Source organism: Balaenoptera acutorostrata, chromosome 6 (assembly GCF_949987535.1).
Source record: "Balaenoptera acutorostrata chromosome 6, mBalAcu1.1, whole genome shotgun sequence".
NCBI classification, from domain to species: Eukaryota; Metazoa; Chordata; class Mammalia; order Artiodactyla; family Balaenopteridae; genus Balaenoptera; species Balaenoptera acutorostrata.
In genome coordinates, this window is record NC_080069.1 from 54,503,453 (window position 1) to 54,575,541 (window position 72,089).

At 40.7% G+C, this 72,089-nt stretch overlaps 7 protein-coding genes across 7 annotated transcripts; all 7 read left to right on the top strand.

Annotated features, from left to right (window-relative positions):
• The first annotated feature begins 11,696 nt into the window (after positions 1–11,696).
• Positions 11,697–12,209, top strand: LOC130708479 (interferon alpha-17-like). The gene has a single exon (XM_057549075.1). The coding sequence runs from the start codon at positions 11,697–11,699 to the stop codon at positions 12,207–12,209; it is 513 nt and encodes a 170-aa protein (XP_057405058.1).
• Positions 12,210–17,207: 4,998 nt separating this feature from the next.
• On the top strand, positions 17,208–17,777 carry LOC130708421 (interferon alpha-1-like). The gene has a single exon (XM_057548482.1). It carries the CDS (start codon positions 17,208–17,210, stop codon positions 17,775–17,777), a length of 570 nt encoding a protein of 189 aa, XP_057404465.1.
• Positions 17,778–27,605: 9,828 nt separating this feature from the next.
• LOC130708427 (interferon omega-1-like) lies at positions 27,606–28,196 on the top strand. The gene has a single exon (XM_057548515.1). It carries the CDS (start codon positions 27,609–27,611, stop codon positions 28,194–28,196), a length of 588 nt encoding a protein of 195 aa, XP_057404498.1. The 5' UTR covers positions 27,606–27,608.
• A 10,284-nt stretch (positions 28,197–38,480) lies between these two features.
• Positions 38,481–38,993, top strand: LOC130708482 (interferon alpha-17-like). The gene has a single exon (XM_057549108.1). The coding sequence runs from the start codon at positions 38,481–38,483 to the stop codon at positions 38,991–38,993; it is 513 nt and encodes a 170-aa protein (XP_057405091.1).
• Positions 38,994–44,004: 5,011 nt separating this feature from the next.
• LOC103007162 (interferon alpha-1-like) lies at positions 44,005–44,574 on the top strand. The gene has a single exon (XM_007198025.2). It carries the CDS (start codon positions 44,005–44,007, stop codon positions 44,572–44,574), a length of 570 nt encoding a protein of 189 aa, XP_007198087.2.
• Positions 44,575–59,791: 15,217 nt separating this feature from the next.
• Positions 59,792–60,304, top strand: LOC103009695 (interferon alpha-17). The gene has a single exon (XM_007198374.2). It carries the CDS (start codon positions 59,792–59,794, stop codon positions 60,302–60,304), a length of 513 nt encoding a protein of 170 aa, XP_007198436.2.
• A 5,000-nt stretch (positions 60,305–65,304) lies between these two features.
• LOC130708423 (interferon alpha-1-like) lies at positions 65,305–65,874 on the top strand. The gene has a single exon (XM_057548484.1). The coding sequence runs from the start codon at positions 65,305–65,307 to the stop codon at positions 65,872–65,874; it is 570 nt and encodes a 189-aa protein (XP_057404467.1).
• Positions 65,875–72,089: the final 6,215 nt, after the last annotated feature.

The following is a 72,089-nucleotide window of genomic DNA, read 5'->3' on the forward strand; positions in this document are numbered from 1 at the left end:
AATACAAGGGATATTCACACTTCTTTGTTGAAGTTTAAATTCCATGATTCCATAATATATTTCACAGTTTATTGATCATGCAACTGCTGAAACTGAATCAGCAACCATTAGACATGCTTTCTCCGAGAAAGAACAAGTAAAAGAGAATAGCTCCAGCTGCTATAACCTGTCATAATGACTTGTGCATCTCTTTCACATCCTAGAAAGGGTTTCAAGCTAATTTTTCACTCTTTAAGGCCTGTCTTCTCTGACAGAGTGCTCCATTAAGAAAGTAATATCTTTGTTTTATCTACCAATATATTAAAAAACACAAGTAAAATCCTGAAAGCAGAGATACTTCAAAATATTTTAAGAACCAATGAAATGAATAAAACTATTTATGTTCCCTTTGGATTTTAAGGCAGATTAAAGGTTTAAGGACACTCTGATTTTCTTTAAGAGTATGAGTTAAACCTAACACTTAAAATATACCTTTTGCACCCCCAAAGCAAAGGAAAATAAGACACAAAGCTGACCATATCATAATATGAAGAATAAATTTGGTAAATATAACAATCATCATAGAGAAATAATTCTAATTATTTCAAATTAAAAATAAATTTTCGGTCCATTCAAAAGTATTGTTTCCACTTACTATTGAAAAACAATGTGCTGACATGACTCAATGCATTTACAACTGAATCAGAAGAAAAGTCATTGAACCGAGCGAATATTGACACGCTTGAGGCCACCTCTAAGCAGAGAAGACTCCATTGTAGAAGATTGGGTCCAGGTCTCCTTTTCCCACTCCTGGGTTCTCTGAGGTTGAACATACAGGGAAAGCACACTCTGATTTTCACGCCTTAACTTCCACTCTCATATTGTCCTGGGCACAGCAGCTATGGACTTGCTTTTCAGATCGAGCCTGGTCCTTTGGAAGGAGTTCTTCAAAGTCAGGCTGGAGTCCTCATTGACCAGGACGGTCTTTTCCTCCCCATCTCCTGCACCAAACGAGTCTCCAGATCTTCCCACTGTTGATCAAGCCCAGTGAGGAATTTCAGCTGTTTGTGCTGAAGACGAAGGAGAAGTGCTGTATCGTCTCATGGAGAATGAGGCGGCCTGAGCGTTTTGGAACTGGCTGTCAGCCAGCTGGTGCTGATGCAACCTGAAAACCTTCTTGTCCTTCAGGCAGGAAAACAAAGAAGATTCTCCCTGTTAGGGGCAGGACTGGGAGGGTCTCCTGCTTTGGCAGGCCGTGGTTCGGGGCCGGGCACAGCTAAGGGTGCAGACAGGGCTGGAGAACATCATCCTGGGTGTCATCAATGAGGAGGGTGGCAGGCCCCGCTGAGCCTGGTGATGCAGGTGTCTGGCTGTGGGAGCCTGTATCCAGCTGCTCTGAGTACCTGCCTGCAAATGAGATTCTTAAATAGGCCAGGATTGTCATTTCTCTACTTATCCCAGTGTTGTTCCCATGTTTTTGCAATTTGTCTTCCATTTATGAGCAACATAGAATGTCACAACTTCAATTCTTCTTTTATTGCACTGGAAATTAAACACACTCCTGGAACATGAAAGAGTGTCAATCCAATAGGATGTATTCATCTAAATGAGACCCAAGGTTGAAATAAAAACCTGAGTCTCAATATACCTCTTTTTCAATTCTAATGAGAATACTTAGAGGTTTGACCCTGTACTCTACTTTGCCACTTCTTAAATTGCACCAAAATACAACTAGCCTCACCTCTCTGCATTTTCCTCTAAAGGGTCTGATACATTAGATTTAAATTCTTCCACATGTCTTTACAGGACCATAGCTCACGTTTTCTGACAGTTTACAGATAATGGTGACATTATTATTCATTAAAAATGAACAGCAAGGGTGAATTCATGCAGTTCTCCTGATTCTGTCACCAGAAATGTTCTGACTGCACGTATATGTGACAAGGCGCTTGGCAATGTGGATTCCAGGAAAGTAAAGCAGGGATGGTGACTGCCCTCCAGGGAGCAGGGAGGACAGACTTCAGAGGCAGAATTAGGATGAAGGGAGCACCGCATGCTCAGTGCAGCTGAGGGCCAGTGCTCAGAGCTGATGAAGAGGAGGGCCTGGGAGCAGCAGAAAGCTCCACTCTGACCAAAATCTGGGGCTCCTGAATTTAAATGACATCAGATTTTCATTTCCTCTTTTAAAAAATGGAGACAACTTTAGTTGTGGTCACACAAGACATTGCCTAGATCAAATAAAATAAAGTTTGCCAAGTATAGGCTGAGAATTTGAACAGAGTGAATGATAGCAGCCTTTTGTGTTAATATAACAAATGGTAACCTGTATAGTCCACCCTCAGCCCAGCCAAGAGAAGCTCTGACTACAGGTTCCTTAACACTCAGGGGTCTGCATGGTGAGGCCCCCAAATGCAAACTCTAGGAGAGGGATTGCCTGTCGGCCTGCGAAGGAGTAGAGACCTAGTCTCTACCCTTAGAGCAGGGTCCGGTACGTTAAGGAGAAATCCTACGGCATCTGAAGCTCTTTGCAGCATCTAAGAAAGTGTTTTGACCTCCTCCCCAGAAAAAAAAAAAAAAAAAAAAAGGCTGCTCTGTGACTAGTATAAATGAGATAAATAGTCCTTTTCCTCACCTTATTTTGTTTCAGACCACCTCTGGTGTTAATTTTTAAGACACAGATTAAATTATACTTTCAAAACAAACACATAACCTCAGAGAAAAAGAGATCAGATTTGTGGTTACCATAGCCAAGGGGGTGTGAGTTGAGAAAATCAGATGAAGGCCGTCAAAAGGGTTTTTTCTTCCTTAAAAAAAAAAGACATTAAAATAATGTTGTAGAGACCAGGAAAATGGTTAGAAATATGTATATGTGGGAAAGAGTGATGAGAAGTAAAGCATTCCTAGATTTTCAGCCATGGAACAGCACAATACTCTAATTCAAAAGCTATTTCCTGGGTTAGCATTAGGGCAATGTTAAGCTAGTACTTCTCTTAAGCACGAATGGTAAGAAGGCACCAAATCTAAGTCATCAAGATAAAGGATGTTTTAATGCAATATTTTAAAATGAAAATTAATACCAAAATATGCACGAGGAACAAAATATAAAAATATTAAGTAAGGAAATGAAGTTGACCTCCATTTGCATGGCCCTGACAGTCTTACAAAGTAAGCCTTCATGATGTAAATGAAATTTGGGCAAATTCCACTTAGTGTATAAAATTCTTACTAAAGAAAAATGAAAAAGTCTGACCTGCTAAACGTCCTCAGTTGCTTGTACACACCAAGTCTTCTTTCTAACCATATAGTCAAGGTGAGGTCCTGGGAAAGACATTTCAGGAACATGAGTTAAAAATCAGTTAAGACGGGACAGAACCAAGATGGCGGAGTAGAAGGACGTGCTCTCACTCCCTCTTGCGAGAGCACCAGAATCACAACTGGCTGCTGGACAATCATTGACAGGAAGACCCTGGACTTCACCAAGGAGGATACCCCACGTCCAAGGACAGAGGAGAAGCCACAGTGAGACGGTAGGAGGGGCGCAATCAGAGTAAAATCAAATCCCATAACTGCTGGGTGGGTGACTCACAGACTGGCGAACACTTATACCACAGAAGTCCACCCACTGGAGTGAAGGTTCTGAGCCCCACGTCAGGCTTCCCAACCTGGGGTTCCGGCAACGGGAGGAGGAATTCCTAGAGAATCAGACTTTGAAGTCTAGTGGGAATTGATTGCAGGACTGTGACAGGACTGGGGGAAACAGAGACCCCACTCTTGGAGGGCACGCACAAAGTAATGTGTGCATCGGGACCCAGGGGAAGGAGCAGTGACCCTGGGGGAGACTGAACCAGACGTACCTGCTGGTGTTGGGGGGTCTCCTGCAGAGGCAAGTGGTGGCTCTCTTTCACCGTGGGGATAAGGACACTGGCAGCAGAGGTCCTGGGAAGTTCTCCTTGGCGTGAGCCCTCCCAGAGTCTGCCATTAACCCCACCAAAGAGCACGGGTAGGCTCCAGTGTTGGGTTGCCTCAGGCAAAACAACCAACAGGGAGGGAACCCAGCCCCACCCATCAACAGTCAAGTGGATTAAGGTTTTACTGAGCTCTGACCGCCACAGCAACAGTCAGCTCTACCCACCACCAGAGCCTCCCATCAAGCCTCTTAGATAGCCTCAACCACCAGAGGGCAGACAACAGAAGCAAGAAAAACTACAATCCTGCAGCCTGTGGACCAAAAACCACAGTTACAGAAAGACAGAGAATACGAAAAGGCAGAGGGCTATGTACCAGATGAAGGAACAAGAAAAAACCCCAGAAAAACAACTAAATGAAGTGGAGATAGGCAACCTTCCAGAAAAAGAATTCAGAATAATGATAGTGAAAATGATCCAGGACCTCAGAATAAGAATGGAGGCAAAGATTGAGAAGATGCAAGAAATGATTAACAAAGATCTAGAAGAATTAAAGAACAAACAAACAGAGATGACCAATACAATAACTGAAATGAAAACTACACTAGAAGGAATCAATAGCAGAATAACTGAGGCAGAAGAACGGATAAGTGACCTGGAAGACAGAATGGTGGAATTCACTGCTGCGGAACAGACTAAAGAAAAAAGAATGAAAAGAAATGAAGACAGCCTAAGAGACCTCTGGGACAACATTAAACGCAACAACATTCACATTATAGGGGTCCCAGAAGGAGAAGAGAGAGAGAAAGGACCAGAGAAAATATTTGAAGAGATTATAGTCGAAATCTTCCCTAACATGGGAAAGGAAATAGCCACCCAAGTCCAGGAAGCGCAGAGAGTCCCATACAGAATAAACCCAAGGAGAAACACGCCGAGACACATAGTAATCAAAGTGGAAAAATTAAAGACAAAGAAAAATTACTGAAAGCAGCAAGGGAAAAACGACAAATAACATACAAGGTAACTCCCATAAGGTTAACAGCTGATTTCTCAGCAGAAACTCTGCAAGCCAGAAGGGAGTGGCATGATATACTTAAAGTGATGAAAGGGAAGAACCTACAACCAAGATTAGTCTACCCAGCAAGGATCTCATTTAGATTTGATGGAGAAATCAAAAGCTTTACAGACAAGCAAAAGCTAAGAGAATTCAGCACCACCAAACCAGCTCTACAACAAATGCTAAAGGAACTTCTCTAAGTGGGAAACACAAGAGAAGAAAAGGACCTACAAAAACAAACCCAAAACAATTAAGAAAATGGTCACAGGAACATACATATCAATAATTACCTTAAACGTGAATGGATTAAATGCCCCAACCAAAAGACATAGACTGGCTGAATGGATACAAAAATAAGACCCATACATATGCTGTCTACAAGAGACCCACTTCAGACCTAGGGACACATACAGACTGAAAGTGAGGGGATGGAAAAAGATATTCCATGCAAATGGAAATCAAAAGAAAGCTGGAGTAGCTATACTCATATCAGATAAAATAGACTTTAAAATAAAGAATGTTACAAGAGACAAGGAAGGACACTACACAATGATCCAGGGATCAATCCAAGAAGAAGATATAACAATTATAAATATATATGCACCCAACATAGGAGCACCTCAATACATAAGGCAACTGCTAACAGCTATAAAAGAGGAAATCGACAGTAACACAATAATAGTGGGGGACTTTAACACCTCACTTACACCAATGGCCAGATCATCCAAAATGAAAATAAATAAGGAAACAGAAGCTTTAAATGACACAATAGACCAGATAGATTTAATTGATATATATAGGACATTCCATCCAAAAACGGCAGATTACACGTTCTTCTCAAGTGCGCACGGAACATTCTCCAGGATAGATCACATCTTGGGTCACAAATCAAGCCTCAGTAAATTTAAGAAAATTGAAATCATATCAAGCATCTTTTCTGACCACAATGCTATGAGATTAGAAATGAATTACAGGGAAAAAAACGTAAAAAACACAAACACATGGAGGCTAAACAATACGTTACTAAATAACCAAGAGATCACTGAAGAAATCAAACAGGAAATTAAAAAATACCTAGAGACAAATGACAATGAAAACACGACGACCCAAAACCTATGGGATGCAGCAAAAGCGGTTCTAAGAGGGAAGTTTATAGCTATACAAGCCTACCTAAAGAAACAAGAAAAATCTCAAGTAAACAATCTAACCTTACACCTAAAGAAACTAGAGAAAGAAGAACAAACAAAACCCAAAGTTAGCAGAAGGAAAGAAATCATAAAGATCAGAGCAGAAATAAATGAAATAGAAACAAAGAAAACAATAGCAAAGATCAATAAAACTAAAAGTTGGTTCTTTGAGAAGATAAACAAAATTGATAAGCCACTAGCCAGACTCATCAAGAAAAAGAGGGAGAGGACTCAAATCAATAAAATCAGAAATGAAAAAGGAGAAGTTACAACAGACACCGCAGAAATACAAAACATCCTAAGAGACTACTACAAGCAACTTTATGCCAATAAAATGGACAACCTGGAAGAAATGGACAAATTCTTAGAAAGGTATAACCTTCCAAGACTGAATCAGGAAGAAACAGAAAATATGAACAGACCAATCACAAGTAATGAAATTGAAACTGTGATTAAAAATCTTCCAACAAACAAAAGTCCAGGACCAGATGGCTTCACAGGTGAATTCTATCAAACATTTAGAGAAGAGCTAACACCCATCCTTCTCAAACTCTTCCAAAAAATTGCAGAGGAAGGAACACTCCCAACCTCATTCTATGAGGCCACCATCACCCTGATACCAAAACCAGACAAAGACACTACAAAAAAAGAAAATTACAGACCAATATCACTGATGAATATAGATGCAAAAAATCCTCAACAAAATACTAGCAAACAGAATCCAACAACACATTAAAAGGATCATACACCACGATCAAGTGGGATTTATCCCAGGGATGCAAGGATTCTTCAATATGCGCAAATCAATCAATGTGATACACCATATTAACAAATTGAAGAATAAAAACCATATGATCATCTCAATAGATGCAGAAAAAGCTTTTGACAAAATTCAACACCCATTTCTGATAAAAACTCTCCAGAAAGTGGGCATAGAGGGAACCTACCTCAACATAATAAAGGCCATATATGACAAACCCACAGCAAACATCATTCTCAATGGTGAAAAACTGAAAGCATTTCCTCTAAGATCAGGAACGAGACAAGGATGTCCACTCTCACCACTATTATTCAACATAGTTCTGGAAGTCCTAGCCACGGCAATCAGAGAAGAAAAAGAAATAAAAGGAATACAAATTGGAAAAGAAGAAATAAAACTGTCACTGTTTGCGGATGACATGATACTATACATAGAGAATCCTAAAACTGCCACCAGAAAACTGCTAGAGCTAATTAATGAATATGGTAAAGTTGCAGGTTACAAAATTAATGCACAGAAATCTCTTGCATTCCTATACACTAATGATGAAAAATCTGAAAGAGAAATTATGGAAACACTCCCATTTACCATTGCAACAAAAAGAATAAAATACCTAGGAATAAACCTACCTAGGGAGACAAAAGACCTGTATGCAGAAAACTGTAAGACACTGATGAAAGAAATTAAAGATGATACCAACAGATGGAGAGATCTACCATGTTCTTGCATTGGAAGAATCAACATTGTGAAAATGAGTATACTACCCAAAGCAATCTACAGATTCAATGCAATCCCTATCAAATTACCAATGGCATTTTTTACAGAGCTAGAACAAATCATCTTAAAATTTGTATGGAGAGACAAAAGACCCCGAATAGCCAAAGCAGTCTTGAGGCAAAAAAATGGAGCTGGAGGAATCAGACTCCCTGACTTCAGACTATACTACAAAGCTACAGTAATCAAGACAATATGGTACTGGCACAAAAAACAGAAACATAGATCAATGGAACAAGATAGAAAGCCCAGAGATTAACCCACGCACCTATGGTCAACTAATCTATGACAAAGGAGGCAAAGATATACAATGGAGAAAAGACAGTCTCTTCAATAAGTGGTGCTGGGAAAACTGGACAGCCACATGTAAAAGAATGAAATTAGAATACTCCCTAACACCATACACAAAAATAAACTCAAAATGGATTAGAGACCTAAATATAAGACTGGACACTATAAAACTCTTAGAGGAAAACATAGGAAGAACACTCTTTGACATAAATCACAGCAAGATCTTTTTTGATCCACCTCCTAGAGTAATGGAAATAAAAACAAAAATAAACAAGTGGGACCTAATGAAACTTCAAAGCTTTTGCACAGCAAAGGAAACCATAAACAAGACGAAAAGACAACCCTCAGAATGGGAGAAAATATTTGCAAATGAATCAACGGACAAAGGATTAATCTCCAAAATATATAAACAGCTCATTCAGCTCAATATCAAAGAAACAAACACCCCAATCCAAAAATGGGCAGAAGACCTAAATAGACATTTCTCCAAAGAAGACATACAGACGGCCACGAAGCACATGAAAAGATGCTCAACATCACGAATTATTAGAGAAATGCAAATCAAAACTACAATGAGGTATCACCTCACACCAGTTAGAATGGGCATCATCAGAAAATCTACAAACAACAAATGCTGGAGAGGGTGTGGAGAAAAGGGAACCCTCTTGCACTGTTGGTGGGAATGTAAATTGATACAGCCACTATGGAGAACAATATGGAGGTTCCTTTAAAAACTAAAAATAGAATTACCATATGATCCAGCAATCCCACTACTGGGCATATACCCAGAGAAAACCGTAATTCAAAAAGACACATGCACCCGAATGTTCATTGCAGCACTATTTACAATAGCCAGGTCATGGAAGCAACCTAAATGCCCATCAACAGACGAATGGATAAAGAAGTTGTGGTACATATATACAATGGAATATTACTCAGCCATAAAAAGGAACGAAATTGAGTCATTTGTTGAGACGTGGATGGATCTAGAGACTGTCATACAGAGTGAAGTAAGTCAGAAAGAGAAAAACAAATATCGTATATTAATGCATGTATGTGGAACCTAGAAAAATGGTACAGATGACCCAGTTTGCAGGGCAGAAGTTGAGACACAGATGTAGAGAATGGACATATGGACACCAAGGGGGGAAAACTGCGGTAAGGTGGGGATGGTGGTGTGCTGAATTGGGTGATTGGGATTGACATGTATACACTGATGTGTATAAAACTGATGCCTAATAAGAACCTGCAGTATAAAAAAACAAACAAAACAACTAATACTAAACTTTCATTGGGTTATTTGTATGGAAATATGTTAATATAAATGTTTCAGACATTACATGAAATTTCTAAAAATCTTATATTTGTACTTGTATGGAAATATGTATGGAAATATGCTAATATAAATGTTTCAGACATTACATGAAATTTCTAAAAATCTTATATTTGTATTTGTATGGAAATATGTATGGAAATATGTTAATATAAATGTTTCAGACATTACAGGAAACTTCTAAAAATCTTATATGTTCTGGTATAATGTTATAAGTAATAATCCTAGTTATTACTTTAAAATGTATATCTCAGAAATAACTAATTTTCTTGTCAACTGCATTATTATGAACTTTCATCAAATCTTTAACTGTGGTCATTTTTAAGTCTTTTGTCATTTACAGACAGTTCTGGGTGTACTCTGATGATTTTGCAAATATGTTCCTATAAAAGGGTTTCATCTTCAAGAAATTCATGGAAAAGACTCTGACAAGTACAGGTTTCTGGTAACTGACTGTACTGCTGAACTGAATGAATAAGCATTTTCAGAACTCTAATGAAAAACTGATGAACTCATAAAAGTGCTAACAAAAGATCAAGATGAAAAAAAAATTAATTACGTGGGACTGAGTGAACTGATGAGGATGAGTATAATTTTTGTGACTTTCTGTCTGAATTAAAAAAAAATCCCACAAGGACTCAGAGGCAAAGAATATACAAATCAATTTTCACTGCAAAGTAAAGGAGCTGTTACAGTGGAGGATTACTGGAATGAATGTCAATATTATGACATAGTATGAGTGTGTTTCATGTTTGGTAATTGCAATCATTGTTGCTTTTGTTGTGGTCATCCATGTACAATGCTTGGTGTCAGTCTATTTATCTCTTGTAAAAATAAAATACAGTGTGTGTGTGTGGAAAAAAAAAAAAAGAAGATTTGAGGGGATAAGGAAAGGAGAAGAAAAAGACAACTGTCCTAGCATTTTATGTCAAGATCAAATTGCCATTTTTACACAAATCTTCATTATTAATGGAATATAATAAAAAAAAACATCAGTTAAGACTATCACGGGGTCATTAGAAATTGTCAAACATGGTAATTCCCTCAATTAAAAACAAGTGAAAAAGTAATCTTGAAAATATTAATGAGTTGGCTTCCATTAAAGGTAGAAAAGTAAAGTTGCATTCAATACTTGGGATTTCCCTAGTGGCGCAGTGGTTAAAAATCCACCTGCCTACGCAGAGGATACGGCTTTGATCCCTGGTCTGGGAAGATCCCACATGCCGTGGAACAACTAAGTCCATGTGTTGCTACTACTGAGCCTGTGCTCTGGAGCCCGCAAGCCACAACTACTGAGCTTGCGCGCCCAGAGCCCGTGCTCCTCAACAAGAGAAGCCACCGCAATGAGAAGCCCGCGCACCGCCAGGAAGACTGAACCCAGCCTAAAATAAATATAAACCCAGCCTAAAATAAATAAACAAATAATTAATTATATTAAATACTTTAGTATAAAGACAATAGTTTAAATAAAGTTTAATAAAATGCTGTATTTTAATAGGAAAATATATTTTAATATGAAAATATATTTTAATATTCTATGCTTAATATTGAAAATATTTAAACATCAATTTATTATAAAAATATGAAACATTTAAAATAGTTAATTTAAATATGATATGAATTAAGTTAAATATAAAATTAATTTTAAAATATAAAAAATAAAATGCTGTGAGTGTTTTAATATTCCTTCTTTTCAGATATTCAGTACTTTCTCCCTCACTTTAACGCTGTATCCTTGAAAGACACCATGAAGTCCCAGAGCATCTACAGGGGCGCTCAGCTCCCGCGTCCTCGGCCCCGGTGGTGGCCGCGCTCCGACTCACCCGCAGGGCGGCCCCAACATCGTCCTGTCGTCCCATCGCCGCCGCCGCGTTCCCTTTTCTCTGAGCCTTCGCTGCCTCGCGCCAGAAACGAGCCCGAATCTGTAAACTCGGCTCCCCTTTCTCTGAGGCTGGGAATCGCTCTGATTCCCCACCTCAGACCGCTCAGAAAAAGGCTTCTTTCCCCAAAATTGCCTCGCTCAAGTTTCTGTGAGAAAATAAAGCGCAAAACTCAGGAGAAGCCCCGAAAATGCAAGGTTCCGGTTCCCAACCAGACAAAAATGTCGCTGGCCAGGCCGCGACAAGGCTTCCTCTTCAACACTCAGCACCGAGTAAACGAAGGTGTTTCGCGCGCTATGCTGACTATTAAAGCAGCCTCAGAGACTACGTTTCGCCCTGTCTCTCGAACCGCAGGAGACAGCCGCAGACTGCAAACGCAGTAGTCGGCGTTTCCCAAACAAACTCTGCGCCCTCTACCGGCCGCCTAGGGAAGGAAGCTGTCCACAGTTCCAGGGAAGGAAGCTTCCCACTAATTGTTTGGCGGTGCCCGCGCGCCCCCTGGCGGCCATCTAGTGAATCACTCATTCTCAATGGCCCAGATCTATTTGCTAGTGGCAGGAGTGATGCTCTGCTCCATCCCTGCTTGCTCTCTTGGCTGGAGCTTGACTAGAAGCCATAGCCAGGAAAACAAGGAAGTCTTCCAACATTTGGCACAGATGCAAAGGATCCCCTCTCAGTGGTGCCTAAAGGACAGAACCGACTTCAAATGTCCTTGGAAAAGAGAGAATATCACCCCAATCCAGATGACTCAAGGCACCTGTCACCACCATCTGATGCTCCAGCAGATCTTCAACCTCTTCGCCACGGAGGACAGCCATGCTGCCTGGAACAACACCCTCCTCGATAAACTTCTGTCCAGCCTTCATCTGAGGCTGCACCGACTGGAGCAGCTGAAAAAAGACAATCTAGATTGTCGAGATTTGGGACTTGCTGCCTGGGAGTATTTCCACGGAATCCATGTCTACCTGAAGGCAAAGGAATACAGCCCCTGTGCCTGGGAAGTTGTCAGAGTGGAAATTGAAAGGTGCCTTTCCCTTATGTAAGAATTCTCAAAGAAATGTCAACAAATACAGAATATTTTTTATACTCGTGACACTTTTCATTCAATTACATTAGTGTTCAAGTCCAAAGCAACCTTGACTTGTGTTTCCTCACAGGCTGAAAAATGTCTGAAATGAAAATCATGATCTTAAAACAGGTTTTGACAGAAGAACACAATCTCTTTTCTTTTTTTCTTTTTAAAATATTTATTTAATTAAATTGATTTATTTATTTATGGCTGTGTTGGGTCTTCGTTTCTGTGCGAGGGCTTTCTCTCTAGTTGTGGCACGTGGGGGCCACTCTTCATCGCGGTGAGCGGGCCTCTCATTATCGCGGCCTCTCCCGCTGCGGAGCACAGGCTCCAGACGCGCAGGCTCAGCAATTGTGCCTCACGGGCCTAGTTTCTCCGTGGCATGTGGGATCTTCCCAGACCAGGGCTCGAACCCGTGTCCCCTGCATTAGCAGGCAGATTCTCAACCACTGCGCCACCAGGGAAGCCCCAATCTCTTTTCTTGTATCAATAATTTTATAACGTAATTTAAAAGATCACTTTAAGTTTTGGGAGGGGTATTTGCTATTTCCAACATATGAAGTATAGAAAGGTTTTTTGGATAGTGTGGTGTTAAGAGATATTTGTCAGTTAACTTAATGCTGACTGCTGTAACAGGTAAACAGAATGCTGTCAGGAATTTGATCATAATAGAGTCTTATCTTTCCCTGGTATAAGAACACAAGGCAGGCATTCCTGATCAGATGGATGTTCTAAGTTGCTCTCCAAAGAGTGATTCGGGGACATGGGTACCCCCTGTTTTGTGGATTTTTCCATCATCAACAGGTGACTCCAAATTTTTCTGCAGTACTTGAGTCTATTCCACTCAGTGGTAAAGGGAAAATAGTCTGGTGCATCACATGGGAGGTTTTCAAGGGCCAGGAATATACAGGGCAAGAGCACTTCTGCTCACATTGCATGGCCTGGATTTATCCTTGTGGAAATCTCACTGCAAAGACGATGGGGAATTATTGGATGATTAATGGACGAGGAGACAAGTTCAGTGCATAAGACCACTTTTCCTCTTTACACAATTGTCCTAATGAAGTTCTGGGTGTGGGTGGAGAGGAACAACTAATGTTCTTGCTTGCACACACTTACTTCGTTAAAAAACAATCTGACCCACAGAGAAAGAGAAATATCGTTTATATGTGGAATCTAAAAAAATGATACAAATGAACTTATTTACAAAACAGAAACGGACTCACAGACTAACAGAACAAACTCATGGTTACCGGGGGGAAGGGTGTGGGGGAGGGAAAGTTGGGGAGTTTGGGATTGACATAAACACACTGCTATATTTGGGATGGATGGCCAACAGGGACCTACTGTGTAGCACAGGGAACTCTGCTCAGTATTATGTGGCAACCTAGATGGGAGGGGAGTTTGAGAAAGAATGGATGCATGTATGCATATGGCTGAATCACTTTGCTGTACACCTGAGGCTAGCACAGCATTGTTAATCAGATATACTCCAGTATGAAATAAAAAGTTAAAAAAAATCTCATCCTCTAGTTCTGCCTTAAAAGAAAGAAAACAGTCAAGTTTGGATGTTTTTTCTCAGACTCAGTGGTATTATGATTTCATGTATTTTTATTGCTCATTTGCTGAAATAAAGAACACTAAAAAACAACACACCCACAATCAGAGCCAAATTCTTATTCCACAAGTTCAGCTTGGGGAAGATGACACGGATGTCACTCAGAGTTCACAGCATCATAGACTGTTTGAAAGAAGCATTCAAGTTGATGCCCAAAGGCATAGCCTACGAGGAAAATATCCACAAACGTAGACACAAGTTGTTTCCTTATTGCCTGAGGGAGATGAGAAAAGTATGATCAGGCAGTTCCTTGCAAGTACTTGAGGATGACTGAAGAAAAAGGGGAGAGCGACTCTTCCATTTGTGTCCAGGCCCGTGATTCTCATCCTGCTCTTCTAAGTATTGAAAATGCAAACTTGAAGAAGAAAATATTCCTGCAAATGATCTTTAAAAAAATATCTCACACAATATTCCATTATCACTTCCCTTGTAGAACCATGAAGAATTTACAAAGTCTCTGTAGATTATCGTCCTCTCATATCATATCTATCTAATATATGTTGTATTGTTCCTTCTAATATTACTATCATCACTGGTCCCTTCATGAGTATGGATTGAGCTCTGGAAATGATAGGGACTGGACTAGCTGTCTAGGAAACGGGGTTGGGTAAGATGGTGTCTCTCGCTTTAGGTATTTTACAGACTCCTGGGACGTATCCTGAGGACACAGTAAGTCAGGTCATGTCTTACTATTTGGGCTTCTTCAACAAAAGAGCATAGACTGGGTAGTTTGGAAAGAGCAGAAATGTATTGCTCACAGCTCCAGAGTCTGGAAATCCAAGATCTGGCTGTCAGCGTGGTCCAGTTCTGGTGAGAGCCTGCTTCACGTCTCACACTGCAGAGTTCTCCTTGTATCATCATACAGCAGGAGAGGGAGGCATTTATCTCTGATCTCCTTGATAAGGGCACTAATTCCATTCGTGAGGCCTCCATCTTCACACCCTAATCAAGTCCTAAAGGGCCGGCCACCTGATACCATCACTTTGGGGGTTAGGACTTCCAAATACGAATTTTGTGGGGACAGAAACATTCAGACCAGAAAAGGCATTGAAGGCTACATGTCTAGGCATCCAGAAGAGAGAATATATTCATGTAAATAAAGAAGATGAGCAATTTATCAGGCCAAAAGAGCAGACCGAGGACTCAGAATCCAAACTCTTGATTTTCAACCTGCAGTAATGCTTTAATTATTATGTGTCAAAATTTGGAAATCAAACTGAAATGGACCCCATCGTCCCTTGGAAGGGAATGAAGACACAGGATGAAAATGATCGTTCATCAGTCTTTGTGAGGAGTCTCCAAAGAATCTCAGTATATAGGTAGTCATTGCCACATCTGTAAAGATCCACCGAAGAGTAACGCGGTTAATTGTCTGGTTGCTGTGACCTGTGTGAATCAGGGAGAGTCTGACTTCAGATACGTGGCTCTGTATGTGACACCAAGCTGGTTATATTCTGTCAGGACCTAGTAGAGGACAAATTAGCGACGAGGCCATCCTCCTGAGTTTAATAGAGTGCCGGGCAAAGGCTGAAAATTGTGCTGCTCTTACAACTTGAATCTGCAGGGCCATATGCACCTTAAAGGGAAGAGAATCCTAGTGGTTTTAGCAACAAACTCAGTAGGCATGACTGATACCAGTAGGAATAGAGTGGAACTACTATCCACTGTCTATTATAATCATGGCCAATATGACCGTGATAAATGAAAATAGCTTGGTCATTCGTAACTGCCTTCCATTAGAAGGAAAACATCTGAGAAACTGCTTTGGTTAAAATGACTTGTGGCGTGATTACACTGGGCCTGGTGCCGAGGATACCACAGAGAATACGACAGAGCCCAGTTGCTACAGAGCTGATTTGCCAAAGATGGTCACATACCTATTATTTATTGAAAGATCGGAATTGGAGAGGGCTGAGGCCACAGAACATCCACTGCAAAATAAAAGAATTCATGATCAGAGTTGAAAGTTAATTCTTTCCATGATATCAATCAATACTTATCCAGTTCTCAATTAATTACAAAGATGGTTTTCTTTTGTTTGAAAGGAATAGGCTTGGATTGGAACCTTGGACAGTCCTTTGGGGAATCTGAAATTCAGTGCAAAAATACAGAGAAAAATTCAAATTGATGATGATTCCTAGATCATGCATTCTCATTGGGGAGCAGATTGCTCCCATGGGTGCAAACATTAGTTCTTAGGGGTGTGAACAAATCTTAGCCACTACAATGGTGGGTGGCACTCCAAAGCTCAACACTATCCAGCAAAATCTCATTCCTTTGTATTCATTGTTCTCTTTGGGTTTTCTGGTGTATGAGATGAGAGGCATTGTGCATGGAAGATACACAGTATGCAGGCTCAGTGCTACAAGCTATGGTGGCTTGGTGTTTCATTAGAGGACTTTCTCTCCATCATATGCTTGAACTCAGTCACAATGTGAGAGATGGCCTTTGCTTACTTATGAGCTGTCGTTGTCTGTCTTGTGGATTTTGCTTATGTTTGAGCCTCAGGGTGATGTGGGCATCAGGAATTAAACACAAATAGGTTGTATTTTATTACTTAATTCTAAAAAAGTTACCTAGGAGATCAATAATTATGTCTAGCCCTAAAGAGAAAAAGTTGTTGACAATATCTAGATGAATATCTAGCAGCTAGTGAAGTTAGAAATCATTTTATGATATGAATCAAAAGTAATAATTACCTAAAAATAAATGTTAAGAAAATCATTTAAATTTTCAATGGTTTTAGCAGTTTTGATAGATTTTTAAATATATCTATACATTGGTATTCTTAGGAAGTATTTGTATAAATTTTTATTGAATATGTAATTTGATACATTCCTATTTATTAAGTAAAAGTATTACATTAAAAGTCATTCTGCACAATTAACCCAAATGTTAAATTAATTGCAGTAGCTTTTACAGTTAATTTTTAGCATAATTTTCTTGGCATACTCAGCCCTGCATCGAATAAAAAGAATAAATTTTTCATTTTCTTTTTCTATTTATAAAGTAAAGATATGCATGGAGTACATATCAATGGACACAGTATATGTGTGTATCAAAATTTCATAGGGGGGCCATATGGAAGAATAATATCTAAAAAGGCTCTGTGGGCAGAAGGGGAGGCAAGGATGAAAAACAGTGGTTGAGAAACGCTGCCCTAACCTATCTGGAGAGTGCAAAATGAAAAGCAAAAACAGAAGTAGAAAGTAAGAGGGAACATTCAGAAAATGGAAACAAATTCATCCCCATTTAAGACCCAGGCCTGAAGGAAGGTCTTCAGAGAACCTAGAGAGCAGGGTTCACAGAGTCCCCACCTCAGCCAGGCCAGCAGCATCTACAAGGTCCCTGATGGCCCCAACCTTGTCCTTCCTCCTGGCCCTGCTGCTGCTCAGCTGCAACTCCACCTGCTCTCTGGGCTGCGACCTGCCTCAGACCCACAGCCTGGCTAACACGAGGGCCCTGATGCTCCTGCAACAAATGAGGAGAATCTCCCCCTTCTCCTGCCTGAAGGACAGAAATGACTTTGGATTCCCCCAGGAGGCGTTTGGTGGCAACCAGTTCCAGAAGGCTCAAGCCATCGCTGTCGTCCATGAGACGATCCAGCAGACCTTCCAGCTCTTCAGCACGGAGGGCTCGGCTGCCGCTTGGGATGAGACCCTCCTGGACAAGTTCTGCACTGCACTTTTTCAGCAGCTCACTGACCTGCAAGCCTGTCTGATGCAGGAGGCGGGACTGGAAGGGACTCCCCTGCTGAAGGAGGACTCCATCCTGGCTGTGAGGAAATACTTCCACAGAATCACTGTCTATCTGCAAGAGAAGAAGTACAGCCCTTGTGCCTGGGAGATTGTCAGAGCAGAAGTCATGAGATCCTTCTCTTCCTCAACAAACTTGCAAGAAAGACTTAGGAGGAAGGAATGACACACACCTGCTTCAACACGGAAATGATTCTCACTGCCTAACAAGACCACACTTCCACCTGTGCTGCCATGTCAAAGACTCTCATTTCTGATCTCATCACGCCCTGAATTGAATTAATTTGTCAAGTGTTTTCAGGAATATTAAGCAACATGATGTTCTACTCTACAGGCACTAGTCCATCACAGATGCCCATGCTGATCTATCTCTTTACTTATCTACTTAAATATTTATTTATCAAGTTTAATACTTATTTCACTATTTATAAAGATTTAAATTATTTTTGTTCATATAATATTATGTGCATGTATACATTGTGGTTAAGAGAAAAAATACATACTTTGTATTTAGTCAGTTTATCATTTTTCTTCATTCATTAAATTCTTACTAGAGAAAACTTCCTGTTTTGCTTTGTCTCTTTAAAAAAGAAACACCAAAACTGAACGTGCAACTTGATTAAAGAATGTATGTTACAATTCCTTAACCCATCATTACTATTTTCACGTTAGAAATAAAAATAGACTTCCTCTAGGCAGGTCGTGTGTTGCCCTCAGTACGTAGAGGTGAACATAACTAATCCAATTCTGCTTCGGGTAACTTTGATTTTTTTTTTTTTTTAAAGGAAAGTAACCTAAAAACAATCATCAGTTAATACAGGGACTTCACTGGTGGTCCAGTGGTTAAGACTCTGCTCTCCCAATACAGGGGGCCCGGCTTCCATCCCTGGTCAGGAAACTAGATCCTGCATGCCGCAACTAAGAGCCCACATGCCGCAAGCAACTAAAAGATCCTGAATGCTGCAACCAAAGATCCCAAATGCCGCAATGAAGATCCTGCACGCAGCAATGAAGATCCCGTGTGCCGCAACTAAGACCTGGCGCAGCCAAATAAATAAATAAATATTTTTAAAAAATCAGTTAATTCACAGTTACATTTAATTATTTTTAAAATAGTACTAATTTGTAGTAGAAATTAATATCAGTTAAATTTGGTGCTACAGTGAGAAGGTGGGAAAAGGGAATTCCCCCAGCAGAAGGTGGATCATGTCATGCGAGGATATAGAAATTAAAGCAGTAGATATTACCTATAGTCAACTAGTACACATTTCAGTGCAAATGTCCATTGGATACTGGAGATGGCAATTTATAAGCAATTCCATGAAGCGTAAAGCATGGAACAGAAGAAGTGATCAAATAGGAGGACAGTATCGAATGAGAAAAGGACTGAAAATTGACTCCTATGACCTTAACCTTGAAAGGGAGGGAACGCCACAAAGGAAAGCAAGGGGAATGGCCATATGTTAACAGGACAAGAGAGAGTGGTGAGAAGACCATGTTTGAAAGACTGAAACTGCTTAGAAGATTCAATGCATTCGTGAAAACGTAGATAGAAAGTGCTCCTACACTGGGAAAAGAGATGGCATTGGCCATTTAGTGAGAGCTTGTTTGGTAGAATTAATCAGCAGAAACCATAGTGGAGAAGGTGGACAGATGAATAAGAGAAGGGAATGACAATATATACAGAAAATAGGTTTGAGATATTTGCCATCTGAATTGGAGGAGAGACATAGGGTGGAACCTAGAATGGATGTGGATTATTTTTTTCTCTGCCTTGTTTTCCCTTTTTGAAATATTTTTTGCTTCTGAAGAGATTTCATGGATTTGATGTATTGAAAACTCATATCAATGTTCAAGATTTGATTTACTTTAAATCCTGACATTTAATCACTTACAGTGATAATGTATCATTATCTTGATAAATATGATGTTGAATGTCAGTAAGCTGCTCTGCACTTGAAACCATCCACTACAAGGGAAACAGATAGGACTGACCTTAGTGAGAGCTGATTTGCTGAAATTAATCAGCAGAACCCATACTGGAGCAAGTGGAAGGATAACAAGAGAAGAACTTCCATTGTCATTATTTCACCTGGGGAGTCACTTTACTTCTTTCACTCTCATCATAGTCAGACTTGCATTTGTTTTCCTTTTACCTCAGTACATCAAAGGCAAGGAAAGCTTTCTAAGAAAGTTGAATGGAGAAGCAAATCAATGATGTATTGAACATTATGGAAAATCATGGTATGGGTCCTTTATGTTTCCATTTTTGCTTCCCTCTTAAGCTACTCAACTCAAGATGATAAAGAAAGTAATTCAGTAGTAGCAAGACAACCCCTGCCCAGAAAAATACTAAATGAACAAGAACGTAAAACATTACAAAGACTCTGACACCAGGAAAGCAGAGAAGGCTAATTTTATCTAGCATCCTATGCCCTACATTTTCACCACCCTGCATCTTCACTGTGAGATGGAGAAGGATGAACCAAGAGGCTCAGTAGAAATGTACTGGATCATCTAATGATGCTTAATAATTACTTCAATATAAGGTTCTGATGCGAGGTCAGTAGAAGCTTCTGCTGGGAGGTCTAACGGAAAATCTAAGAATATTCTTTGTTAATAATTATTTGGAGTAATTATTATGAACTCTGTACTGATGATACAATGGTGAACAAGATATAGACCTGTCTCCTATGGTGGTTACTTGTCAAACAGGTCTAATAAATCTATTTTCAAGAAGACCAATCCCAAAGGATAAGCCAGCTTGGCTGATATGGAAAATAAAGAGGGCAGAAACAGAGCCCAGGACTAGAAGTAAACACAGTCAACCTCCTAGCAAGATAAATGTAAATCCTCACCCTAAAGGCCAATTTACCTCAGTTCTTTTTACCCCATACATCATGTTCAACTTTCAACAGAAACTTACCATACTAAAAGGTGAAAAACACAGTGTGAAGAGACAGAGCAAGTGTCGGAACTAGACTCATATACAGTAGAGATTTAGAAATGATCAGACCCTGAGTCCAAATGATAGTGATTAAAGTGCAAAGGGCTCTAATGTAGTCACCTATTTATTCTTCTACTTTATCTCAGTCATACTATATATGGTATTTAAAATAGTTTTGTTCATATAATATCATGTTCAACTTTATAGTGTATTCAATATAATAAAATATGCTTACCTCTATATTGTTTCAAATTATTTTCTTGTTTAATTTATGAAACTCTCCCCCAGATGACATCTGGAATTTTTTTATTCTTGCAAAAAGAAGTAGCTTTAATTTGCAAGGCATACTGAAACATGGATGATAAATTCTACTCATCATTCTCATCATTCATTTATTTTAGTGGTTTATATTTTACTTTATTTTTTTAAATTTTATTTATTTTTCACCATGCTGGGTCTTTGTTGCTGTGCGCAGGCTTTCTCTAGCTGTGGCGAGCAGGGACTACTCTTCGTTGTGATGCGAGGGCTTCTCATTGCGATGGCTTCTTTTGATGTGCAGCACAGGCTCCAGGTTCACGGGTTTCAGTAGTTGCAGCACGTGGGCTCAGTAGTTGTGGCACATGGGCTCTAGTTCACGCGGGCTTCAGTAGTTGTGGCGCACGGGCTCAGTAGTTGTGGCCCATGGGCTTAGTTGCTCCGCGGCATATGGGATCTTCCCAGACCAGGGATCGAACCCGTGTCCCCTGCGATGGCAGGTGGATTCTTAACCACTGCACCAGCAGGGAAGTCCCAGGTTATATTTTAAAACTTCATATTTCTATATCAGATATGTGATAGTTCTGAGAATACAGAGGTGAAAGAAGAAAATGCCAAACCTATTCTTCTGGAGAGTTCAGTTTGGAAGAGATAAAAGATATAAAAACAGTAATCATGCTAAATTATTTCAATTAAGTTTCCTATTACAATGAGAGATAGTGAAAAGGGGATTCTCTCACCAGAATGTGGAATGAGGCATCTCAAGAAGGGGAGAAAGCAGATGGACTCTATAAAGTGGCCAAGAAACATCTAAAGACAGACTTCCCACTGGTAGCAGCATATGTGGATGTCGTTCCTTAGGAGTAGAGCGTAGAACGAGATGATGACCGAAAGTTCATGAGGACCTTCAACTTTTAAGAGGGAGAAAGAGAAGGAGAGTCTGCAGAGGGCACAAAGGTGGAGTAGCCAGTGCACTTAGGAGTCAACCAGGGAAAAATGATCTTCAGAAAGCACCCAAGAAGAAAACAAAGGGCTTGAGAATTACAGAGGATGGAAGTTAAATAATTATGTATATGTGATATGGGTTTCTGCATTGAGTCTAGATTCTGCCAGGACACATGTATGATGCTGGGGAATCACTTAACTTCCCTGAGCCTCAGTTTCCTCAAATATAAAGTAGGGAAAATATTCCTAGAGTTGTATTGAATATTAGACCAACCAGGATATTTAAGAACACTTAGCAGAGTATCATCCACAGAGTGAGGGCTAAACAGGTAGTGTGTTGTTTCCTATATTTTTCATATAGGTCTAAATGGGAATAATGAATTCTCCTCCCCCTCTCTCTGTCACTGACTGCAAAACAATGACAGCCTAAAAAACAGAACTGGGAGAAAGTGTGTCATCAATTGTATGTAACTTTATATATAATAATATACATATATGGTACAGATATAGGAATACATAGTATAAAATATGCTACATATAAAATATACCATATATAATATACCATACATCTATCTGCTGATTCTGATACATGGCACAATTCCCCTTCCTCTCTGTTTTCCTGGATCCCATTCTTTCACTAAAATATCACAAGCATTCAGTTCCTCCCAGCGTAGAAATCCATAGTGTACTTTCCCCATTCACTCTGCATTAACCTGTACTGCCCATTCATACAGCTGTTTCCTTCTCCATTAGGGTTTCTGGCTGTCAATTTCCCCTTAAGACTACAAAGCCACCAATGGAAAGCAGAAGCTGAGTGAAAGTTCTAGGTTTGTCAGAAACCCTCATATGGCTCCACCCTCTCCGCCTGCCAAGCACTGCAGGTCCAGACTGTCCAGGCTCCCAGAGAAACACAGCGAATACATGGCACCCTGCCCATCAATGAACAGTGGTGGAGAATCCAGGAGCTCACCTGTGCCTCTATTTGCGCACTTCCACGTGCTGACTGCACTAGGAGGAACTCACCTGCTTCAGGACTCTTATTTGTTCAAAAAGCCCAAAGCGCAGGAAACATGGAGTTGAAAGGCAGCAGCAGCTTGAGATCTTGGAAGGAGAACAGAGATGTTGAAAGCGTTCACTGGAACAGCGGCAGGTCCTCAGGACACGGAAGGACACAGATGAGCTGCACTGAGGCAAGTGTTTCTCCAGAACATTCCTTTTCAGAGAAGAAAAGATTGAGGTGCGTGCGATAGCACAGAGTTCTCCCAGAAGGACGTGGCCACTAGCAGTGTCCCCAGCACTGATACCACAGCAGCCTGCAGAGTCTTGGAAGGGACCAGGGTTACCTCAGTGCCAGCTGCAAACTTGTTTTTTCCTTAGGAACCAGCAAGTTATCACAGAGCAGGGAAGGATATTCCTGGGGACAATGCAATCCAAGAAATTTCGTACATTCCATCATGATGTCTTTGCCCCTTTGAAAGACAAACAAAATAAAACATGCTTGAATAGAAGGGACACAGGCAGGGATTTTAATATATTTAGCAACAACTGGGGTAGAGCCTTTCCAGCAGGGCAGGTATCAGCAACATGCACACTGCAAGGTCACAATTTCTAAAAGCAACACAGAGCTAAGTGGAAATTCATTTATTTAATTTAGGCAATTTGGAAAGAGGGCACTGATGGATCAATCATCTTTCTGTTCTTTCCAGTTGGTGCATACAGCACTGAGTAGGTATTTTAAAGTCAGAAGGACATTTAAAGTACATTTAGAGGTTTGGAAACCTTCCTAAAGATTAGGGTCCTAAAACAAGCAGAAACCATTCCTATATTACTGCTAAAAATATCATTTTATTAACAAATGATTTTTTAAATAATAGTTTTATTTCAATTCTTCAGTATTATCTTATGATGTTTTCATGGGCTGAGGCTAGAAATTTAAATAAAGACAACTATACAAGGCCATGAGGGTGACTCTGGAGTTTAAGCCAGACTCTCCCTGCTAAGGAGCCCATTAAAAACCTTCACTGCTTCTGTCTAGGAAGCATGTATGCTCTTCCGTCTTGGTCATACATAAGGCCTCTTCGGTACCCACATCTTAACCAACAGTTGGAACAATAAGGAGTAGAGATTCTTATTTGGACTCTATCAGTAAACAAAAGGATGTCCAGTCTGGACTGTAGGTGAGAAATGGAGGTGTCTTCATTGAGAATGAGAACAGCAGGCTGACCTGAGGAGATCTTCTGGGAAATCAGTGAGGTCCTTGTTGACTGGAAACAAATGACAACATAAGAGCTGGGAGTTCAGTTTTTTGGGAGGACTTACTGAGGACTATAGCCTGGAGGACAGCCTCTCAGTCAGCTCTGACGAACTGCTCCAAGGACATAATGGGGACATCAGTATATACGTGATTGTGGTGAAGGGGATACGTGCAATCAAGGCACATCTTGGTAGGTTGCTGCTAGTCATGAGGCGCATTTGTCACTCTTCATGATTTTAGTGCTTTTCTAAGTATGAGAAGTTGCAAAAAATTGGATTCACAGAATTTTCTCAGGAAATTATCTAACTCTCTGCAGGCCTGTTCTGTCAGTTTTCCCAGAGCAGACAGTGCCCCATTCCTGATCTCCACCCTGAACTCCTGTCAGGGCGTGTTGGGGTCAGGGACTGCTGTGGCTAATGACTTTATTCTTGTAGAACCAGATGGTGAGTGACTTTTTAGTTGTCATCCTGAAGGAGAAACGTCAGAGCTCACATGGCTAGAAATTGTTAGGTGCTTTTTTTTTTTTTCTTAAACTCACAAGAAAACTCAAGCGTTAAAAATACATAGATTCCAGGGGTCAGCTCTTCTAGGGTTAATAAAGTTACTTTACTATATGTCATGGAAGAAATCACTCACGAAATCTTAGACTTGGCGCTGCGTGGCTTGTGTGATCTCAGTTCCCCCACCGGGGATTGAATCTGGGCCACAGTAGTGAGAGTGCCGGATCTTAACCACTAGGCCAGTAGGAAACTTGCTATTTTTTTTTTTCCAATAGGCAGAAAAATCTATTCCCTTCTAACTACTTAATAGTGATTTTGTCTATTTTGATTAAAACATAAAGTGAGTTCAGTTGAATCAGACCATACCCCATGTAGCCCTACAAAACCATAGACAGTAACCCTGTGGCACCTGAAGTGGAATAAGGGTCCTTTGTTATCTCACTGTCCTCTGTCTGCTTATTTCGTTGGTTCCTAAATATCATGTTCATGTGCAGCCTTCACTTTCTTTAATGGGCGCTTTCAGAAAAATCATTGTAAACACCCTAAGGTTTGCCCTTGTATCTTTGGTACATTTGGAACAGTTCATTGGTCCAGATTTATATTTCTCTCCAGTTGTATAAGTGAGTTTGATCCAAATAGGGTTATTGAGAGGGTTGAGTTAATTTGTTTTTTCTGCTTTTTGGCTGCGCCACGGAGCATGCGAGATCTTAGTTCCCCGACCAGGGATCGAACCCGTGCCCCCTGAAGTGGAAGCTCGGTGTCTTAACTACCGGACTGCCAGGGAAGTCCCTAAATTTTAAAGAACTTAGAAAGTGGCTAGTCCATTAGTAGCAAGCAATAAAATTCAGTTATTACTTTTTAATATCACGATTACTATTAACCAGATAAGATCAGGATCTTTTGGAATCATCTAATTCCCTTCCTTTAATTCTAGTTTTCTTAAAGTACCCTTCTCATTGCCTGAGTGGATCTATCACCCAGACGGATGCTCAGCAAGACTGATCTTGCTCATCCTCCCAGACAGGGTTAGTGTTCTAGCAACTGGGGTTCTGGTTGCCAGTCACTTGTGAGCTGGTGGGTGTGACTTCTTCCCTCTCTCCTCAAAACTGATCATACATGGATTAAATGAAAGAAAAATGAGGGAGCTGGTCTTGCGAAGCTGAAGGCAGTCCACTGACCCAGGACTTGGTCTTTTCTGAGCTTCTGGCAGAAGCAAGCATGTTCCTGCCTTTCTGTTTTGCACATTGGCCTCATCCTTTTCCTCTGACATAGCCTCGTCCCCAACTGTGCTGCCCTGAAGTTTGCTAACCTAGAATCTGTCATTGTGTCAGGGGAAAATCACTTCCCTTCTTTCTCATTCATGACATTCAGACTCACATTTGTTTTCTTTTTGCCCACAAGACAGCTGTCGAATTTTACTTTCTAGGACAGTTGCAGTGATAAACAAAAAATCTAAAGTTTGAAAATGATAGAGACTGGAGCCCCTTTGCCTTTCTTTACCTCCCTTTATTGTTCTTACCTCATCATGAATTAGAACTGATGCAGGAGCAGCAAGACAAATCTTGTCCAGTAAGTCGCTAAGTGAATATAAGTTACAAAAACTTTAAATGAAAAATTACACACAAGTAAAGGAAAGAAGGCGATTTCTCTCTGACCTAATCCTGGGCCTCGCTGCCCTGCATTCTCAGAGGGAGACAGAGACAGAGGAAGGGAGAAGCCCAGTGGCATCAACTGACTGAATGAACAACTGAACCTCACTGGTTTCTGTGACATAAACTTTAATGAGAGACAACACCATCGCTGAATTCTCTGCCCCCAGCTCAGAAACTTTGAGCATAACAAGTGTTGACTAGTTTTAGTAAAATAGTTGAATAATAAAATTTGTATTTGGCAAAATAAACATTATGTGTCTACTCAGGGTGAAATGATTAGAAGTGGATAATTCCTCCACCTCCTTAGAGAAAACACACTTTTGCTCTCAGCATCTGAGGGCTGCTGACACTTCTGATACTGGAGGACACGGGTCAGGAGGGGAGGAGGTTACCACTGAGGACTAGGGTCCTTCACACAAACACTCCAGGGGCAAGGGTGAGGGTCCTGGAAGATGAATTATTTTCCCAACAAATAAACAAGCCCCTCCACAGCAAAGAGATTTTACAGTCCTTGGGATGTGGTGAGGCTGCCCTCAGGGAGGGAGTCTAGGATGTTAGGAAGGGGACTCTGTCACTCTAGAGGAGAGGGTGTGACTAGATGTGATCTCTCCCTTGTGAGTGAGGTGCTGCTGGGGAAATACAATTCTCTTGGAATTAGGACCTCCACACCCATATTCTCCTGAAAAGAACCAGGATTCATGGTGGGGGTATTGGCCCAGCCTGTGGAGGACTATAGGTCTCCAGTAAGAAAATGGTGGAAAGAAAGGACAATATCTATAATAGTCCTCGTGGTCCCCTGAAGCATGACCACATGGACATGAAGGAACATGTTCTAGAAGGAAAGGAAACATGGGAGAAGCTCATGGACTCATAATAATCAGCTTCTTCTCTAAGTCAAACACTAAACAAAACCCATCTTTTGTTTCAAAGAGCTTATGCCAGAGTGATCTGGTAAATCCCTAAGCAAATACAGAAACCATACGGCTGAGAGAGCCTACCTTCCTATGTAAAGTAAGAGGTAAAAATGGAACCTAAGATCAGGGCTAAAAATTTGTTCCTGGAACAGAGAAGACCAACATTTATGCATGAAAGAGATATAGAATGTGTGTATTTACAAACCTACATCACTTCTGACTTTAAGACAAAAACATTTCTCATTTGATTAATAAATATCCATTTGGATGGGCACATCTGAAATTACAGGAAAATTAAACTTCTTGCAAAATTAATAGTTTAGAATGATGACATCTTCGTAGACCATACTGAGAATACATAAGTGAAAATCAAAAAAGGAAGTAAAAGTGTATAGAAATGTTTAGAAAATGAAAATTATTGTGTTCCCTATTTAATGGCCTTGCTTAGAAAGAATGTCATCAGAGAACCTACCCGCAAGTTTCCTCCAGACGCTCGTCTCAGCCAGGCCAGCTGCAGCCTCATTTGCCCCATGGCCTTCGTGCTCTCTCTACTGACCGCCCTGGTGGTGTTCAGCTACGGCCCTGGTGGATCTCTGGGCTGCGACCTGTCTCAGAACCACGTGCAGATTAGCAGGAAGAACTTCATGCTTCTGGGCCAGATGAGGAGAATCTCGCCTAGCTTCTGTCTGAAGGATAGAAAAGACTTCGGTTTCCCCCAGGACACGGTGGATGGCAGCCAGCTCCCGAAGGCCCAGGCCACCTCTGTCCTCCACGAGATGCTCCAGCAGATCTTCCGCCTCTTCCACACAGAGCGCTCCTCTGCCGCCTGGGACACCTCCCTCCTGGACAAACTCCACGCTGGACTCCATCAGCAGCTGGAGGACCTGGACGCCTGCTTGGTGCAGGTGATGGGAGATGAAGAAACTGCCCTGGGAGTGACGGGCCCTACACTGGCCGTGAAGAGGTACTTCCAGGGAATCCATCTCTACCTGAAAGAGAAGAAATACAGTGACTGTGCCTGGGAAATTGTCAGAGTGGAAATCATGAGATCCTTGTCTTCATCAACCACCTTGCAAGAAAGGATAAGAATTATGGATAGAGACCTGGGGTCACCTTGAAATGATTCTCATTGACTAAGATGCCATATCACCCTTGCACATATGTGTTTGGTCATTTCAGAAGGCTCTTATTTCAATTTTAATCACAGAATTTATTGTATTAATTCAGCTAATACTTTGTCAGTAGTAATAAGCAAGTATATGTTAAAATTATTCAGCTTCAGAGGCATCAGCCCCTAAGCAATGATTACCCTGTTATTTATTTATTCTGTTTATTTGTTTATTTATTTATTTTTGTATCTTATTTTTATGTTTTCACATAAATCTATTTATACTTAGCACTTTATTAAAATTTAGAAAATATTCACCTTTCCATTTCATTAAATATGCATTTTGTTTTATTTATTAAATCCTTATGAGAGAAAACTTCTTGAGTTTTTTAAGTTCTGAAACCTACATTCTTATTTTTTTCTATGTAAATTTATTTCAGACTAGTATTTGTCCATTTTGTCCTTTGAAACAGTCCTACCACTTTCATTGCAGGAAATGCTTGTCAAAGGGTGGAATTCCATGGAATTGAGGGAAGTCCTGGAAATTATGGAGCATGGTTAGTGCTGATGTCATAGGTGTAACTGATTTATACCCACCAGGAAAGAGTGGTCGGGGCAAATACCTGTGGGAAGGAGTCATCTCCTCGAGGGAAGCTGGTGACATATGGTGTTGACTGCCGATCCTGGCACCTTCCCCCCGCCTTCTCCCCAGTCCTGCTTTACTGACCCATTCTTCCCTTATACATACCTTCAGTCCCTCCAGCTCACTGACCAGCCACACAGCTGCTCTGGTTCTGTGCACGTTTCCAGCTTCAAGGTTTCTGTTAGAGTGAAAGCCATAGGAAGAGAGCACAAGTGAAAGGAGAGTTCTAGGATTTTCAAAACCTCTGTGAGAAGGAGCCAGGGTTCATGGCACTGGATCCCAGCTCTGCTATTAATAGCAGTGTGACCTTGACAAATAACACAAACACTAAGCTCCCTAGTTTCCTCATCTTTAATATGGGGACAATAGTAGTATTTTTTCATAGGATTATTCTCAGGATTCAATGAGTAAATATACACAAGAGGCATAAAAGTGTGTCTGTCAGAAATAAGCAGGACTGTTAGAGTCACAGAGTGGCTACCCTCGGGGAGGAGAAGGAGAGTTGCTCTGAGGTAGCAACTGGAAGGCAACATAAGAAACGTGCTACGTCCTGGGCAAAATCTATTACTTTTAACTTGGGTGCTAGTTTCACAATGTATTCAGTGTGTGAAATTTCCCTGTGCTGTATGTTGAAGATACTTGCAATTTCTGTGTATTATACTTCTTTTTTAAAAAATAAATTTATTTGTTTATTTACATTTTATTTTTGGCTGCATTGGGTCTTCGTTGCGGCGAGCGGGGGCTACTCATCCTGTGGTGTGCAGTGGCCTCTTATTGCAGTGGTTTCTCCTGTCACGAAGCATGGACTCTAGGCATGCAGGCTTCAGTCGTTGTGGCTCGCGGGCTCTAGAGCGCAGGCTCAGTAGTTGTGGCGCACGGGCTTAGTTGCTCCACGGCATGTGAGATCTTCCCAGACCAGGGCTTGAACCCTTGTCCCCTACATTGGCAGGCGGATTCTTAACCACTCTGCCACCAGGGAAGTCCTTGTGTATTATACTTCTGAAAGATTTTCTGCGAATTAGTAAAAATTCTTTGAGAAAGAAGGATCAGTAGAAAATACTTGGATCTATTTTAAAAATGAATAATATGGAAATAACAGAGACCTCAAATAATGCAAAAAGTCACAAACGTTTTTCATTAATAATGTTTGTTGCTTCTTTAGTATGAGAAACGCACAAAATAACTCCTGAACTCTTTCATTTTTTGGTCTTTCAGCAGCAACACAGAAGCAGGAAGAAAAAAGCAGGAGCTATGAAAGGTAAGGTTCTGCTCTCTAATCCTGGGCCTTCCCGGGTTTGATCTTAGTTCTCTTTTCCATACAGTCCCAGGTCTATAATTGCTGGCAATGTCGCCTCCTACAGCCTGTACTCTCAGAAAATAATGGCCCCCCCCAGAGGAGACACTCAGAGCAAGAAAGCAAAGAAGTCAGGACCTGGGACACTTCTAACCCACGCTCTGCTCATCCATGTGAAAGCTGGGCCATGGCACTTACCCACCAAGTGACAGTGTGAGACGTGGTGGAACAATGACTGTTTTGGTGGCAAAATTTGGGGTAATGACTCGGATAAGTTAACCTCCCTAAGTTTCATAGTCTGTGTCTGGGAGAGTCCCAGGATTGTTGTGATGATTGCCTGGGGCAATGTGTGTGAAAGAGCTTTAAAATGACACCGCTCTACACACATGGACCTTACTATTAGTGTCACTGAACCTCCGACCTCGAATTCTAGTTCCTGGGCATTAATCTTGAAAGAATCTCTTCCCAATGGAACAGTCTACTCAGCATGTTCCACTCTCTCTTTGCTTCCACTCTCGCTGGACACACCCAGGCTCCTATTTTTGGTGTGCAGAGCTCACCTGAAAGGCACTCACGTGACACCAGCCCCACCCTCTCTTCAGAAAGGTGATTCATATCTTCTGTCATCTCAGGCATCCCTCTTGCTAGCTGGCCCTGTGGAATTCCAGGGTCCTAGTCCAGCAAGAGGCTGACACGAGGGAGTCCCATTGGGAACAGAATATGGAAGGAAGCCTTGGGGTAAGGCATCTTCTGGAAACAAAATGGTCTCTCTCAAAAACAGCAAAGTTCATTCTTCACAAGTAAATTCTTTCTTCTAAAAAGGAGTGTTTTCTTTTGTCTCTGCTGCATTTGGGGAAAGGATGCAGTAGTCCGGGAACTGGGTTTAGAGAAAAGAAGAGGTTCTCCAGTTCTGATTGAGAGCTGACTTTGAGTGTTTGAGGCAGAGGAAGGTTAGGGAGGGAGTCTGACAGTGGCCTTGCACACCCTCTACCATCTCAGCTGCCTTCATTTGTGTCAGGATGAAATACAGCCCTTCAAATAAGCAAATACAAAAGCATAGGAACTTGACAAATACTGAGGGGCTTTACAAATTGAGAAAATCCATTAAAGAATGAGTCTCAGGAACAGGACTTCCCAGTCCTTCCCCTTCTCCATCATGATACTGATCTGTAAACAGCCATGGGTTGGAATGTTTGGGGTTACACAGGCACATAGATTCCCAAATGTCCCAATCAGCCTCTAGGAACAGAGACAAGAAACTTCACATACTCCCCAAAACAGCACTGGAATTTGGCATTCCTGAGGTCTCAAGTTCAGAAAGAAATGGAACAAACCAGAGGACCCCAAATATTCTGATGGAGAATAACTTTCATCTAACTCCAAGGCCTTCTTGCATCCTAATGAAAGCTGGGCAAAGCAGCTCAGCTCCCCAGTTCTCAATTTAGCCTTAATGAAAGTGTACAACTGAGGACTCTTCGCCTTTCCTTTCTCATGGGACAGGCTCTGGAGCAGCAGGGACCCAGAACTCCTGGCCATGTTTGTGGTTGAGCAAGCAGGGACAAGAGGAGGCCAAAGGGGAGGCAGAGCAGTATAGGGTCTTAGCAAACCTGGGAGTGGAACAGCATAGTCTTACCAGGCTTAGGAAAGGGATCTCCATCTGCATCAGGTACCGTACTCAGCTCACTCTCCAGCTACACTTCGTATTCCCACCCAGTATCCTGCACACTGTTAGGGACATCATTGGTCCTCAGAGTTGTTAATAAAAGGGATAAATGTAATAAGCTGAACATACTTATGCCAGTAAAACGGTTTGAAAATGACAGTCTTGCTGCATCTTCTCTTGTGGGTTACTCTTGTCTTCTCAGGTGACCAGTACATTTGTTAGCTCGGCATCTCCTTAGTCTTCCTTCAACTTCATGCATGATTTAGGGCAATTGTTTTCTTTTTCCTACAGTACAGTTTTCTCAGCTTTAGAATAGGGATAATGAGACTACTATATTCCATTCAACATACCATCGCATGTTATGTGCTCTATATAATGAGAATATAATAAGTCATAAAGTTATCTTAAGTGAGCAGATTATTTAAAGCACCAGGGACATATTAAACATAGCAATGATAGTTGTTATTGTGACAGGTATGCACAAAGGAGTGAAAGCCATTATTTCATGCCCACTCAAAAGATACATATTTTTTTAAGATTTTTTTTTTGATGTGGACCATTTTTAAAGTCTTTATTGAATTTGTTACAATATTGCTTCTGTTTTTTTTATGTTTTGGTTTTTTGGCCCTGAGGCATGTGGGATCTTAGCTCCCCAACGAGGGATCGAACCCACACCCCCGCATTGGAAGGCAAAGTCTTAACCACTGGACCGCCAGGGAAGTCCCCAAAAGATATTGATATAATGCCATATTTGTGCCTTACTGAGCTCATCATTTTGTTATGCAAAAATTCTACCTCTGTGAATTAAAATAGGATCATCTTTTTAAGTATTGTGCAAAGCACACACACAAATTTTTAAATTCTACTAGCAAATGAAATTTTCTCACGGATGTACCAAACACTAGATTACAAATACCTATGGATCTCTAGTGGGCATCAAAACAAAATGCAATCAGTGCATTGGCACAGAGATATTTATCAATATTAAGTAGAAAGTAATATATTAAGTTTAAATTTACATCATGCTGAAATTAAAAGCATTTTGATGCAAACAGATTACAAATTTTTATGTAACTTATCCATATAAAATGACATTTTGAAGAAGTGAATAAAACTCTCCAATGAAAAACCCTGATTATATATATAAAGCTGAATGCTTAATCTATTAAGCCTTAAGGGTCTATTAAGCCTTAAGGGTCTTCTAAGACCCTTGCTTAAAACAAATGAGAGGAAAAAAATATTTTGAAAATTGAGATTAATTTCTTAAATTACTTACTAGGTCATAAGATATTGCCAATAAGCTACATCTTACTGAGGTTAGAGATCAATGTGAAGCAGCCTTGGCTGACAGGTCCGAAGCATCAGATACTTGTTATTATACCCGCCATTTTAAAGGCTGACCTTCATCTGGTCTCTGTGTCACCACCATCGTCTGCTTTTCTGCTCCTCCTCCTCTCCTTTCTTTGTTGACTCCACACTCTCATCTTACGGAATTGGTGTTCCTCAAAGATCTATGCTTGTCCCACCCTTCATCCTCTCTGCACATATAGTCTCAACCTCCCAAATAGTTCCAAACATCATCTCTATGACTGTTGACTTCCATATGCATGTCTTTACCCAGGTTCACATCTCCAAACAAATGTCATTAGCTCCAAACCCTCATATTTACCTGCTACTCTAGATGATCTCCATACATGGCCAAAACTGACCATCATGCAATTACCTGGCAAACTCCTGCAGACCCCTGGGATGCCAGCTTACCAACTGCTCTTGCAGAAGCTTTCCCTGATCCATGCAAGCCCACATGCTCCCAAGAACCTGTACTTTCCCTGTCACAGCATTAGCATTCCTTTAATTGAACACCTAGTTACCCATAGCTCCACCAGACTGCAAGCTCTGTGACACCAGGCAATGTGTCCACTATTTTCATTGTACTTGGCACCCATCACGGTGCCAACAATACAAGGGATATTCATACTTCTTTGTTGAAGTTTAAATTCCATGATTCCATAATATATTTCACAGTTTATTGATCATGCAACTGCTGAAACTGAATCAGCAACCATTAGACATGCTTTCTCTGAGAAAGAACAAGTAAAAGAGAATAGCTCCAGCTGCTATAACCTGTCATAATGACTTGTGCATCTCCTTCACATCCTAGAAAGGGTTTCAAGCTAATTTTTTACTCTTTAAGGCCTGTCTTCTCTGACAGAGTGCTCCATTAAGAAAGTAATATCTTTGTTTTATCTACCAATATATTAAAAAACACAAGTAAAATCCTGAAAGCAGAGATACTTCAAAATATTTTAAGAACCAATGAAATGAATAAAACTATTTATGTTCCCTTTGGATTTTAAGGCAGATTAAAGGTTTAAGGACACTCTGATTTTCTTTAAGAGTATGAGTTAAACCTAACACTTAAAATATACCTTTTGCACCCCCAAAGCAAAGGAAAATAAGACACAAAGCTGACCATATCATAATATGAAGAATAAATTTGGTAAATATAACAATCATCATAGAGAAATAATTCTAATTATTTCAAATTAAAAATAAATTTTCGGTCCATTCAAAAGTATTGTTTCCACTTACTATTGAAAAACAATGTGCTGACATGACTCAATGCATTTACAACTGAATCAGAAGAAAAGTCATTGAACCGAGCGAATATTGACACGCTTGAGGCCACCTCTAAGCAGAGAAGACTCCATTGTAGAAGATTGGGTCCAGGTCTCCTTTTCCCACTCCTGGGTTCTCTGAGGTTGAACATACAGGGAAAGCACACTCTGATTTTCACGCCTTAACTTCCACTCTCATATTGTCCTGGGCACAGCAGCTATGGACTTGCTTTTCAGATCGAGCCTGGTCCTTTGGAAGGAGTTCTTCAAAGTCAGGCTGGAGTCCTCATTGACCAGGACGGTCTTTTCCTCCCCATCTCCTGCACCAAACGAGTCTCCAGATCTTCCCACTGTTGATCAAGCCCAGTGAGGAATTTCAGCTGTTTGTGCTGAAGACGAAGGAGAAGTGCTGTATCGTCTCATGGAGAATGAGGCGGCCTGAGCGTTTTGGAACTGGCTGTCAGCCAGCTGGTGCTGATGCAACCTGAAAACCTTCTTGTCCTTCAGGCAGGAAAACAAAGAAGATTCTCCCTGTTAGGGGCAGGACTGGGAGGGTCTCCTGCTTTGGCAGGCCGTGGTTCGGGGCCGGGCACAGCTAAGGGTGCAGACAGGGCTGGAGAACATCATCCTGGGTGTCATCAATGAGGAGGGTGGCAGGCCCCGCTGAGCCTGGTGATGCAGGTGTCTGGCTGTGGGAGCCTGTATCCAGCTGCTCTGAGTACCTGCCTGCAAATGAGATTCTTAAATAGGCCAGGATTGTCATTTCTCTACTTATCCCAGTGTTGTTCCCATGTTTTTGCAATTTGTCTTCCATTTATGAGCAACATAGAATGTCACAACTTCAATTCTTCTTTTATTGCACTGGAAATTAAACACACTCCTGGAACATGAAAGAGTGTCAATCCAATAGGATGTATTCATCTAAATGAGACCCAAGGTTGAAATAAAAACCTGAGTCTCAATATACCTCTTTTTCAATTCTAATGAGAATACTTAGAGGTTTGACCCTGTACTCTACTTTGCCACTTCTTAAATTGCACCAAAATACAACTAGCCTCACCTCTCTGCATTTTCCTCTAAAGGGTCTGATACATTAGATTTAAATTCTTCCACATGTCTTTACAGGACCATAGCTCACGTTTTCTGACAGTTTACAGATAATGGTGACATTATTATTCATTAAAAATGAACAGCAAGGGTGAATTCATGCAGTTCTCCTGATTCTGTCACCAGAAATGTTCTGACTGCACGTATATGTGACAAGGCGCTTGGCAATGTGGATTCCAGGAAAGTAAAGCAGGGATGGTGACTACCCTCCAGGGAGCAGGGAGGACAGACTTCAGAGGCAGAATTAGGATGAAGGCAGCACCGCGTGCTCAGTGCAGCTGAGGGCCAGTGCTCAGAGCTGATGAAGAGGAGGGCCTGGGAGCAGCAGAAAGCTCCACTCTGACCAAAATCTGGGGCTCCTGAATTTAAATGACATCAGATTTTCATTTCCTCTTTTAAAAAATGGAGACAACTTTAGTTGTGGTCACACAAGACATTGCCTAGATCAAATAAAATAAAGTTTGCCAAGTATAGGCTGAGAATTTGAACAGAGTGAATGATAGCAGCCTTTTGTGTTAATATAACAAATGGTAACCTGTATAGTCCACCCTCAGCCCAGCCAAGAGAAGCTCTGACTACAGGTTCCTTAACACTCAGGGGTCTGCATGGTGAGGCCCCCAAATGCAAACTCTAGGAGAGGGATTGCCTGTCAGCCTGCGAAGGAGTAGAGACCTAGTCTCTACCCTTAGAGCAGGGTCCGGTACGTTAAGGAGAAATCCTACGGCATCAGAAGCTCTTTGCAGCATCTAAGAAAGTGTTTTGACCTCCTCCCCAGAAAAAAAAAAAAGGCTGCTCTGTGACTAGTATAAATGAGATAAATAGTCCTTTTCCTCACCTTATTTTGTTTCAGACCACCTCTGGTGTTAATTTTTAAGACACAGATTAAATTATACTTTCAAAACAAACACATAACCTCAGAGAAAAAGAGATCAGATTTGTGGTTACCATAGCCAAGGGGGTGTGAGTTGAGAAAATCAGATGAAGGCAGTCAAAAGGGTTTCTTCCTTAAAAAAAAAGACATTAAAATCATGTTGTAGAGACCAGGAAAATGGTTAGAAATATGTATATGTGGGAAAGAGTGATGAGAAGTAAAGCATTCCTAGATTTTCAGCCATGGAACAGCACAATACTCTAATTCAAAAGCTATTTCCTGGGTTACCATTAGGGCAATGTTAAGCTAGTGCTTCTCTTAAGCACGAATGGTAAGAAGGCACCAAATCTAAGTCATCAAGATAAAGGATGTTTTAATGCAATATTTTAAAATGAAAATTAATACCAAAATATGCACGAGGAACAAAATATAAAAATATTAAGTAAGGAAATGAAGTTGACCTCCATTTGCATGGCCCTGACAGTCTTACAAAGTAAGCCTTCATGATGTAAATGAAATTTGGGCAAATTCCACTTAGTGTATAAAATTCTTACTAAAGAAAAATGAAAAAGTCTGACCTGCTAAACGTCCTCAGTTGCTTGTACACACCAAGTCTTCTTTCTAACCATATAGTCAAGGTGAGGTCCTGGGAAAGACATTTCAGGAACATGAGTTAAAAATCAGTTAAGACTATCACGGGGTCATTAGAAATTGTCAAACATGGTAATTCCCTCAATTAAAAACAAGTGAAAAAGTAATCTTGAAAATATTAATGAGTTGGCTTCCATTAAAGGTAGAAAAGTAAAGTTGCATTCAATACTTGGGATTTCCCTAGTGGCGCAGTGGTTAAAAATCCACCTGCCTACGCAGAGGATACGGCTTTGATCCCTGGTCTGGGAAGATCCCACATGCCGTGGAACAACTAAGTCCATGTGTTGCTACTACTGAGCCTGTGCTCTGGAGCCCGCAAGCCACAACTACTGAGCTTGCGCGCCCAGAGCCCGTGCTCCTCAACAAGAGAAGCCACCGCAATGAGAAGCCCGCGCACCGCCAGGAAGACTGAACCCAGCCTAAAATAAATATAAACCCAGCCTAAAATAAATAAACAAATAATTAATTATATTAAATACTTTAGTATAAAGACAATAGTTTAAATAAAGTTTAATAAAATGCTGTATTTTAATAGGAAAATATATTTTAATATGAAAATATATTTTAATATTCTATGCTTAATATTGAAAATATTTAAACATCAATTTATTATAAAAATATGAAACATTTAAAATAGTTAATTTAAATATGATATGAATTAAGTTAAATATAAAATTAATTTTAAAATATAAAAAATAAAATGCTGTGAGTGTTTTAATATTCCTTCTTTTCAGATATTCAGTACTTTCTCCCTCACTTTAACGCTGTATCCTTGAAAGACACCATGAAGTCCCAGAGCATCTACAGGGGCGCTCAGCTCCCGCGTCCTCGGCCCCGGTGGTGGCCGCGCTCCGACTCACCCGCAGGGCGGCCCCAACATCGTCCTGTCGTCCCATCGCCGCCGCCGCGTTCCCTTTTCTCTGAGCCTTCGCTGCCTCGCGCCAGAAACGAGCCCGAATCTGTAAACTCGGCTCCCCTTTCTCTGAGGCTGGGAATCGCTCTGATTCCCCACCTCAGACCGCTCAGAAAAAGGCTTCTTTCCCCAAAATTGCCTCGCTCAAGTTTCTGTGAGAAAATAAAGCGCAAAACTCAGGGGAAGCCCCGAAAATGCAAGGTTCCGGTTCCCAACCAGACAAAAATGTCGCTGGCCAGGCCGCGACAAGGCTTCCTCTTCAACACTCGGCACCGAGTAAACGAAGGTGTTTCGCGCGCTATGCTGACTATTAAAGCAGCCTCAGAGACTACGTTTCGCCCTGTCTCTCGAACCGCAGGAGACAACCGCAGACTGCAAACTCAGTAGTCGGCGTTTCCCAAACAAACCCTGCGCCCTCTACCGGCCGCCTAGGGAAGGACGCTGTCCACAGTTCCAGGGAAGGAAGCTTCCCACTAATTGTTTGGCGGTGCCCGCGCGCCCCCTGGCGGCCATCTAGTGAATCACTCATTCTCAATGGCCCAGATCTATTTGCTAGTGGCAGGAGTGATGCTCTGCTCCATCCCTGCTTGCTCTCTTGGCTGGAACTTGCCTAGAAGCCATAGCCAGGAAAACAAGGAAGTCTTCCAACATTTGGCACAGATGCAAAGGATCCCCTCTCAGTGGTGCCTAAAGGACAGAACCGACTTCAAATGTCCTTGGAAAAGAGAGAATATCACCCCAATCCAGATGACTCAAGGCACCTGTCACCACCATCTGATGCTCCAGCAGATCTTCAACCTCTTCGCCACGGAGGACAGCCGTGCTGCCTGGAACAACACCCTCCTCGATAAACTTCTCTCCAGCCTTCATCTGAGGCTGCACCGACTGGAGCAGCTGAAAAAAGACAATCTAGATTGTCGAGATTTGGAACTTGCTGCCCGGGAGTATTTCCACGGAATCCATGTCTACCTGAAGGCAAAGGAATACAGCCCCTGTGCCTGGGAGGTTGTCAGAGTGGAAATTGAAAGGTGCCTTTCCCTTATGTAAGAATCCTCAAAGAAATGTCAACAAATACAGAATATTTTTTATACTCGTGACACTTTTCATTCAATTACATTAGTGTTCAAGACCAAAGCAACCTCGACTTGTGTTTCCTCACAGGCTGAAAAATGTCTGAAATGAAAATCATGATTTTAAAACAGGTTTTGACAGAAGAACACAATCTCTTTTCTTTTTTTCTTTTTAAAATATTTATTTAATTAAATTAATTAATTTATTTATGGCTGTGTTGGGTCTTCGTTTCTGTGCGAGGGCTTTCTCTCTAGTTGTGGCACGTGGGGGCCACTCTTCATCGCGGTGAGCGGGCCTCTCATTATCGCGGCCTCTCCCGCTGCGGAGCACGGGCTCCAGACGCGCAGGCTCAGCAATTGTGCCTCACGGGCCTAGTTTCTCCGCGGCATGTGGGATCTTCCCAGACCAGGGCTCGAACCCATGTCCCCTGCATTAGCAGGCAGATTCTCAACCACTGCGCCACCAGGGAAGCCCCAATCTCTTTTCTTGTATCAATAATTTTATAACGTAATTTAAAAGATCACTTTAAGTTTTGGGAGAGGTATTTGCTATTTCCAACATATGAAGTATAGAAAGGTTTTTTGGATAGTGTGGTGTTAAGAGATATTTGCCAGTTAACTTAATGCTGACTGCTGTAACAGGTAAACAGAATGCTGTCAGGAATTTGATCATAATAGAGTCTTATCTTTCCCTGGTATAAGAACACAAGGCAGGCATTCCTGATCAGATGGATGTTCTAAGTTGCTCTCCAAAGAGTGATTCAGGGACATGGGTACCCCCTGTTTTGTGGATTTTTCCATCATCAACAGGTGACTCCAAATTTTTCTGCAGTACTTGAGTCTATTCCACTCAGTGGTAAAGGGAAAAATGTCTGGTGCATCACATGGGAGGTTTTCAAGGGCCAGGACCATACAGGGCAAGAGCACTTCTGCTCACATTACATGGCCTGGATTTATCCTTGTGGAAATCTCACTGCAAAGAAGCTGGGAAATTATTAGATGATTAATGGACGAGGAGACAAGTTCAGCGCAAAAGACCACTTTTCATCTTTACACTATTTGTCCTAATGAAGTTCTGGGTGTGGGTGGAGAGGAACAACTAATGTTCTTGCTTGCACACACTTCGTTAAAAAACAATCTGACCCACAGAGAAAGAGAAATATCGTTTATATGTGGAATCTAAAAAAAATGATACAAATGAACTTACTTACAAAACAGAAACGGACTCACAGACTAACAGAACAAACTTATGGTTACCGGGGAGAAGGGTGTGTGGGAGGGATAGTTGGGGAGTTTGGGATTGACATAAACACACTGCTATATTTGGGATGGATGGCCAACAGGGACCTACTGTGTAGCACAGGGAACTCTGCTCAGTATTATGTGGCAACCTAGATGGGAGGGGAGTTTGAGAAAGAATGGATGCATGTATGCGTGTGGCTGAATCACTTTGCTGTACACCTGAGGCTAGCACAGCATTGTTAATCAGATATACTCCAGTATGAAATAAAAAGTTAAAAAAACTCTCATCCTCTAGTTCTGCCTTAAAAGAAAGAAAACAGTCAAGTTTGGATGTTTATTCTCAGACTCAGTGGTATTATGATTTCATGTATTTTTATTGTTCATTTGCTGAAATAAAGAAAACTAAAAAACAACACACCCACAATCACACCCAAATTCTTATTCCACAAGTGCAGCTTGGGGAAGATGACACGGATGTCACTCAGAGTTCACAGTATCATAGACTGTTTGAAAGAAGCATTCAAGTTGATGCCCAAAGGCATAGCCTACGAGGAAAATATCCACAAATGTAGACACAAGTTGTTTCCTTATTGCCTGAGGGAGACGAGAAAAGTATGATCAGGCAGCTCCTTGCAAGTACTTGAGGATGACTGAAGAAAAAGGGGAGAGCTACTCTTCCATTTCCGTCCAGGCCCATGATTCTCATCCTGCTCTTCTAAGTATTCAAAATGCAAACTTGAAGAAGAAAATATTCCTGCAAATGATCTTTAAAAAAATATCTCACACAATATTCCATTATCACTTCCCTTGTAGAACCATGAAGAATTTACAAAGTCTCTGTAGATTATCGTCCTCTCATATCATATCTATCTAATATATGTTGGTATTGTTCCTTCTCCTATTACTATCATCACTGGTCCCTTCATGAGTATGGATTGAGCTCTGGAAATGATAGGGACTGGACTAGCTGTCTAGGAAATGGGGTTGGGTAAGATGGTGTCTCTCGCTTTAGGTATTTTACAGACTCCTGGGAGGTATTCTGAGGACACAGTAAGTCAGGTCATGTCTTACTATTTGGGCTTCTTCAACAAAAGAGCATAGACTGGGTAGTTTGGAAAGAGCAGAAACGTATTGCTCACAGCTCCAGAGTCTGGAAATCCAAGATCTGGCTGTCAGCGTGGTCCAGTTCTGGTGAGAGCCTGCTTCACGTCTCACACTGCAGAGTTCTCCTTGTATCATCATACAGCAGGAGAGGGAGGCATTTATCTCTGACCTCTTTGATAAGGGCACTAATTCCATTCGTGAGGCCTCCATCTTCACACCCTAATCAAGTCCTAAAGGGCCCGCCACCTGATACCATCACTTTGGGGGTTAGGACTTCCAAATACGAATTTTGTGGGGACCGAAACATTCAGACCAGAAAGAGCATTGAAGGCTACATGTCTTGGCATCCAGAAGAGACAATATATTAATGTAAATAAAGAAGAATGAGCAATTTATCAGGCCAAAAGAGCAGACCGAGGACCCAGAATCCAAACTCTTGATTTTCAACCTGCAGTAATGCTTTATTATGTGTCAAAATTTGGAAATCAAACTGAGATGGACCCCATCGTCCCTTGGAAGGGAATGAAGACACAGGATGAAAATGATCGTTCATCAGTCTTTGTGAGGAGTCTCCAAAGAATCTCAGTATATAGGTAGTCATTGCCACATCTGTAAAGATCCACCGAAGAGTAACGCGGTTAATTGTCTGGTTGCTGTGACCTGTGTGAATCAGGGAGAGTCTGACTTCAGATACGTGGCTCTGTATGTGACACCAAGCTGGTTATATTCTGTCAGGACCTAGTAGAGGACAAATTAGCGACGAGGCCATCCTCCTGAGTTTAATAGAGTGCCGGGCAAAGGCTGAAAATTGTGCTGCTCTTACAACTTGAATCTGCAGGGCCATATGCACCTTAAAGAGAAGAGAATCCTAGTGGTTTTAGCAACAAACTCAGTAGGCATGACTGATACCAGTAGGAATAGAGTGGAACTACTATCCACTGTCTATTATAATCATGGCCAATATAACCGTGATAAATGAAAATAGCTTGGTCATTCGTAACTGCCTTCCATTAGAAGGACAACATCTGAGAAACTGCTTTGGTTAAAATGACTTGTGGCGTGATTACACTGGGCCTGGTGCCGAGGATACCACAGAGAATACGACAGAGCCCAGTTGCTACAGAGCTGATTTGCCAAAGATGGTCACATTCCTATTATTTATTGAAAGATCGGAATTGGAGAGGGCTGAGGCCACAGAACATCCACTGCAAAATAAAAGAATTCATGACCAGAGTTGAAAGTTAATTCTTTCCATGATACCAATCAATATTTATCCAGTTCTCAATTAATTACAAAGATGGTTTCTTTGGTTTGAAAAGAATAGGCTTGGATTGGAACCTTAGACAGTCCTTTGGGGAATCTGAAATTCAGTGCAAAAATACAGAGAAAGATTCAAATTGATGATGATTCCTAGATCATGCATGCATTCTCATTGGGGAGCAGATTGCTCCCATGGGTGCAAACGTTAGTTCTTAGGGGTGCGAACAAATCTCAGCTACTACAATGGTGGGTGGCACTCCAAAGCTCAACTCTATCCAGCAAAATCTCATTCCTTTGTATTCATTGTTCTCTTTGGGTTTTCTTGTGTATGAGATGAGAGGCATTGACATTGAGTACATGGAAGATACACAATATGCAGGATCAGTGCTACAAGCTCTGGTGGCTTGATGTTTCCTTAGAGGACTTTCTCTCCATCATATGCTTGAACTCAAAGTCATAATGTGAGAGGTGGCCTTTGCTTACTTATGAGCTGTCGTTGTCTGTCTTGTGGATTTTGCTTATGTTTGAGCCTCAGTGTGATGTGGGCATCGGGAATTAAACACAAATAGGTTGTATTTTATTATTTAATTCTAAAAAAGTTACCTAGGAGATCAATAATTATGTCTAGTCCTAAAGAGAAAAAGTTGTTGACAATATCTAGATGAATATCGAGCAGCTAGTGAAGTTAGAAATCATTTTATGATATGAATCAAAAGTAATAATTACCTAAAAATAAATGTTAAGACAATCATTTAAATTTTCAATGGTTTTAGCAGTTTTGATAGATTTTTAAATATATCTATACATTGGTATTCTTATGAAGTATTTGTATAAATTTTTATTGAATATGTAATTTGATACATTCCTATTTATTAAGTAAATGTATTACATTAAAAGTCATTCTGCACAATTAACCAAAATGTTAAACTAATTGCAGTAGCTTTTACAGTTAATTTTTAGCCTAAATTTTTTTTGTCATACTCACCCCTGCATCGAATAAAAAGAATAAAATTTCACTTTCTTTTTCTATTTATAAATTAAAGATATGCATGGAGTACATATCGATAGACACAGTATATCTGTGTATCAAAATTTCATAGGGGGGCCATATGGAAAAATAATATCTAAAAAGGCTCTGTGGGCAGGAGAAGGGGAGGCAAGGAGGAAAAACAGTGGTTGAGAAACGCTGCCCTAACCTATCTGGAGAGTGCAAATTGAAAAGCAAAAACAGAAGTAGAAAGTAAGAGGGAACATTCAGAAAATGGAAACAAATTCATCCCCATTTAAGACCCAGGCCTGAAGGAAGGTCTTCAGAGAACCTAGAGAGCAGGGTTCACAGAGTTCCCATCTCAGCCAGGCCAGCAGCATCTACAAGGTCCCCGATGGCCCCAATCTTGTCCTTACTCCTGGCCCTGCTGCTGCTCAGCTCCAACTCCACCTGCTCTCTGGGCTGCGACCTGCCTCAGACCCACAGCCTGGCTAACACGAGGGCCCTGATGCTCCTGCAACAAATGAGGAGAATCTCCCCCTTCTCCTGCCTGAAGGACAGAAATGACTTTGGATTTCCCCAGCAGGCGTTTGGTGGCAACCAGTTCCAGAAGGCTCAAGCCATCGCTGTCGTCCATGAGACGACCCAGCAGACCTTCCGGCTCTTCAGCACGGAGGGCTCGGCTGCCGCTTGGGATGAGACCCTCCTGGACAAGTTCTGCACTGCACTTTCTCAGCAGCTCACTGACCTGCAAGCCTGTCTGATGCAGGAGGCGGGGCTGGAAGGGACTCCCCTGCTGAAGGAGGACTCCATCCTGGCTGTGAGGAAATACTTCCACAGAATCACTGTCTATCTGCAAGAGAAGAAATACAGCCCTTGTGCCTGGGAGATTGTCAGAGCAGAGGTCATGAGATCCTTCTCTTCATCAACAAACTTGCAAGAAAGACTCAGGAGGAAGGAGTGACACACACCTGCTTCAACACGGAAATGATTCTCACTGCCTAACAAGACCACACTTCCACCTGTGCTGCCATGTCAAAGACTCTCATTTCTGATCTCATCACGCCCTGAATTGAATTAATTTGTCAAGTGTTTTCAGGAATATTAAGCAACATGATGTTCTACTCTACAGGCACTAGTCCATCACAGATGCCCATGCTGATCTATCTATTTATTTATCTACTTAAATATTTATTTATCAAGTTTAATACTTATTTCACTATTTATAAAGATTTAAATTATTTTTGTTCACATAATATTATGTGCATGTATACATTGTGGTTAAGAGAAAAAATACATACTTTGTATTTAGTCAGTTTATCATTTTTCTTCATTCATTAAATTCTTACTATAGAAAACTTCCTGTTTTGCTTTTTTTCTTTAAAAAAGAAACACCAAGACTGAACGTGCAACCTGATTAAAGAATGTGTGTTACAATTCCTTGACCCATCATTACGATTTTCACGTTAAAAATAAAAATAGACTTCCTCTAGCCAGGTCGTGTGTTGCCCTCAGGACCTAGAGCTGAATATAACTAATCCAATTCTGCTTCGGGTAACTTTGATTTTTTTTTTTTTTAGAGGAAAGTAACCTAAAAACAATCATCAGTTAATACAGGGACTTCCCTGGTGGTCCAGTGGCTAAGACTCTGCTCTCCCAATACAGGGGGCCCGGCTTCCATCCCTGGTCAGGGAACTGGATCCTGCATGCCGCAACGAAGAGCCCACATGCAGTAGTCTGGGAACTGGGTTGAGAGAAAAGAAGAGGTTCTCCAGTTCTGACTGAGAGCTGACTTTGAGTGTTTGAGGCAGAGGAAGGTTAGGGAGGGAGTCTGACAGTGGCCTTGCACACCCTCTACCATCTCAGCCGCCTTCATTTGTGTCAGGATGAATACAGCCCTTCACAAAGCAAATACAAAAGCATAGGAACTTGACAAATACTGAGGGGCTTTACAAATTGAGAAAATCCATTAAAGAATGAGTCTCAGGAACAGGACTTCCCAGTCCTTCCCCTTCTCCATCATGATATTGATCTGTAAACAGCCATGGGTTGGAATGTTTGGGGTTACACAGGCACATAGATTCCCAAATGTCCCAATCAGCCTCTAGGAACAGAGACAAGAAACTTCACACACTCCCCAAAACAGCACTGGAATTTGGCATTCCTGAGGTCTCAAGTTCAGAAAGAAATGGAACAAACCAGAGGACCCCAAATATTCTGATGGAGAATAACTTTCATCTAACTCCAAGGCCTTCTTGCATCCTGATGAAAGCTGGGCAAAGCAGCTCAGCTCCCCACTTCTCAATTTAGACTTCATGAAAGTGTACAACTGAGGACTTTTCGCCTTTCCTTTCTCATGGGACAGGCTCTGGAGCAGCAGGGACGCACAATTCCTGGCCATGTTTGTGGTTGAGCAAGCAGGGACAAGAGGAGGCCAAAGGGGAGGCAGAGCAGTATAGGGTCTTAGCAAACCTGGGAGTGGAACAGCATAGTCTTACCAGGCTTAGGAAAGGGATCTCCATCTGCATCAGGTACCGTACTCAGCTCACTCTCCAGCTACACTTCGTATTCCCACCCAGTATCCTGCACACTGTTAGGGACATCATTGGTCCTCAGAGTTGTTAATAAAAGGGATAAATGTAATAAGCTGAACATACTTATGCCAGTAAAACGGTTTGAAAATGACAGTCTTGCTGCATCTTCTCTTGTGGGTTACTCTTGTCTTCTCAGGTGACCAGTACATTTGTTAGCTCGGCATCTCCTTAGTCTTCCTTCAACTTCATGCATGATTTAGGGCAATTGTTTTCTTTTTCCTACAGTACAGTTTTCTCAGCTTTAGAATAGGGATAATGAGACTACTATATTCCATTCAACATACCATCGCATGTTATATGCTCTATATAATGAGAATATAATAAGTCATAAAGTTATCTTAAGTGAGCAGATTATTTAAAGCACCAGGGACATATTAAACATAGCAATGATAGTCGTTATTGTGACAGGTATGCACAAAGGAGTGAAAGCCATTATTTCATGTCCACTCAAAAGACACATATTTTTTTAAGATTTTTTTTGATGTGGATCATTTTTAAAGTCTGTATTGAATTTGTTACAATATTGCTTCTGTTTTTTTTTATGTTTTGGTTTTTTGGCCCTGAGGCATGTGGGATCTTAGCTCCCCAATGAGGGATCGAACCCACACCCCCTGCATTGGAAGGCAAAGTCTTAACCACTGGACCGCCAGGGAAGTCCCCAAAAGATATTGATATAATGCCATATTTGTGCCTTACTGAGCTCATCATTTTGTTATGCAAAAATTCTACCTCTGTGAATTAAAATAGGATCATCTTTTTAAGTATTGTGCAAAGCACACACACAAATTTTTAAATTCTACTAGCAAATGAAATATTCTCATGGATGTACCAAACACTAGATTACTAATACCTATGGATCTCTAGTGGGCATCAAAACAAAATGCAATCAGTGCATTGGCACAGAGATATTTATCAATATTAAGTAGAAAGTAATATATTAAGTTTAAATTTACATCAGGCTGAAATTAAAAGCATTTTGATGCAAACAGATTACAAATTTTTATGCAACTTATCCATATAAAATGACATTTTGAAGAAGTGAATAAAACTCTCCAATGAAAAACCCTGATTATATATATAAAGCTTAATGCTTAATCTATTAAGCCTTAAGGGTCTATTAAGCCTTAAGGGTCTTCTAAGACCCTTGCTTAAAACAAATGAGAGGAAAAAAATATTTTGAAAATTGAGATTAATTTCTTAAATTACTTACTAGGTCATAAGATATTGCCAATAAGCTACATCTTACTGAGGTTAGAGATCAATGTGAAGCAGCCTTGGCTGACAGGTCCGAAGCATCAGATACTTGTTATTACACCCGCCATTTTAAAGTCTGACCTTCATCTGGTCTCTGTGTCACCACCATCGTCTGCTTTTCTGCTCCTCCTGCTCTCCTTTCTTTGTTGACTCCACACTCTCATCTTACGGAATTGGTGTTCCTCAAAGATCTATGCTTGTCCCACCCTTCATCCTCTCTGCACATATAGTCTCAACCTCCCAAATAGTTCCAAACGTCATCTCTATGACTGTTGACTTCCATATGCATGTCTTTACCCAGGTTCACATCTCCAAACAAATGTCATTAGCTCCAAACCCTCATATTTACCTGCTACCCTAGATAATCTCCATACATGGCCAAAACTGACCATCATGCAATTACCTGGCAAACTCCTGCAGACCCCTGGGATGCCAGCTTACCAACTGCTCTTGCAGAAGCTTTCCCTGATCCATGCAAGCCCACATGCTCCCAAGAACCTGTACTTTCCCTGTCACAGCATTAGCATTCCTTTAATTGAACACCTAGTTACCCATAGCTCCACCAGACTGCAAGCTCTGTGACACCAGGCAATGTGTCCACTATTTTCATTGTACTTGGCACCCATCACGGTGCCAACAATACAAGGGATATTCACACTTCTTTGTTGAAGTTTAAATTCCATGATTCCATAATATATTTCACAGTTTATTGATCATGCAACTGCTGAAACTGAATCAGCAACCATTAGACATGCTTTCTCCGAGAAAGAACAAGTAAAAGAGAATAGCTCCAGCTGCTATAACCTGTCATAATGACTTGTGCATCTCTTTCACATCCTAGAAAGGGTTTCAAGCTAATTTTTCACTCTTTAAGGCCTGTCTTCTCTGACAGAGTGCTCCATTAAGAAAGTAATATCTTTGTTTTATCTACCAATATATTAAAAAACACAAGTAAAATCCTGAAAGCAGAGATACTTCAAAATATTTTAAGAACCAATGAAATGAATAAAACTATTTATGTTCCCTTTGGATTTTAAGGCAGATTAAAGGTTTAAGGACACTCTGATTTTCTTTAAGAGTATGAGTTAAACCTAACACTTAAAATATACCTTTTGCACCCCCAAAGCAAAGGAAAATAAGACACAAAGCTGAACATATCATAATATGAAGAATAAATTTGGTAAATATAACAATCATCATAGAGAAATAATTCTAATTATTTCAAATTAAAAATAAATTTTCGGTCCATTCAAAAGTATTGTTTCCACTTACTATTGAAAAACAATGTGCTGACATGACTCAATGCATTTACAACTGAATCAGAAGAAAAGTCATTGAACTGAGCGAATATTGACACGCTTGAGGCCACCTCTAAGCAGAGAAGACTCCATTGTAGAAGATTGGGTCCAGGTCTCCTTTTCCCACTCCTGGGTTCTCTGAGGTTGAACATACAGGGAAAGCACACTCTGATTTTCACGCCTTAACTTCCACTCTCATATTGTCCTGGGCACAGCAGCTATGGACTTTCTTTTCAGATCGAGCCTGGTCCTTTGGAAGGAGTTCTTCAAAGTCAGGCTGGAGTCCTCATTGACCAGGACGGTCTTTTCCTCCCCATCTCCTGCACCAAACGAGTCTCCCGATCTTCCCACTGTTGATCAAGCCCAGTGAGCAATTTCAGCTGTTTGTGCTGAAGACGAAGGAGAAGTGCTGTATCGTCTCATGGAGAATGAGGCGGCCTGAGCGTTTTGGAACTGGCTGTCAGCCAGCTGGTGCTGATGCAACCTGAAAACCTTCTTGTCCTTCAGGCAGGAAAACAAAGAAGATTCTCCCTGTTAGGGGCAGGACTGGGAGGGTCTCCTGCTTTGGCAGGCCGTGGTTCGGGGCCGGGCACAGCTAAGGGTGCAGACAGGGCTGGAGAACATCATCCTGGGTGTCATCAGTGAGGAGGGTGGCAGGCCCCGCTGAGCCTGGTGATGCAGGTGTCTGGCTGTGGGAGCCTGTATCCAGCTGCTCTGAGTACCTGCCTGCAAATGAGATTCTTAAATAGGCCAGGATTGTCATTTCTCTACTTATCCCAGTGTTGTTCCCATGTTTTTGCAATTTGTCTTCCATTTATGAGCAACATAGAATGTCACAACTTCAATTCTTCTTTTATTGCACTGGAAATTAAACACACTCCTGGAACATGAAAGAGTGTCAATCCAATAGGATGTATTCATCTAAATGAGACCCAAGGTTGAAATAAAAACCTGAGTCTCAATATACCTCTTTTTCAATTCTAATGAGAATACTTAGAGGTTTGACCCTGTACTCTACTTTGCCACTTCTTAAATTGCACCAAAATACAACTAGCCTCACCTCTCTGCATTTTCCTCTAAAGGGTCTGATACATTAGATTTAAATTCTTCCACATGTCTTTACAGGACCATAGCTCACGTTTTCTGACAGTTTACAGATAATGGTGACATTATTATTCATTAAAAATGAACAGCAAGGGTGAATTCATGCAGTTCTCCTGATTCTGTCACCAGAAATGTTCTGACTGCACGTATATGTGACAAGGCGCTTGGCAATGTGGATTCCAGGAAAGTAAAGCAGGGATGGTGACTGCCCTCCAGGGAGCAGGGAGGACAGACTTCAGAGGCAGAATTAGGATGAAGGGAGCACCGCGTGCTCAGTGCAGCTGAGGGCCAGTGCTCAGAGCTGATGAAGAGGAGGGCCTGGGAGCAGCAGAAAGCTCCACTCTGACCAAAATCTGGGGCTCCTGAATTTAAATGACATCAGATTTTCATTTCCTCTTTTAAAAAATGGAGACAACTTTAGTTGTGGTCACACAAGACATTGCCTAGATCAAATAAAATAAAGTTTGCCAAGTATAGGCTGAGAATTTGAACAGAGTGAATGATAGCAGCCTTTTGTGTTAATATAACAAATGGTAACCTGTATAGTCCACCCTCAGCCCAGCCAAGAGAAGCTCTGACTACAGGTTCCTTAACACTCAGGGGTCTGCATGGTGAGGCCCCCAAATGCAAACTCTAGGAGAGGGATTGCCTGTCGGCCTGCGAAGGAGTAGAGACCTAGTCTCTACCCTTAGAGCAGGGTCCGGTACGTTAAGGAGAAATCCTACGGCATCTGAAGCTCTTTGCAGCATCTAAGAAAGTGTTTTGACCTCCTCCCCAGAAAAAAAAAAAAAAAAAAAAGGCTGCTCTGTGACTAGTATAAATGAGATAAATAGTCCTTTTCCTCACCTTATTTTGTTTCAGACCACCTCTGGTGTTAATTTTTAAGACACAGATTAAATTATACTTTCAAAACAAACACATAACCTCAGAGAAAAAGAGATCAGATTTGTGGTTACCATAGCCAAGGGGGTGTGAGTTGAGAAAATCAGATGAAGGCAGTCAAAAGGGTTTTTTCTTCCTTAAAAAAAAAAGACATTAAAATAATGTTGTAGAGACCAGGAAAATGGTTAGAAATATGTATATGTGGGAAAGAGTGATGAGAAGTAAAGCATTCCTAGATTTTCAGCCATGGAACAGCACAATACTCTAATTCAAAAGCTATTTCCTGGGTTAGCATTAGGGCAATGTTAAGCTAGTACTTCTCTTAAGCACGAATGGTAAGAAGGCACCAAATCTAAGTCATCAAGATAAAGGATGTTTTAATGCAATATTTTAAAATGAAAATTAATACCAAAATATGCACGAGGAACAAAATATAAAAATATTAAGTAAGGAAATGAAGTTGACCTCCATTTGCATGGCCCTGACAGTCTTACAAAGTAAGCCTTCATGATGTAAATGAAATTTGGGCAAATTCCACTTAGTGTATAAAATTCTTACTAAAGAAAAATGAAAAAGTCTGACCTGCTAAACGTCCTCAGTTGCTTGTACACACCAAGTCTTCTTTCTAACCATATAGTCAAGGTGAGGTCCTGGGAAAGACATTTCAGGAACATGAGTTAAAAATCAGTTAAGACGGGACAGAACCAAGATGGCGGAGTAGAAGGACGTGCTCTCACTCCCTCTTGCGAGAGCACCAGAATCACAACTGGCTGCTGGACAATCATTGACAGGAAGACCCTGGACTTCACCAAGGAGGATACCCCACGTCCAAGGACAGAGGAGAAGCCACAGTGAGACGGTAGGAGGGGCGCAATCAGAGTAAAATCAAATCCCATAACTGCTGGGTGGGTGACTCACAGACTGGCGAACACTTATACCACAGAAGTCCACCCACTGGAGTGAAGGTTCTGAGCCCCACGTCAGGCTTCCCAACCTGGGGTTCCGGCAACGGGAGGAGGAATTCCTAGAGAATCAGACTTTGAAGTCTAGTGGGAATTGATTGCAGGACTGTGACAGGACTGGGGGAAACAGAGACCCCACTCTTGGAGGGCACGCACAAAGTAATGTGTGCATCGGGACCCAGGGGAAGGAGCAGTGACCCTGGGGGAGACTGAACCAGACGTACCTGCTGGTGTTGGGGGGTCTCCTGCAGAGGCAAGTGGTGGCTCTGTTTCACCGTGGGGATAAGGACACTGGCAGCAGAGGTCCTGGGAAGTTCTCCTTGGCGTGAGCCCTCCCAGAGTCTGCCATTAACCCCACCAAAGAGCACGGGTAGGCTCCAGTGTTGGGTTGCCTCAGGCAAAACAACCAACAGGGAGGGAACCCAGCCCCACCCATCAACTGTCAAGTGGATTAAGGTTTTACTGAGCTCTGACCGCCACAGCAACAGTCAGCTCTACCCACCACCAGAGCCTCCCATCAAGCCTCTTAGATAGCCTCAACCACCAGAGGGCAGACAACAGAAGCAAGAAAAACTACAATCCTGCAGCCTGTGGACCAAAAACCACAGTTACAGAAAGACAGAGAATACGAAAAGGCAGAGGGCTATGTACCAGATGAAGGAACAAGAAAAAACCCCAGAAAAACAACTAAATGAAGTGGAGATAGGCAACCTTCCAGAAAAAGAATTCAGAATAATGATAGTGAAAATGATCCAGGACCTCAGAATAAGAATGGAGGCAAAGATTGAGAAGATGCAAGAAATGATTAACAAAGACCTAGAAGAATTAAAGAACAAACAAACAGAGATGACCAATACAATAACTGAAATGAAAACTACACTAGAAGGAATCAATAGCAGAATAACTGAGGCAGAAGAACGGATAAGTGACCTGGAAGACAGAATGGTGGAATTCACTGCTGCGGAACAGACTAAAGAAAAAAGAATGAAAAGAAATGAAGACAGCCTAAGAGACCTCTGGGACAACATTAAACGCAACAACATTCACATTATAGGGGTCCCAGAAGGAGAAGAGAGAGAGAAAGGACCAGAGAAAATATTTGAAGAGATTATAGTCGAAATCTTCCCTAACATGGGAAAGGAAATAGCCACCCAAGTCCAGGAAGCGCAGAGAGTCCCATACAGAATAAACCCAAGGAGAAACACGCCGAGACACATAGTAATCAAAGTGGAAAAATTAAAGACAAAGAAAAATTACTGAAAGCAGCAAGGGAAAAACGACAAATAACATACAAGGTAACTCCCATAAGGTTAACAGCTGATTTCTCAGCAGAAACTCTGCAAGCCAGAAGGGAGTGGCATGATATACTTAAAGTGATGAAAGGGAAGAACCTACAACCAAGATTACTCTACCCAGCAAGGATCTCATTTAGATTTGATGGAGAAATCAAAAGCTTTACAGACAAGCAAAAGCTAAGAGAATTCAGCACCACCAAACCAGCTCTACAACAAATGCTAAAGGAACTTCTCTAAGTGGGAAACACAAGAGAAGAAAAGGACCTACAAAAACAAACCCAAAACAATTAAGAAAATGGTCACAGGAACATACATATCAATAATTACCTTAAACGTGAATGGATTAAATGCCCCAACCAAAAGACATAGACTGGCTGAATGGATACAAAAATAAGACCCATACATATGCTGTCTACAAGAGACCCACTTCAGACCTAGGGACACATACAGACTGAAAGTGAGGGGATGGAAAAAGATATTCCATGCAAATGGAAATCAAAAGAAAGCTGGAGTAGCTATACTCATATCAGATAAAATAGACTTTAAAATAAAGAATGTTACAAGAGACAAGGAAGGACACTACACAATGATCCAGGGATCAATCCAAGAAGAAGATATAACAATTATAAATATATATGCACCCAACATAGGAGCACCTCAATACATAAGGCAACTGCTAACAGCTATAAAAGAGGAAATCGACAGTAACACAATAATAGTGGGGGACTTTAACACCTCACTTACACCAATGGCCAGATCATCCAAAATGAAAATAAATAAGGAAACAGAAGCTTTAAATGACACAATAGACCAGATAGATTTAATTGATATATATAGGACATTCCATCCAAAAACGGCAGATTACACGTTCTTCTCAAGTGCGCACGGAACATTCTCCAGGATAGATCACATCTTGGGTCACAAATCAAGCCTCAGTAAATTTAAGAAAATTGAAATCATATCAAGCATCTTTTCTGACCACAACGCTATGAGATTAGAAATGAATTACAGGGAAAAAAACGTAAAAAAGACAAACACATGGAGGCTAAACAATACATTACTAAATAACCAAGAGATCACTGAAGAAATCAAACAGGAAATTAAAAAATACCTAGAGACAAATGACAATGAAAACACGACGACCCAAAACCTATGGGATGCAGCAAAAGCGGTTCTAAGAGGGAAGTTTATAGCTATACAAGCCTACCTAAAGAAACAAGAAAAATCTCAAGTAAACAATCTAACCTTACACCTAAAGAAACTAGAGAAAGAAGAACAAACAAAACCCAAAGTTAGCAGAAGGAAAGAAATCATAAAGATCAGAGCAGAAATAAATGAAATAGAAACAAAGAAAACAATAGCAAAGATCAATAAAACTAAAAGTTGGTTCTTTGAGAAGATAAACAAAATTGATAAGCCACTAGCCAGACTCATCAAGAAAAAGAGGGAGAGGACTCAAATCAATAAAATCAGAAATGAAAAAGGAGAAGTTACAACAGACACCGCAGAAATACAAAACATCCTAAGAGACTACTACAAGCAACTTTATGCCAATAAAATGGACAACCTGGAAGAAATGGACAAATTCTTAGAAAGGTATAACCTTCCAAGACTGAATCAGGAAGAAACAGAAAATATGAACAGACCAATCACAAGTAATGAAATTGAAACTGTGATTAAAAATCTTCCAACAAACAAAAGTCCAGGACCAGATGGCTTCACAGGTGAATTCTATCAAACATTTAGAGAAGAGCTAACACCCATCCTTCTCAAACTCTTCCAAAAAATTGCAGAGGAAGGAACACTCCCAACCTCATTCTATGAGGCCACCATCACCCTGATACCAAAACCAGACAAAGACACTACAAAAAAAGAAAATTACAGACCAATATCACTGATGAATATAGATGCAAAAAATCCTCAACAAAATACTAGCAAACAGAATCCAACAACACATTAAAAGGATCATACACCACGATCAAGTGGGATTTATCCCAGGGATGCAAGGATTCTTCAATATGCGCAAATCAATCAATGTGATACACCATATTAACAAATTGAAGAATAAAAACCATATGATCATCTCAATAGATGCAGAAAAAGCTTTTGACAAAATTCAACACCCATTTCTGATAAAAACTCTCCAGAAAGTGGGCATAGAGGGAACCTACCTCAACATAATAAAGGCCATATATGACAAACCCACAGCAAACATCATTCTCAATGGTGAAAAACTGAAAGCATTTCCTCTAAGATCAGGAACGAGACAAGGATGTCCACTCTCACCACTATTATTCAACATAGTTCTGGAAGTCCTAGCCACGGCAATCAGAGAAGAAAAAGAAATAAAAGGAATACAAATTGGAAAAGAAGAAATAAAACTGTCACTGTTTGCGGATGACATGATACTATACATAGAGAATCCTAAAACTGCCACCAGAAAACTGCTAGAGCTAATTAATGAATATGGTAAAGTTGCAGGTTACAAAATTAATGCACAGAAATCTCTTGCATTCCTATACACTAATGATGAAAAATCTGAAAGAGAAATTATGGAAACACTCCCATTTACCATTGCAACAAAAAGAATAAAATACCTAGGAATAAACCTACCTAGGGAGACAAAAGACCTGTATGCAGAAAACTGTAAGACACTGATGAAAGAAATTAAAGATGATACCAACAGATGGAGAGATCTACCATGTTCTTGCATTGGAAGAATCAACATTGTGAAAATGAGTATACTACCCAAAGCAATCTACAGATTCAATGCAATCCCTATCAAATTACCAATGGCATTTTTTACAGAGCTAGAACAAATCATCTTAAAATTTGTATGGAGAGACAAAAGACCCCGAATAGCCAAAGCAGTCTTGAGGCAAAAAAATGGAGCTGGAGGAATCAGACTCCCTGACTTCAGACTATACTACAAAGCTACAGTAATCAAGACAATATGGTACTGGCACAAAAACAGAAACATAGATCAATGGAACAAGATAGAAAGCCCAGAGATTAACCCACGCACCTATGGTCAACTAATCTATGACAAAGGAGGCAAAGATATACAATGGAGAAAAGACAGTCTCTTCAATAAGTGGTGCTGGGAAAACTGGACAGCTACATGTAAAAGAATGAAATTAGAATACTCCCTAACACCATACACAAAAATAAACTCAAAATGGATTAGAGACCTAAATATAAGACTGGACACTATAAAACTCTTAGAGGAAAACATAGGAAGAACACTCTTTGACATAAATCACAGCAAGATCTTTTTTGATCCACCTCCTAGAGTAATGGAAATAAAAACAAAAATAAACAAGTGGGACCTAATGAAACTTCAAAGCTTTTGCACAGCAAAGGAAACCATAAACAAGACGAAAAGACAACCCTCAGAATGGGAGAAAATATTTGCAAATGAATCAACGGACAAAGGATTAATCTCCAAAATATATAAACAGCTCATTCAGCTCAATATCAAAGAAACAAACACCCCAATCCAAAAATGGGCAGAAGACCTAAATAGACATTTCTCCAAAGAAGACATACAGACGGCCACGAAGCACATGAAAAGATGCTCAACATCACGAATTATTAGAGAAATGCAAATCAAAACTACAATGAGGTATCACCTCACACCAGTTAGAATGGGCATCATCAGAAAATCTACAAACAACAAATGCTGGAGAGGGTGTGGAGAAAAGGGAACCCTCTTGCACTGTTGGTGGGAATGTAAATTGATACAGCCACTATGGAGAACAATATGGAGGTTCCTTTAAAAACTAAAAATAGAATTACCATATGATCCAGCAATCCCACTACTGGGCATATACCCAGAGAAAACCGTAATTCAAAAAGACACATGCACCCGAATGTTCATTGCAGCACTATTTACAATAGCCAGGTCATGGAAGCAACCTAAATGCCCATCAACAGACGAATGGATAAAGAAGTTGTGGTACATATATACAATGGAATATTACTCAGCCATAAAAAGGAACGAAATTGAGTCATTTGTTGAGACGTGGATGGATCTAGAGACTGTCATACAGAGTGAAGTAAGTCAGAAAGAGAAAAACAAATATCGTATATTAATGCATGTATGTGGAACCTAGAAAAATGGTACAGATGACCCAGTTTGCAGGGCAGAAGTTGAGACACAGATGTAGAGAATGGACATATGGACACCAAGGGGGGAAAACTGCGGTAAGGTGGGGATGGTGGTGTGCTGAATTGGGTGATTGGGATTGACATGTATACACTGATGTGTATAAAACTGATGCCTAATAAGAACCTGCAGTATAAAAAAACAAACAAAACAACTAATACTAAACTTTCATTGGGTTATTTGTATGGAAATATGTTAATATAAATGTTTCAGACATTACATGAAATTTCTAAAAATCTTATATTTGTACTTGTATGGAAATATGTATGGAAATATGCTAATATAAATGTTTCAGACATTACATGAAATTTCTAAAAATCTTATATTTGTATTTGTATGGAAATATGTATGGAAATATGTTAATATAAATGTTTCAGACATTACAGGAAACTTCTAAAAATCTTATATGTTCTGGTATAATGTTATAAGTAATAATCCTAGTTATTACTTTAAAATGTATATCTCAGAAATAACTAATTTTCTTGTCAACTGCATTATTATGAACTTTCATCAAATCTTTAACTGTGGTCATTTTTAAGTCTTTTGTCATTTACAGACAGTTCTGGGTGTACTCTGATGATTTTGCAAATATGTTCCTATAAAAGGGTTTCATCTTCAAGAAATTCATGGAAAAGACTCTGACAAGTACAGGTTTCTGGTAACTGACTGTACTGCTGAACTGAATGAATAAGCATTTTCAGAACTCTAATGAAAAACTGATGAACTCATAAAAGTGCTAACAAAAGATCAAGATGAAAAAAAAAATTAATTACGTGGGACTGAGTGAACTGATGAGGATGAGTATAATTTTTGTGACTTTCTGTCTGAATTAAAAAAAAATCCCACAAGGACTCAGAGGCAAAGAATATACAAATCAATTTTCACTGCAAAGTAAAGGAGCTGTTACAGTGGAGGATTACTGGAATGAATGTCAATATTATGACATAGTATGAGTGTGTTTCATGTTTGGTAATTGCAATCATTGTTGCTTTTGTTGTGGTCATCCATGTACAATGCTTGGTGTCAGTCTATTTATCTCTTGTAAAAATAAAATACAGTGTGTGTGTGTGGAAAAAAAAAAAAAAGAAGATTTGAGGGGATAAGGAAAGGAGAAGAAAAAGACAACTGTCCTAGCATTTTATGTCAAGATCAAATTGCCATTTTTACACAAATCTTCATTATTAATGGAATATAATAAAAAAAAACATCAGTTAAGACTATCACGGGGTCATTAGAAATTGTCAAACATGGTAATTCCCTCAATTAAAAACAAGTGAAAAAGTAATCTTGAAAATATTAATGAGTTGGCTTCCATTAAAGGTAGAAAAGTAAAGTTGCATTCAATACTTGGGATTTCCCTAGTGGCGCAGTGGTTAAAAATCCACCTGCCTACGCAGAGGATACGGCTTTGATCCCTGGTCTGGGAAGATCCCACATGCCGTGGAACAACTAAGTCCATGTGTTGCTACTACTGAGCCTGTGCTCTGGAGCCCGCAAGCCACAACTACTGAGCTTGCGCGCCCAGAGCCCGTGCTCCTCAACAAGAGAAGCCACCGCAATGAGAAGCCCGCGCACCGCCAGGAAGACTGAACCCAGCCTAAAATAAATATAAACCCAGCCTAAAATAAATAAACAAATAATTAATTATATTAAATACTTTAGTATAAAGACAATAGTTTAAATAAAGTTTAATAAAATGCTGTATTTTAATAGGAAAATATATTTTAATATGAAAATATATTTTAATATTCTATGCTTAATATTGAAAATATTTAAACATCAATTTATTATAAAAATATGAAACATTTAAAATAGTTAATTTAAATATGATATGAATTAAGTTAAATATAAAATTAATTTTAAAATATAAAAAATAAAATGCTGTGAGTGTTTTAATATTCCTTCTTTTCAGATATTCAGTACTTTCTCCCTCACTTTAACGCTGTATCCTTGAAAGACACCATGAAGTCCCAGAGCATCTACAGGGGCGCTCAGCTCCCGCGTCCTCGGCCCCGGTGGTGGCCGCGCTCCGACTCACCCGCAGGGCGGCCCCAACATCGTCCTGTCGTCCCATCGCCGCCGCCGCGTTCCCTTTTTCTGAGCCTTCGCTGCCTCGCGCCAGAAACGAGCCCGAATCTGTAAACTCGGCTCCCCTTTCTCTGAGGCTGGGAATCGCTCTGATTCCCCACCTCAGACCGCTCAGAAAAAGGCTTCTTTCCCCAAAATTGCCTCGCTCAAGTTTCTGTGAGAAAATAAAGCGCAAAACTCAGGAGAAGCCCCGAAAATGCAAGGTTCCGGTTCCCAACCAGACAAAAATGTCGCTGGCCAGGCCGCGACAAGGCTTCCTCTTCAACACTCAGCACCGAGTAAAAGAAGGTGTTTCGCGCGCTATGCTGACTATTAAAGCAGCCTCAGAGACTACGTTTCGCCCTGTCTCTCGAACCGCAGGAGACAGCCGCAGACTGCAAACGCAGTAGTCGGCGTTTCCCAAACAAACCCTGCGCCCTCTACCGGCCGCCTAGGGAAGGAAGCTGTCCACAGTTCCAGGGAAGGAAGCTTCCCACTAATTGTTTGGCGGTGCCCGCGCGCCCCCTGGCGGCCATCTAGTGAATCACTCATTCTCAATGGCCCAGATCTATTTGCTAGTGGCAGGAGTGATGCTCTGCTCCATCCCTGCTTGCTCTCTTGGCTGGAACTTGCCTAGAAGCCATAGCCAGGAAAACAAGGAAGTCTTCCAACATTTGGCACAGATGCAAAGGATCCCCTCTCAGTGGTGCCTAAAGGACAGAACCGACTTCAAATGTCCTTGGAAAAGAGAGAATATCACCCCAATCCAGATGACTCAAGGCACCTGTCACCACCATCTGATGCTCCAGCAGATCTTCAACCTCTTCGCCACGGAGGACAGCCATGCTGCCTGGAACAACACCCTCCTCGATAAACTTCTGTCCAGCCTTCATCTGAGGCTGCACCGACTGGAGCAGCTGAAAAAAGACAATCTAGATTGTCGAGATTTGGGACTTGCTGCCCGGGAGTATTTCCACGGAATCCATGTCTACCTGAAGGCAAAGGAATACAGCCCCTGTGCCTGGGAAGTTGTCAGAGTGGAAATTGAAAGGTGCCTTTCCCTTATGTAAGAATTCTCAAAGAAATGTCAACAAATACAGAATATTTTTTATACTCGTGACACTTTTCATTCAATTACATTAGTGTTCAAGTCCAAAGCAACCTTGACTTGTGTTTCCTCACAGGCTGAAAAATGTCTGAAATGAAAATCATGATCTTAAAACAGGTTTTGACAGAAGAACACAATCTCTTTTCTTTTTTTCTTTTTAAAATATTTATTTAATTAAATTGATTTATTTATTTATGGCTGTGTTGGGTCTTCGTTTCTGTGCGAGGGCTTTCTCTCTAGTTGTGGCAAGTGGGGGCCACTCTTCATCGCGGTGAGCGGGCCTCTCATTATCGCGGCCTCTCCCGCTGCGGAGCACAGGCTCCAGACGCGCAGGCTCAGCAATTGTGCCTCACGGGCCTAGTTTCTCCGCGGCATGTGGGATCTTCCCAGACCAGGGCTCGAACCCATGTCCCCTGCATTAGCAGGCAGATTCTCAACCACTGCGCCACCAGGGAAGCCCCAATCTCTTTTCTTGTATCAATAATTTTATAATGTAATTTAAAAGATCACTTTAAGTTTTGGGAGAGGTATTTGCTATTTCCAACATATGAAGTATAGAAAGGTTTTTTGGATAGTGTGGTGTTAAGAGATATTTGCCAGTTAACTTAATGCTGACTGCTGTAACAGGTAAACAGAATGCTGTCAGGAATTTGATCATAATAGAGTCTTATCTTTCCCTGGTATAAGAACACAAGGCAGGCATTCCTGATCAGATGGATGTTCTAAGTTGCTCTCCAAAGAGTGATTCGGGGACATGGGTACCCCCTGTTTTGTGGATTTTTCCATCATCAACAGGTGACTCCAAATTTTTCTGCAGTACTTGAGTCTATTCCACTCAGTGGTAAAGGGAAAATAGTCTGGTGCATCACATGGGAGGTTTTCAAGGGCCAGGAATATACAGGGCAAGAGCACTTCTGCTCACATTGCATGGCCTGGATTTATCCTTGTGGAAATCTCACTGCAAAGACGATGGGGAATTATTGGATGATTAATGGACGAGGAGACAAGTTCAGTGCATAAGACCACTTTTCCTCTTTACACAATTGTCCTAATGAAGTTCTGGGTGTGGGTGGAGAGGAACAACTAATGTTCTTGCTTGCACACACTTACTTCGTTAAAAAACAATCTGACCCACAGAGAAAGAGAAATATCGTTTATATGTGGAATCTAAAAAAATGATACAAATGAACTTATTTACAAAACAGAAACGGACTCACAGACTAACAGAACAAACTCATGGTTACCGGGGGGAAGGGTGTGGGGGAGGGAAAGTTGGGGAGTTTGGGATTGACATAAACACACTGCTATATTTGGGATGGATGGCCAACAGGGACCTACTGTGTAGCACAGGGAACTCTGCTCAGTATTATGTGGCAACCTAGATGGGAGGGGAGTTTGAGAAAGAATGGATGCATGTATGCATATGGCTGAATCACTTTGCTGTACACCTGAGGCTAGCACAGCATTGTTAATCAGATATACTCCAGTATGAAATAAAAAGTTAAAAAAAATCTCATCCTCTAGTTCTGCCTTAAAAGAAAGAAAACAGTCAAGTTTGGATGTTTTTTCTCAGACTCAGTGGTATTATGATTTCATGTATTTTTATTGCTCATTTGCTGAAATAAAGAACACTAAAAAACAACACACCCACAATCAGAGCCAAATTCTTATTCCACAAGTTCAGCTTGGGGAAGATGACACGGATGTCACTCAGAGTTCACAGCATCATAGACTGTTTGAAAGAAGCATTCAAGTTGATGCCCAAAGGCATAGCCTACGAGGAAAATATCCACAAACGTAGACACAAGTTGTTTCCTTATTGCCTGAGGGAGATGAGAAAAGTATGATCAGGCAGTTCCTTGCAAGTACTTGAGGATGACTGAAGAAAAAGGGGAGAGCGACTCTTCCATTTGTGTCCAGGCCCGTGATTCTCATCCTGCTCTTCTAAGTATTGAAAATGCAAACTTGAAGAAGAAAATATTCCTGCAAATGATCTTTAAAAAAATATCTCACACAATATTCCATTATCACTTCCCTTGTAGAACCATGAAGAATTTACAAAGTCTCTGTAGATTATCGTCCTCTCATATCATATCTATCTAATATATGTTGTATTGTTCCTTCTAATATTACTATCATCACTGGTCCCTTCATGAGTATGGATTGAGCTCTGGAAATGATAGGGACTGGACTAGCTGTCTAGGAAACGGGGTTGGGTAAGATGGTGTCTCTCGCTTTAGGTATTTTACAGACTCCTGGGACGTATTCTGAGGACACAGTAAGTCAGGTCATGTCTTACTATTTGGGCTTCTTCAACAAAAGAGCATAGACTGGGTAGTTTGGAAAGAGCAGAAATGTATTGCTCACAGCTCCAGAGTCTGGAAATCCAAGATCTGGCTGTCAGCGTGGTCCAGTTCTGGTGAGAGCCTGCTTCACGTCTCACACTGCAGAGTTCTCCTTGTATCATCATACAGCAGGAGAGGGAGGCATTTATCTCTGATCTCCTTGATAAGGGCACTAATTCCATTCGTGAGGCCTCCATCTTCACACCCTAATCAAGTCCTAAAGGGCCGGCCACCTGATACCATCACTTTGGGGGTTAGGACTTCCAAATACGAATTTTGTGGGGACAGAAACATTCAGACCAGAAAAGGCATTGAAGGCTACATGTCTAGGCATCCAGAAGAGAGAATATATTCATGTAAATAAAGAAGATGAGCAATTTATCAGGCCAAAAGAGCAGACCGAGGACTCAGAATCCAAACTCTTGATTTTCAACCTGCAGTAATGCTTTAATTATTATGTGTCAAAATTTGGAAATCAAACTGAAATGGACCCCATCGTCCCTTGGAAGGGAATGAAGACACAGGATGAAAATGATCGTTCATCAGTCTTTGTGAGGAGTCTCCAAAGAATCTCAGTATATAGGTAGTCATTGCCACATCTGTAAAGATCCACCGAAGAGTAACGCGGTTAATTTTCTGGTTGCTGTGACCTGTGTGAATCAGGGAGAGTCTGACTTCAGATACGTGGCTCTGTATGTGACACCAAGCTGGTTATATTCTGTCAGGACCTAGTAGAGGACAAATTAGCGACGAGGCCATCCTCCTGAGTTTAATAGAGTGCCGGGCAAAGGCTGAAAATTGTGCTGCTCTTACAACTTGAATCTGCAGGGCCATATGCACCTTAAAGGGAAGAGAATCCTAGTGGTTTTAGCAACAAACTCAGTAGGCATGACTGATACCAGTAGGAATAGAGTGGAACTACTATCCACTGTCTATTATAATCATGGCCAATATGACCGTGATAAATGAAAATAGCTTGGTCATTCGTAACTGCCTTCCATTAGAAGGAAAACATCTGAGAAACTGCTTTGGTTAAAATGACTTGTGGCGTGATTACACTGGGCCTGGTGCCGAGGATACCACAGAGAATACGACAGAGCCCAGTTGCTACAGAGCTGATTTGCCAAAGATGGTCACATACCTATTATTTATTGAAAGATCGGAATTGGAGAGGACTGAGGCCACAGAACATCCACTGCAAAATAAAAGAATTCATGATCAGAGTTGAAAGTTAATTCTTTCCATGATATCAATCAATACTTATCCAGTTCTCAATTAATTACAAAGATGGTTTTCTTTTGTTTGAAAGGAATAGGCTTGGATTGGAACCTTGGACAGTCCTTTGGGGAATCTGAAATTCAGTGCAAAAATACAGAGAAAAATTCAAATTGATGATGATTCCTAGATCATGCATTCTCATTGGGGAGCAGATTGCTCCCATGGGTGCAAACATTAGTTCTTAGGGGTGCGAACAAATCTTAGCCACTACAATGGTGGGTGGCACTCCAAAGCTCAACACTATCCAGCAAAATCTCATTCCTTTGTATTCATTGTTCTCTTTGGGTTTTCTGGTGTATGAGATGAGAGGCATTGTGCATGGAAGATACACAGTATGCAGGCTCAGTGCTACAAGCTATGGTGGCTTGGTGTTTCATTAGAGGACTTTCTCTCCATCATATGCTTGAACTCAAAGTCACAATGTGAGAGATGGCCTTTGCTTACTTATGAGCTGTCGTTGTCTGTCTTGTGGATTTTGCTTATGTTTGAGCCTCAGGGTGATGTGGGCATCAGGAATTAAACACAAATAGGTTGTATTTTATTACTTAATTCTAAAAAAGTTACCTAGGAGATCAATAACTATGTCTAGCCCTAAAGAGAAAAAGTTGTTGACAATATCTAGATGAATATCTAGCAGCTAGTGAAGTTAGAAATCATTTTATGATATGAATCAAAAGTAATAATTACCTAAAAATAAATGTTAAGAAAATCATTTAAATTTTCAATGGTTTTAGCAGTTTTGATAGATTTTTAAATATATCTATACATTGGTATTCTTAGGAAGTATTTGTATAAATTTTTATTGAATATGTAATTTGATACATTCCTATTTATTAAGTAAAAGTATTACATTAAAAGTCATTCTGCACAATTAACCCAAATGTTAAATTAATTGCAGTAGCTTTTACAGTTAATTTTTAGCATAATTTTCTTGGCATACTCAGCCCTGCATCGAATAAAAAGAATAAATTTTTCATTTTCTTTTTCTATTTATAAAGTAAAGATATGCATGGAGTACATATCAATGGACACAGTATATGTGTGTATCAAAATTTCATAGGGGGGCCATATGGAAGAATAATATCTAAAAAGGCTCTGTGGGCAGAAGGGGAGGCAAGGATGAAAAACAGTGGTTGAGAAACGCTGCCCTAACCTATCTGGAGAGTGCAAAATGAAAAGCAAAAACAGAAGTAGAAAGTAAGAGGGAACATTCAGAAAATGGAAACAAATTCATTCCCATTTAAGACCCAGGCCTGAAGGAAGGTCTTCAGAGAACCTAGAGAGCAGGGTTCACAGAGTCCCCACCTCAGCCAGGCCAGCAGCATCTACAAGGTCCCTGATGGCCCCAACCTTGTCCTTCCTCCTGGCCCTGCTGCTGCTCAGCTGCAACTCCACCTGCTCTCTGGGCTGCGACCTGCCTCAGACCCACAGCCTGGCTAACACGAGGGCCCTGATGCTCCTGCAACAAATGAGGAGAATCTCCCCCTTCTCCTGCCTGAAGGACAGAAATGACTTTGGATTCCCCCAGGAGGCGTTTGGTGGCAACCAGTTCCAGAAGGCTCAAGCCATCGCTGTCGTCCATGAGACGATCCAGCAGACCTTCCAGCTCTTCAGCATGGAGGGCTCGGCTGCCGCTTGGGATGAGACCCTCCTGGACAAGTTCTGCACTGCACTTTTTCAGCAGCTCACTGACCTGCAAGCCTGTCTGATGCAGGAGGCGGGACTGGAAGGGACTCCCCTGCTGAAGGAGGACTCCATCCTGGCTGTGAGGAAATACTTCCACAGAATCACTGTCTATCTGCAAGAGAAGAAGTACAGCCCTTGTGCCTGGGAGATTGTCAGAGCAGAAGTCATGAGATCCTTCTCTTCCTCAACAAACTTGCAAGAAAGACTTAGGAGGAAGGAATGACACACACCTGCTTCAACACGGAAATGATTCTCACTGCCTAACAAGACCACACTTCCACCTGTGCTGCCATGTCAAAGACTCTCATTTCTGATCTCATCACGCCCTGAATTGAATTAATTTGTCAAGTGTTTTCAGGAATATTAAGCAACATGATGTTCTACTCTACAGGCACTAGTCCATCACAGATGCCCATGCTGATCTATCTCTTTACTTATCTACTTAAATATTTATTTATCAAGTTTAATACTTATTTCACTATTTATAAAGATTTAAATTATTTTTGTTCATATAATATTATGTGCATGTATACATTGTGGTTAAGAGAAAAAATACATACTTTGTATTTAGTCAGTTTATCATTTTTCTTCATTCATTAAATTCTTACTAGAGAAAACTTCCTGTTTTGCTTTGTCTCTTTAAAAAAGAAACACCAAAACTGAACGTGCAACTTGATTAAAGAATGTATGTTACAATTCCTTAACCCATCATTACTATTTTCACGTTAGAAATAAAAATAGACTTCCTCTAGGCAGGTCGTGTGTTGCCCTCAGTACGTAGAGGTGAACATAACTAATCCAATTCTGCTTCGGGTAACTTTGATTTTTTTTTTTTTTAAAGGAAAATAACCTAAAAACAATCATCAGTTAATACAGGGACTTCACTGGTGGTCCAGTGGTTAAGACTCTGCTCTCCCAATACAGGGGGCCCGGCTTCCATCCCTGGTCAGGAAACTAGATCCTGCATGCCGCAACTAAGAGCCCACATGCCGCAAGCAACTAAAAGATCCTGAATGCTGCAACCAAAGATCCCAAATGCCGCAATGAAGATCCTGCACGCAGCAATGAAGATCCCGTGTGCCGCAACTAAGACCTGGCGCAGCCAAATAAATAAATAAATATTTTTTAAAAATCAGTTAATTCACAGTTACATTTAATTATTTTTAAAATAGTACTAATTTGTAGTAGAAATTAATATCAGTTAAATTTGGTGCTACAGTGAGAAGGTGGGAAAAGGGAATTCCCCCAGCAGAAGGTGGATCATGTCATGCGAGGATATAGAAATTAAAGCAGTAGATATTACCTATAGTCAACTAGTACACATTTCAGTGCAAATGTCCATTGGATACTGGAGATGGCAATTTATAAGCAATTCCATGAAGCGTAAAGCATGGAACAGAAGAAGTGATCAAATAGGAGGACAGTATCGAATGAGAAAAGGACTGAAAATTGACTCCTATGACCTTAACCTTGAAAGGGAGGGAACGCCACAAAGGAAAGCAAGGGGAATGGCCATATGTTAACAGGACAAGAGAGAGTGGTGAGAAGACCATGTTTGAAAGACTGAAACTGCTTAGAAGATTCAATGCATTCGTGAAAACGTAGATAGAAAGTGCTCCTACACTGGGAAAAGAGATGGCATTGGCCATTTAGTGAGAGCTTGTTTGGTAGAATTAATCAGCAGAAACCATAGTGGAGAAGGTGGACAGATGAATAAGAGAAGGGAATGACAATATATACAGAAAATAGGTTTGAGATATTTGCCATCTGAATTGGAGGAGAGACATAGGGTGGAACCTAGAATGGATGTGGATTATTTTTTTCTCTGCCTTGTTTTCCCTTTTTGAAATATTTTTTGCTTCTGAAGAGATTTCATGGATTTGATGTATTGAAAACTCATATCAATGTTCAAGATTTGATTTACTTTAAATCCTGACATTTAATCACTTACAGTGATAATGTATCATTATCTTGATAAATATGATGTTGAATGTCAGTAAGCTGCTCTGCACTTGAAACCATCCACTACAAGGGAAACAGATAGGACTGACCTTAGTGAGAGCTGATTTGCTGAAATTAATCAGCAGAACCCATACTGGAGCAAGTGGAAGGATAACAAGAGAAGAACTTCCATTGTCATTATTTCACCTGGGGAGTCACTTTACTTCTTTCACTCTCATCATAGTCAGACTTGCATTTGTTTTCCTTTTACCTCAGTACATCAAAGGCAAGGAAAGCTTTCTAAGAAAGTTGAATGGAGAAGCAAATCAATGATGTATTGAACATTATGGAAAATCATGGTATGGGTCCTTTATGTTTCCATTTTTGCTTCCCTCTTAAGCTACTCAACTCAAGATGATAAAGAAAGTAATTCAGTAGTAGCAAGACAACCCCTGCCCAGAAAAATACTAAATGAACAAGAACGTAAAACATTACAAAGACTCTGACACCAGGAAAGCAGAGAAGGCTAATTTTATCTAGCATCCTATGCCCTACATTTTCACCACCCTGCATCTTCACTGTGAGATGGAGAAGGATGAACCAAGAGGCTCAGTAGAAATGTACTGGATCATCTAATGATGCTTAATAATTACTTCAATATAAGGTTCTGATGCGAGGTCAGTAGAAGCTTCTGCTGGGAGGTCTAACGGAAAATCTAAGAATATTCTTTGTTAATAATTATTTGGAGTAATTATTATGAACTCTGTACTGATGATACAATGGTGAACAAGATATAGACCTGTCTCCTATGGTGGTTACTTGTCAAACAGGTCTAATAAATCTATTTTCAAGAAGACCAATCCCAAAGGATAAGCCAGCTTGGCTGATATGGAAAATAAAGAGGGCAGAAACAGAGCCCAGGACTAGAAGTAAACACAGTCAACCTCCTAGCAAGATAAATGTAAATCCTCACCCTAAAGGCCAATTTACCTCAGTTCTTTTTACCCCATACATCATGTTCAACTTTCAACAGAAACTTACCATACTAAAAGGTGAAAAACACAGTGTGAAGAGACAGAGCAAGTGTCGGAACTAGACTCATATACAGTAGAGATTTAGAAATGATCAGACCCTGAGTCCAAATGATAGTGATTAAAGTGCAAAGGGCTCTAATGTAGTCACCTATTTATTCTTCTACTTTATCTCAGTCATACTATATATGGTATTTAAAATAGTTTTGTTCATATAATATCATGTTCAACTTTAGAGTGTATTCAATATAATAAAATATGCTTACCTCTATATTGTTTCAAATTATTTTCTTGTTTAATTTATGAAACTCTCCCCCAGATGACATCTGGAATTTTTTTATTCTTGCAAAAAGAAGTAGCTTTAATTTGCAAGGCATACTGAAACATGGATGATAAATTCTACTCATCATTCTCATCATTCATTTATTTTAGTGGTTTATATTTTACTTTATTTTTTTAAATTTTATTTATTTTTCACCATGCTGGGTCTTTGTTGCTGTGCGCAGGCTTTCTCTAGCTGTGGCGAGCAGGGACTACTCTTCGTTGTGATGCGAGGGCTTCTCATTGCGATGGCTTCTTTTGATGTGCAGCACAGGCTCCAGGTTCACGGGTTTCAGTAGTTGCAGCACGTGGGCTCAGTAGTTGTGGCACATGGGCTCTAGTTCACGCGGGCTTCAGTAGTTGTGGCGCACGGGCTCAGTAGTTGTGGCCCATGGGCTTAGTTGCTCCGCGGCATATGGGATCTTCCCAGACCAGGGATCGAACCCGTGTCCCCTGCGATGGCAGGCGGATTCTTAACCACTGCACCAGCAGGGAAGTCCCAGGTTATATTTTAAAACTTCATATTTCTATATCGGATATGTGATAGTTCTGAGAATACAGAGGTGAAAGAAGAAAATGCCAAACCTATTCTTCTGGAGAGTTCAGTTTGGAAGAGATAAAAGATATAAAAACAGTAATCATGCTAAATTATTTCAATTAAGTTTCCTATTACAATGAGAGATAGTGAAAAGGGGATTCTCTCACCAGAATGTGGAATGAGGCATCTCAAGAAGGGGAGAAAGCAGATGGACTCTATAAAGTGGCCAAGAAACATCTAAAGACAGACTTCCCACTGGTAGCAGCATATGTGGATGTCGTTCCTTAGGAGTAGAGCGTAGAACGAGATGATGACCGAAAGTTCATGAGGACCTTCAACTTTTAAGAGGGAGAAAGAGAAGGAGAGTCTGCAGAGGGCACAAAGGTGGAGTAGCCAGTGCACTTAGGAGTCAACCAGGGAAAAATGATCTTCAGAAAGCACCCAAGAAGAAAACAAAGGGCTTGAGAATTACAGAGGATGGAAGTTAAATAATTATGTATATGTGATATGGGTTTCTGCATTGAGTCTAGATTCTGCCAGGACACATGTATGATGCTGGGGAATCACTTAACTTCCCTGAGCCTCAGTTTCCTCAAATATAAAGTAGGGAAAATATTCCTAGAGTTGTATTGAATATTAGACCAACCAGGATATTTAAGAACACTTAGCAGAGTATCATCCACAGAGTGAGGGCTAAACAGGTAGTGTGTTGTTTCCTATATTTTTCATATAGGTCTAAATGGGAATAATGAATTCTCCTCCCCCTCTCTCTGTCACTGACTGCAAAACAATGACAGCCTAAAAAACAGAACTGGGAGAAAGTGTGTCATCAATTGTATGTAACTTTATATATAATAATATACATATATGGTACAGATATAGGAATACATAGTATAAAATATGCTACATATAAAATATACCATATATAATATACCATACATCTATCTGCTGATTCTGATACATGGCACAATTCCCCTTCCTCTCTGTTTTCCTGGATCCCATTCTTTCACTAAAATATCACAAGCATTCAGTTCCTCCCAGCGTAGAAATCCATAGTGTACTTTCCCCATTCACTCTGCATTAACCTGTACTGCCCATTCATACAGCTGTTTCCTTCTCCATTAGGGTTTCTGGCTGTCAATTTCCCCTTAAGACTACAAAGCCACCAATGGAAAGCAGAAGCTGAGTGAAAGTTCTAGGTTTGTCAGAAACCCTCATATGGCTCCACCCTCTCCGCCTGCCAAGCACTGCAGGTCCAGACTGTCCAGGCTCCCAGAGAAACACAGCGAATACATGGCACCCTGCCCATCAATGAACAGTGGTGGAGAATCCAGGAGCTCACCTGTGCCTCTATTTGCGCACTTCCACGTGCTGACTGCACTAGGAGGAACTCACCTGCTTCAGGACTCTTATTTGTTCAAAAAGCCCAAAGCGCAGGAAACATGGAGTTGAAAGGCAGCAGCAGCTTGAGATCTTGGAAGGAGAACAGAGATGTTGAAAGCGTTCACTGGAACAGCGGCAGGTCCTCAGGACACGGAAGGACACAGATGAGCTGCACTGAGGCAAGTGTTTCTCCAGAACATTCCTTTTCAGAGAAGAAAAGATTGAGGTGCGTGCGATAGCACAGAGTTCTCCCAGAAGGACGTGGCCACTAGCAGTGTCCCCAGCACTGATACCACAGCAGCCTGCAGAGTCTTGGAAGGGACGAGGGTTACCTCAGTGCCAGCTGCAAACTTGTTTTTTCCTTAGGAACCAGCAAGTTATCACAGAGCAGGGAAGGATATTCCTGGGGACAATGCAATCCAAGGAATTTCATACATTCCATCATGATGTCTTTGCCCCTTTGAAAGACAAACAAAATAAAACATGCTTGAATAGAAGGGACACAGGCAGGGATTTTAATATATTTAGCAACAACTGGGGTAGAGCCTTTCCAGCAGGGCAGGTATCAGCAACATGCACACTGCAAGGTCACAATTTCTAAAAGCAACACAGAGCTAAGTGGAAATTCATTTATTTAATTTAGGCAATTTGGAAAGAGGGCACTGATGGATCAATCATCTTTCTGTTCTTTCCAGTTGGTGCATACAGCACTGAGTAGGTATTTTAAAGTCAGAAGGACATTTAAAGTACATTTAGAGGTTTGGAAACCTTCCTAAAGATTAGGGTCCTAAAACAAGCAGAAACCATTCCTATATTACTGCTAAAAATATCATTTTATTAACAAATGATTTTTTAAATAATAGTTTTATTTCAATTCTTCAGTATTATCTTATGATGTTTTCATGGGCTGAGGCTAGAAATTTAAATAAAGACAACTATACAAGGCCATGAGGGTGACTCTGGAGTTTAAGCCAGACTCTCCCTGCTAAGGAGCCCATTAAAAACCTTCACTGCTTCTGTCTAGGAAGCATGTATGCTCTTCCGTCTTGGTCATACATAAGGCCTCTTCGGTACCCAGATCTTAACCAACAGTTGGAACAATAAGGAGTAGAGATTCTTATTTGGACTCTATCAGTAAACAAAAGGATGTCCAGTCTGGACTGTAGGTGAGAAATGGAGGTGTCTTCATTGAGAATGAGAACAGCAGGCTGACCTGAGGAGATC

What these genes read in the sequence shown, in the direction of transcription:
- LOC130708479 (XM_057549075.1), top strand. Translation starts at nt 11,697, where the DNA reads ATGGCCCAGATCTATTTGCTAGTGGCAGGAGTGATGCTCTGCTCCATC.
- LOC130708421 (XM_057548482.1), top strand. Translation starts at nt 17,208, where the DNA reads ATGGCCCCAACCTTGTCCTTCCTCCTGGCCCTGCTGCTGCTCAGCTGC.
- LOC130708427 (XM_057548515.1), top strand. Translation starts at nt 27,609, where the DNA reads ATGGCCTTCGTGCTCTCTCTACTGACCGCCCTGGTGGTGTTCAGCTAC.
- LOC130708482 (XM_057549108.1), top strand. Translation starts at nt 38,481, where the DNA reads ATGGCCCAGATCTATTTGCTAGTGGCAGGAGTGATGCTCTGCTCCATC.
- LOC103007162 (XM_007198025.2), top strand. Translation starts at nt 44,005, where the DNA reads ATGGCCCCAATCTTGTCCTTACTCCTGGCCCTGCTGCTGCTCAGCTCC.
- LOC103009695 (XM_007198374.2), top strand. Translation starts at nt 59,792, where the DNA reads ATGGCCCAGATCTATTTGCTAGTGGCAGGAGTGATGCTCTGCTCCATC.
- LOC130708423 (XM_057548484.1), top strand. Translation starts at nt 65,305, where the DNA reads ATGGCCCCAACCTTGTCCTTCCTCCTGGCCCTGCTGCTGCTCAGCTGC.